The sequence below is a fragment of the Nyctibius grandis genome, chromosome 8 (assembly GCF_013368605.1).
Source record: "Nyctibius grandis isolate bNycGra1 chromosome 8, bNycGra1.pri, whole genome shotgun sequence".
Lineage (NCBI taxonomy): Eukaryota > Metazoa > Chordata > Aves > Nyctibiiformes > Nyctibiidae > Nyctibius > Nyctibius grandis.
The window spans coordinates 28263151-28335239 of record NC_090665.1 but is presented as its reverse complement, the minus strand read 5'-3'; the positions used below and the strand labels follow the sequence as shown (position 1 = coordinate 28335239).

Genomic DNA, 72089 nt, shown 5'->3' with positions numbered 1-72089 from the left:
AATGTGTCTGTTCCCTGAAATGGCATGTGAGTGACATGAATAGGCTAAGACCTCCTGGAAGAAAGTGCTGACAAATGGGTTGTGAGAATGGAAATGAACAGTTTGTTGGTGGTAGTCCAGAAATGGACTCTTCCACTTACCTTGATGGAAGAATCTATGTGGAGACTTAAGTCAAATGACTTTCGTGGTTGGAAAGATAGCTCCCTGCTGCTTATCAATGTGTGTCTACCAGTTCCTGTGCATTTCCCAGTATGCTGTTTGAGTTGCATCTAATTTCTGCCAGCAATGCAATTGTTGGATGAATGACATTCTTCATAAGGTTAAGAACTCCCTTTCATTTGTAATGGCAAAACAAATATCTCTCCCTTACTTACATGAAGTGAAATATGTTAGCTTTGCACTAGTAGTTCAGAAGTATCATATTATTCTACAATTTAAATCTTTCTGCAAGAATGTTTGGGGTGAAAGTGTTTTTCATGTTTGACCTCAATTTGTTTTAAAGCTATTGTCCTGGTTTGGCCCAAACCAGGCCAATTAGTCTTAGAGAAACCAAGGTCACTGCTAAATTCCTCACTGCTTATGAGTGAAGAGCTGAAGGGGGCTCGCACCTGCAGGGAGGAGCAGACAGGGCAGGTGACCCAAGATTGACCAACGAGGTATTCCATCCCATACACGTCATTCTCACTTTCCTATTTATCACTAACCCACTGCCTCCTGGAGGTGGGGCCCAGGAGGGAGGGGCCCTCCTGTCTCCCACTGATTGGTGCCAGCTTTGCCAATTTTCCAGTTAAAAGCCTGCAGGTGTGCTGGGTGGAGCTATTGCATTTTGCCCTCTGCCCGTGCTGGGTGGAGCTACTGCATTTTCCCTTCTGTCTGTGCTGGGGGGAGGTACTGCCTTTTCCCCTCTGCCTGTACTGGGGGGAGCAACTCTGCCTGAGGAGGATTTCCAAGCTCTTGATCTTGGTTTTGTACATATTTGTATATATTTGGTTATTTCTATTATTATTGTTATTATATTCTTTTTCATTATTATAGTTTATTAAAACTGTTTTAACTTTCCAACCCATAACTCTCTCTCCCTTTTCCCTTTCCCTTTCCCTTGGCGGGGGGGGGGAGAGGGTTAACAGAGAGCATCTGCCACCTGGTTAATAGCTGGCCCAGCTTTAAACCGTGACAGATTTAATTGGCGCCCAAAGTGGGGCTCGAGAGAAGCTCCAACAGGTTGCTCTGATAAGTTGAATCCTGGCTCTGGTGGGAGGAGACCCGGAGAGTTCAGCTGAGAGAATATCAGATTTCTTCCTTTGAGATTTACGAGGGGTTGGAAAGTTAAAACAGATAGTGAAGATGGTGATGTCATTTTTGAATGCTGTGTTATCTTGTCTTTTTATGGAGTTTCTTTCACAATTGAGTATTGCAATGATGCCTTACCTGCCGTGGGCACTGTGTTATTGCTTGCTTCTTATGAATGTTTACATGCAGTTTAGCAGTGGGCGCTGGTCGAAATGTATTGTTTTGGTTTGGGGTTTGATACTGATTTATGCTGTGATAAACTGGGCAGTTAATATTCCAGTCTCTTATCTCTATGACACAATGATGGGCAGCTTTAATCGCGAATCAGTAGCAGCAACTTCATCTGCACGTTCCAGGCGTCCTTTAGCAGATTCTGTTAATGATTACACTTCCAGTTTTACTTTGGGAAATAGTACCTTCTCCTTTTCTGCCAAGCTGATTCCACTAGATTTTGCGAAATTAGGATGGTGCTGTCTAGGTGGCATGTTTTTGTTTTTGGTTGTCCTGAATGTGTTTCTGATGTGGGATAAGATTAAATATCGGTGCAGGGACAGTTGTAGGTGTTATGCAGCCACCTCAGATCCTACAGTGTGTACTGCCGCTACAGCCACTAAACCCACGTGCAGGGACAGTTGTAGGTGTTATGCAGCCACCTCAGATCCTACAGTGTGTACTGCTGCTACAGCCACTAAACCCACTGAAGCCTCGGCAGCCTGTACCACAGCTGCTACACCTCCCAAGATGGCCACTGCAGCTACTCAGACTCTCAGCACTCCCAAGACAGCCACTGCATCTACTCAGACTCCAGCATCTATCGAATCTGTACCAATTGCTCCTGTAACCAGGAAGAAATACCAAAAGAAATCAGCTCGTGAAGTGAAGGATGATGACTCAGAGCCTTCTAAGGCAGAGCCATCATATGACCCAGGTGAGGGCCCTTCTCAGGCAGAGTTAGGGCCCAACACAGATGGGGGTTTCCTTGATCTTCCTTTTAAAGCAGACCCATCACAGAAGAAAGGTCCTTCTAAAGCAGAACTATCACAAGAGGAGGACTCGGACGTAGAGATAACCTACCACTCTTTATCCCTGAAGGACCTGAGAAATATAAGGAAAGACTTCAGCCGTTATGACAGTGAACCTATTATTACCTGGTTGCTCCGATGCTGGGACAATGGGGCAGACAGCATGCAATTGGATGGCAGAGAAGCCAGACAGCTGGGATCCCTGTCCAGAGATGGTGGTATTGATAAGGCGCTCGCAAGAAAGTCAAACACTATCAGTCTCTGGAGGCGACTCTTGTCAGCTGTAAAGAGCAGGTATCCCTATAAAGATGATGTTATGAGCCACCTGAGCAAATGGACCACTATAGAAAAAGGTATTAACTACCTTAGAGAACTAGCGGTGCAAGAGATCATTTATAGACACCCACGGGACATTGTAGATCCTGTAGATCCTGATGAAGTGGAATGCAACCGATCCATGTTCCGGAAGGTTGTGAAGAATGCTCCACCGACATATACCCATACATTGTCAATATTAGTCTGGGGAGAAGATGATATGGCACATTCTACTGTGGGTGAAATGGCTAACTGTATGCGACAGTATGAAGATAGTATTTCTTCCCCACTGCAGGCGCGCATCTCGGCTCTGGAAAAACTGACTAAGGAGAACAAGGACTCATTTAAACAACTGTCAGACAAACTGTCAATGATTGAGAATAAACTTGACTCTCTACCTACACAGGCGCACGTTGCAGCTGTTAAGAGAAAACGTTCTCCTACAGGACCAGCTCAAAGGAAACAGAACACGTCACGAGGTATCCTGTGGTTTGCCCTGCGTGGTTATGGGGAGGACATGAGCAGATGGCATGGACAACCTACCAGTACCCTACAGGCACGAGTACGTGAGTTACAAGCTAACAGAAATACCAGAGAGAATTTTTCTAGAAGGATGGCTGCTCCAGTTACCAATGAGCAGGACCCCAGTCAGGGGAGATGGGCCTCAAATCACTTTTTCCCAAGTGTGAATAGGAGAAATGAAGGTCCAGTCCCTGTGAGCAGCACGAATCCATTTCTTAATTAGGGGGGCCCTGCCTCCAGCCAGGTGGAGGAGAGGGACAACTGAGTTTATTGGACTGTGTGGATTCGATGGCCTGGCACATTAGAACCACAAAGGTATCGAGCCCTGGTAGACACTGGTGCACAGTGCACCCTCATGCCATCGGATCATAAAGGGGCAGAATCTATCAGTATTTCAGGAGTAACAGGAGGATCTCAAGAGTTATCTGTATTGGAGGCTGAAGTGAGCCTAACTAAAAATGAATGGAAAAAGCACCCCATTGTGACTGGCCCAGATGCTCCGTGCATCCTTGGCATAGACTACCTTAAGAAAGGGTATTTTAAGGACCCAAAAGGGTATAGATGGGCCTTTGGTATAGCAGCTGTAGAGACTGAGGACATTAAACAGCTGTCTACCTTGCCTGGCCTCTCAGAGGATCCTTCTGTTGTGGGGTTGCTGAAGGTTGAAGAACAACAGGTGCCAATTGCTACTACCACAGTGCACCGACGACAATATCGCACCAATCGAGACTCCCTGATCCCCATTCATAAACTGATTAGACAATTAGAAAATCAAGGAGTGATTAGCAAGACTCGCTCACCCTTTAATAGTCCTATATGGCCAGTGCGAAAGTCTGATGGAGAATGGAGATTAACTGTGGACTATCGTGGCCTAAATGAAGTTACGCCACCACTGAGTGCTGCTGTGCCAGACATGCTAGAACTTCAATACGAACTGGAGTCAAAGGCAGCCAAGTGGTATGCCACCATAGACATTGCTAATGCATTTTTCTCTATTCCCTTGGCACCAAAGTGCAGGCCACAGTTTGCTTTTACCTGGAGAGGTATCCAGTACACCTGGAATCGACTGCCCCAGGGGTGGAAACACAGTCCTACTATTTGCCATGGACTGATCCAGACTGCACTAGAAAAGGGTGGAGTTCCAGAACATTTGCAATACATTGATGACATCATTGTGTGGGGTGATACATCAGCAGAAGTTTTTGACAAAGGGGAGAAAATAATCCAAATTCTACTGAAAGCTGGTTTTGCCATAAAAAGAAGCAAGGTCAAGGGACCTGCCCGGGAGATCCAGTTTTTAGGGATTAAATGGCAAGATGGGCGTCGCCAGATCCCAATAGAGGTGATCAACAAAATAACAGCTATGTCCGTACCAACTAACAAAAAGGAAACACAAGCCTTCTTAGGTGTTGTGGGTTTCTGGAGAATGCATATTCCAGATTACAGCCAGATTGTACGCCCTCTTTATCAAGTAACCAGAAAGAATAATGATTTTCAGTGGGGTCCTGAACAACAACAGGCCTTTGAACAGATTAAACAAGAGATTGTGCATGCAGTAGCCCTTGGACCAGTCCGTACGGGACAAGATGTTAAAAATGTGCTCTACACCGCAGCTGGGGACAATGGTCCTACCTGGAGCCTCTGGCAGAAAGTACCAGGGGAGACTCGAGGTCGACCCCTAGGATTTTGGAGTCGAGGATACAAGGGCTCCGAGGCCAATTACACTCCAACTGAAAAAGAAATACTGGCAGCGTATGAAGGAGTTAGAGCTGCTTCAGAGGTAATTGGTACTGAAGCACAACTTCTCCTGGCACCTCGATTACCAGTACTAGGCTGGATGTTCAAGGGTAAGGTTCCCACTACCCATCATGCAACTGATGCGATGTGGAGTAAATGGATTGCATTAATTACGCAGAGGGCTCGAACAGGAAACCCTAATCGCCCAGGAATCTTAGAAGTGATCATGGACTGGCCAGAAGGCAAAGACTTCGGAATGCCACCAGAAAAGGAGGTGACACGTGCTGAAGAAGCCCCACCATATAATGAATTACCAGAGGATGAGAAGCAGTATGCCCTGTTCACCGATGGATCCTGCCGTCTTGTAGGAAAGCATCGGAAGTGGAAAGCTGCTGTATGGAGTCCCATACGACGAGTCACAGAAGCCACAGAAGGACAAGGTGAATCAAGTCAATTTGCAGAAGTAAAAGCCATCCAGCTGGCTTTAGACATTGCTGAACGAGAAAAGTGGCCAAGGCTGTATCTTTATACTGACTAATGGATGGTGGCAAATGCCTTGTGGGGGTGGTTAAAGCAGTGGAAGCGAAACAACTGGCAGCGTAAAGGTAAACTTATTTGGGCTGCTGAATTGTGGCAAGATATTGCTGCTCGGCTAGAGAAACTAGTCGTGAAGGTACGTCATGTAGATGCTCACTTACCTAAAAGTCGGGCAACTGAGGAACATCGAAACAACCAACAAGCGGATCAAGCTGCTAAAGTGTTCCAAATAGATTTGGACTGGGAACATAAAGGTGAACTATTTTTAGCTCGGTGGGCTCATGACACTTCAGGTCATCAAGGGAGAGATGCAACATACAGATGGGCTCGTGACCGAGGGGTGGACTTAACCATGGACTCTATTGCACAGGTTATCCATGATTGTGAAACATGCGCCGCAATTAAGCAAGCCAAACGGTTAAAACCTTTGTGGTATGGGGGGCGGTGGTTGAAATATAAATATGGGGAGGCCTGGCAAATTGACTACATCACACTCCCTCAAACCCGCCAGGGTAAACGTTATGTGCTTACCATGGTGGAGGCGACCACCGGATGGTTGGAAACATACTCTGTGCCCCATGCCACTGCCCAGAACACTATTCTGGGCCTTGAAAAGCAAATCTTGTGGCGACATGGCACACCAGAGAGAACTGAGTCGGACAATGGTACTCATTTCAAAAACAGTCTCATAGACAACTGGATCAAAGAGCATGGCATTGAATGGGTATATCACATCCCCTATCATGCACCAGCCTCTGGGAAAATTGAACGGTATAATGGGCTGTTAAAAACTACCCTGAAAGCAATGGGGGGTGGAACCTTTAAAAACTGGGATAACATCTGGCACAAGCTACCTGGTTAGTTAACACCAGGGGATCTATCAACCGAGCTGGCCCTGCTCAGTCAGACCTTCTACATACAGTAGAAGGAGATAAAGTCCCGGTGGTGCATGAAAGGAATCTATTGGGAAAAACTGTCTGGATTCTTCCTGTAACGGGCAAAGGTAAACCCATTCGTGGGATTGCTTTTGCTCAGGGACCTGGATGTACTTGCTGGGTGACGTTGCAAAATGGTGGAGTCCGATGTGTCCCTGAAGGTGATCTGATTCTGGGTGAGAATACTTAATTCTGAACTGTATGTTGTTACTGCATAAGTGTCTTTCAGGTTAAGACAGTGGTGATGAGACCGGAGCTAGCTTCATCAAGTGGCGTCCAGTAACCTCCTCGAGTCTGACATCTTTAACCTGCAACCCGTGGGCACGAACCATGATAAAAGAGAGACTGCTAGCCAGATGGAAACCCACAATCCTGAACCAAATGAACTTAATGAACTTTTTGTATAGAGATGAATCATAAACTAGTGATATGTGTATATATATTTGAAAATGAAAAGGTAGTGGTGATCTGAGTATGACGTGAATGGTATGGAATAAGGGGTGGAATGTCCTGGTTTGGCCCAAACCAGGCCAATTAGTCTTAGAGAAACCAAGGTCACTGCTAAATTCCTCACTGCTTATGAGTGAAGAGCTGAAGGGGGCTCGCACCTGCAGGGAGGAGCAGACAGGGCAGGTGACCCAAGATTGACCAACGAGGTATTCCATCCCATACACGTCATTCTCACTTTCCTATTTATCACTAACCCACTGCCTCCTGGAGGTGGGGCCCAGGAGGGAGGGGCCCTCCTGTCTCCCACTGATTGGTGCCAGCTTTGCCAATTTTCCAGTTAAAAGCCTGCAGGTGTGCTGGGTGGAGCTATTGCATTTTGCCCTCTGCCCGTGCTGGGTGGAGCTACTGCCTTTTCCCCTCTGCCTGTACTGGGGGGAGCAACTCTGCCTGAGGAGGATTTCCAAGCTCTTGATCTTGGTTTTGTACATATTTGTATATATTTGGTTATTTCTATTATTATTGTTATTATATTCTTTTTCATTATTATAGTTTATTAAAACTGTTTTAACTTTCCAACCCATAACTCTCTCTCCCTTTTCCCTTTCCCTTTCCCTTGGCGGGGGGGGGGAGAGGGTTAACAGAGAGCATCTGCCACCTGGTTAATAGCTGGCCCAGCTTTAAACCGTGACAGATTTAATTGGCGCCCAAAGTGGGGCTCGAGAGAAGCTCCAACAGGTTGCTCTGATAAGTTGAATCCTGGCTCTGGTGGGAGGAGACCCGGAGAGTTCAGCTGAGAGAATATCAGATTTCTTCCTTTGAGATTTACGAGGGGTTGGAAAGTTAAAACAGATAGTGAAGATGGTGATGTCATTTTTGAATGCTGTGTTATCTTGTCTTTTTATGGAGTTTCTTTCACAATTGAGTATTGCAATGATGCCTTACCTGCCGTGGGCACTGTGTTATTGCTTGCTTCTTATGAATGTTTACATGCAGTTTAGCAGTGGGCGCTGGTCGAAATGTATTGTTTTGGTTTGGGGTTTGATACTGATTTATGCTGTGATAAACTGGGCAGTTAATATTCCAGTCTCTTATCTCTATGACACAATGATGGGCAGCTTTAATCGCGAATCAGTAGCAGCAACTTCATCTGCACGTTCCAGGCGTCCTTTAGCAGATTCTGTTAATGATTACACTTCCAGTTTTACTTTGGGAAATAGTACCTTCTCCTTTTCTGCCAAGCTGATTCCACTAGATTTTGCGAAATTAGGATGGTGCTGTCTAGGTGGCATGTTTTTGTTTTTGGTTGTCCTGAATGTGTTTCTGATGTGGGATAAGATTAAATATCGGTGCAGGGACAGTTGTAGGTGTTATGCAGCCACCTCAGATCCTACAGTGTGTACTGCCGCTACAGCCACTAAACCCACGTGCAGGGACAGTTGTAGGTGTTATGCAGCCACCTCAGATCCTACAGTGTGTACTGCTGCTACAGCCACTAAACCCACTGAAGCCTCGGCAGCCTGTACCACAGCTGCTACACCTCCCAAGATGGCCACTGCAGCTACTCAGACTCTCAGCACTCCCAAGACAGCCACTGCATCTACTCAGACTCCAGCATCTATCGAATCTGTACCAATTGCTCCTGTAACCAGGAAGAAATACCAAAAGAAATCAGCTCGTGAAGTGAAGGATGATGACTCAGAGCCTTCTAAGGCAGAGCCATCATATGACCCAGGTGAGGGCCCTTCTCAGGCAGAGTTAGGGCCCAACACAGATGGGGGTTTCCTTGATCTTCCTTTTAAAGCAGACCCATCACAGAAGAAAGGTCCTTCTAAAGCAGAACTATCACAAGAGGAGGACTCGGACGTAGAGATAACCTACCACTCTTTATCCCTGAAGGACCTGAGAAATATAAGGAAAGACTTCAGCCGTTATGACAGTGAACCTATTATTACCTGGTTGCTCCGATGCTGGGACAATGGGGCAGACAGCATGCAATTGGATGGCAGAGAAGCCAGACAGCTGGGATCCCTGTCCAGAGATGGTGGTATTGATAAGGCGCTCGCAAGAAAGTCAAACACTATCAGTCTCTGGAGGCGACTCTTGTCAGCTGTAAAGAGCAGGTATCCCTATAAAGATGATGTTATGAGCCACCTGAGCAAATGGACCACTATAGAAAAAGGTATTAACTACCTTAGAGAACTAGCGGTGCAAGAGATCATTTATAGACACCCACGGGACATTGTAGATCCTGTAGATCCTGATGAAGTGGAATGCAACCGATCCATGTTCCGGAAGGTTGTGAAGAATGCTCCACCGACATATACCCATACATTGTCAATATTAGTCTGGGGAGAAGATGATATGGCACATTCTACTGTGGGTGAAATGGCTAACTGTATGCGACAGTATGAAGATAGTATTTCTTCCCCACTGCAGGCGCGCATCTCGGCTCTGGAAAAACTGACTAAGGAGAACAAGGACTCATTTAAACAACTGTCAGACAAACTGTCAATGATCGAGAATAAACTTGACTCTCTACCTACGCAGGCGCACGTTGCAGCTGTTAAGAGAAAACGTTCTCCTACAGGACCAGCTCAAAGGAAACAGAACACATCACGAGGTATCCTGTGGTTTGCCCTGCGTGGTTATGGGGAGGACATGAGCAGATGGCATGGACAACCTACCAGTACCCTACAGGCACGAGTACGTGAGTTACAAGCTAACAGAAATACCAGAGAGAATTTTTCTAGAAGGATGGCTGCTCCAGTTACCAATGAGCAGGACCCCAGTCAGGGGAGATGGGCCTCAAATCACTTTTTCCCAAGTGTGAATAGGAGAAATGAAGGTCCAGTCCCTGTGAGCAGCACGAATCCATTTCTTAATTAGGGGGGCCCTGCCTCCAGCCAGGTGGAGGAGAGGGACAACCGAGTTTATTGGACTGTGTGGATTCGATGGCCTGGCACATTAGAACCACAAAGGTATCGAGCCCTGGTAGACACTGGTGCACAGTGCACCCTCATGCCATCGGATCATAAAGGGGCAGAATCTATCAGTATTTCAGGAGTAACAGGAGGATCTCAAGAGTTATCTGTATTGGAGGCTGAAGTGAGCCTAACTAAAAATGAATGGAAAAAGCACCCCATTGTGACTGGCCCAGATGCTCCGTGCATCCTTGGCATAGACTACCTTAAGAAAGGGTATTTTAAGGACCCAAAAGGGTATAGATGGGCCTTTGGTATAGCAGCTGTAGAGACTGAGGACATTAAACAGCTGTCTACCTTGCCTGGCCTCTCAGAGGATCCTTCTGTTGTGGGGTTGCTGAAGGTTGAAGAACAACAGGTGCCAATTGCTACTACCACAGTGCACCGACGACAATATCGCACCAATCGAGACTCCCTGATCCCCATTCATAAACTGATTAGACAATTAGAAAATCAAGGAGTGATTAGCAAGACTCGCTCACCCTTTAATAGTCCTATATGGCCAGTGCGAAAGTCTGATGGAGAATGGAGATTAACTGTGGACTATCGTGGCCTAAATGAAGTTACGCCACCACTGAGTGCTGCTGTGCCAGACATGCTAGAACTTCAATACGAACTGGAGTCAAAGGCAGCCAAGTGGTATGCCACCATAGACATTGCTAATGCATTTTTCTCTATTCCCTTGGCACCAAAGTGCAGGCCACAGTTTGCTTTTACCTGGAGAGGTATCCAGTACACCTGGAATCGACTGCCCCAGGGGTGGAAACACAGTCCTACTATTTGCCATGGACTGATCCAGACTGCACTAGAAAAGGGTGGAGTTCCAGAACATTTGCAATACATTGATGACATCATTGTGTGGGGTGATACATCAGCAGAAGTTTTTGACAAAGGGGAGAAAATAATCCAAATTCTTCTGAAAGCTGGTTTTGCCATAAAAAGAAGCAAGGTCAAGGGACCTGCCCGGGAGATCCAGTTTTTAGGGATTAAATGGCAAGATGGGCGTCGCCAGATCCCAATAGAGGTGATCAACAAAATAACAGCTATGTCCGTACCAACTAACAAAAAGGAAACACAAGCCTTCTTAGGTGTTGTGGGTTTCTGGAGAATGCATATTCCAGATTACAGCCAGATTGTACGCCCTCTTTATCAAGTAACCAGAAAGAATAATGATTTTCAGTGGGGTCCTGAACAACAACAGGCCTTTGAACAGATTAAACAAGAGATTGTGCATGCAGTAGCCCTTGGACCAGTCCGTACGGGACAAGATGTTAAAAATGTGCTCTACACCGCAGCTGGGGACAATGGTCCTACCTGGAGCCTCTGGCAGAAAGTACCAGGGGAGACTCGAGGTCGACCCCTAGGATTTTGGAGTCGAGGATACAAGGGCTCCGAGGCCAATTACACTCCAACTGAAAAAGAAATACTGGCAGCGTATGAAGGAGTTAGAGCTGCTTCAGAGGTAATTGGTACTGAAGCACAACTTCTCCTGGCACCTCGATTACCAGTACTAGGCTGGATGTTCAAGGGTAAGGTTCCCACTACCCATCATGCAACTGATGCGATGTGGAGTAAATGGATTGCATTAATTACGCAGAGGGCTCGAACAGGAAACCCTAATCGCCCAGGAATCTTAGAAGTGATCATGGACTGGCCAGAAGGCAAAGACTTCGGAATGCCACCAGAAAAGGAGGTGACACGTGCTGAAGAAGCCCCACCATATAATGAATTACCAGAGGATGAGAAGCAGTATGCCCTGTTCACCGATGGATCCTGCCGTCTTGTAGGAAAGCATCGGAAGTGGAAAGCTGCTGTATGGAGTCCCATACGACGAGTCACAGAAGCCACAGAAGGACAAGGTGAATCAAGTCAATTTGCAGAAGTAAAAGCCATCCAGCTGGCTTTAGACATTGCTGAACGAGAAAAGTGGCCAAGGCTGTATCTTTATACTGACTCATGGATGGTGGCAAATGCCTTGTGGGGGTGGTTAAAGCAGTGGAAGCGAAACAACTGGCAGCGTAAAGGTAAACTTATTTGGGCTGCTGAATTGTGGCAAGATATTGCTGCTCGGCTAGAGAAACTAGTCGTGAAGGTACGTCATGTAGATGCTCACTTACCTAAAAGTCGGGCAACTGAGGAACATCGAAACAACCAACAAGCGGATCAAGCTGCTAAAGTGTTCCAAATAGATTTGGACTGGGAACATAAAGGTGAACTATTTTTAGCTCGGTGGGCTCATGACACTTCAGGTCATCAAGGGAGAGATGCAACATACAGATGGGCTCGTGACCGAGGGGTGGACTTAACCATGGACTCTATTGCACAGGTTATCCATGATTGTGAAACATGCGCCGCAATTAAGCAAGCCAAACGGTTAAAACCTTTGTGGTATGGGGGGCGGTGGTTGAAATATAAATATGGGGAGGCCTGGCAAATTGACTACATCACACTCCCTCAAACCCGCCAGGGTAAACGTTATGTGCTTACCATGGTGGAGGCGACCACCGGATGGTTGGAAACATACTCTGTGCCCCATGCCACTGCCCAGAACACTATTCTGGGCCTTGAAAAGCAAATCTTGTGGCGACATGGCACACCAGAGAGAACTGAGTCGGACAATGGTACTCATTTCAAAAACAGTCTCATAGACAACTGGATCAAAGAGCATGGCATTGAATGGGTATATCACATCCCCTATCATGCACCAGCCTCTGGGAAAATTGAACGGTATAATGGGCTGTTAAAAACTACCCTGAAAGCAATGGGGGGTGGAACCTTTAAAAACTGGGATAACATCTGGCACAAGCTACCTGGTTAGTTAACACCAGGGGATCTATCAACCGAGCTGGCCCTGCTCAGTCAGACCTTCTACATACAGTAGAAGGAGATAAAGTCCCGGTGGTGCATGAAAGGAATCTATTGGGAAAAACTGTCTGGATTCTTCCTGTAACGGGCAAAGGTAAACCCATTCGTGGGATTGCTTTTGCTCAGGGACCTGGATGTACTTGCTGGGTGACGTTGCAAAATGGTGGAGTCCGATGTGTCCCTGAAGGTGATCTGATTCTGGGTGAGAATACTTAATTCTGAACTGTATGTTGTTACTGCATAAGTGTCTTTCAGGTTAAGACAGTGGTGATGAGACCGGAGCTAGCTTCATCAAGTGGCGTCCAGTAACCTCCTCGAGTCTGACATCTTTAACCTGCAACCCGTGGGCACGAACCATGATAAAAGAGAGACTGCTAGCCAGATGGAAACCCACAATCCTGAACCAAATGAACTTAATGAACTTTTTGTATAGAGATGAATCATAAACTAGTGATATGTGTATATATATTTGAAAATGAAAAGGTAGTGGTGATCTGAGTATGACGTGAATGGTATGGAATAAGGGGTGGAATGTCCTGGTTTGGCCCAAACCAGGCCAATTAGTCTTAGAGAAACCAAGGTCACTGCTAAATTCCTCACTGCTTATGAGTGAAGAGCTGAAGGGGGCTCGCACCTGCAGGGAGGAGCAGACAGGGCAGGTGACCCAAGATTGACCAACGAGGTATTCCATCCCATACACGTCATTCTCACTTTCCTATTTATCACTAACCCACTGCCTCCTGGAGGTGGGGCCCAGGAGGGAGGGGCCCTCCTGTCTCCCACTGATTGGTGCCAGCTTTGCCAATTTTCCAGTTAAAAGCCTGCAGGTGTGCTGGGTGGAGCTATTGCATTTTGCCCTCTGCCCGTGCTGGGTGGAGCTACTGCCTTTTCCCCTCTGCCTGTACTGGGGGGAGCAACTCTGCCTGAGGAGGATTTCCAAGCTCTTGATCTTGGTTTTGTACATATTTGTATATATTTGGTTATTTCTATTATTATTGTTATTATATTCTTTTTCATTATTATAGTTTATTAAAACTGTTTTAACTTTCCAACCCATAACTCTCTCTCCCTTTTCCCTTTCCCTTTCCCTTGGCGGGGGGGGGGGAGAGGGTTAACAGAGAGCATCTGCCACCTGGTTAATAGCTGGCCCAGCTTTAAACCGTGACAGATTTAATTGGCGCCCAAAGTGGGGCTCGAGAGAAGCTCCAACAGGTTGCTCTGATAAGTTGAATCCTGGCTCTGGTGGGAGGAGACCCGGAGAGTTCAGCTGAGAGAATATCAGATTTCTTCCTTTGAGATTTACGAGGGGTTGGAAAGTTAAAACAGATAGTGAAGATGGTGATGTCATTTTTGAATGCTGTGTTATCTTGTCTTTTTATGGAGTTTCTTTCACAATTGAGTATTGCAATGATGCCTTACCTGCCGTGGGCACTGTGTTATTGCTTGCTTCTTATGAATGTTTACATGCAGTTTAGCAGTGGGCGCTGGTCGAAATGTATTGTTTTGGTTTGGGGTTTGATACTGATTTATGCTGTGATAAACTGGGCAGTTAATATTCCAGTCTCTTATCTCTATGACACAATGATGGGCAGCTTTAATCGCGAATCAGTAGCAGCAACTTCATCTGCACGTTCCAGGCGTCCTTTAGCAGATTCTGTTAATGATTACACTTCCAGTTTTACTTTGGGAAATAGTACCTTCTCCTTTTCTGCCAAGCTGATTCCACTAGATTTTGCGAAATTAGGATGGTGCTGTCTAGGTGGCATGTTTTTGTTTTTGGTTGTCCTGAATGTGTTTCTGATGTGGGATAAGATTAAATATCGGTGCAGGGACAGTTGTAGGTGTTATGCAGCCACCTCAGATCCTACAGTGTGTACTGCCGCTACAGCCACTAAACCCACGTGCAGGGACAGTTGTAGGTGTTATGCAGCCACCTCAGATCCTACAGTGTGTACTGCTGCTACAGCCACTAAACCCACTGAAGCCTCGGCAGCCTGTACCACAGCTGCTACACCTCCCAAGATGGCCACTGCAGCTACTCAGACTCTCAGCACTCCCAAGACAGCCACTGCATCTACTCAGACTCCAGCATCTATCGAATCTGTACCAATTGCTCCTGTAACCAGGAAGAAATACCAAAAGAAATCAGCTCGTGAAGTGAAGGATGATGACTCAGAGCCTTCTAAGGCAGAGCCATCATATGACCCAGGTGAGGGCCCTTCTCAGGCAGAGTTAGGGCCCAACACAGATGGGGGTTTCCTTGATCTTCCTTTTAAAGCAGACCCATCACAGAAGAAAGGTCCTTCTAAAGCAGAACTATCACAAGAGGAGGACTCGGACGTAGAGATAACCTACCACTCTTTATCCCTGAAGGACCTGAGAAATATAAGGAAAGACTTCAGCCGTTATGACAGTGAACCTATTATTACCTGGTTGCTCCGATGCTGGGACAATGGGGCAGACAGCATGCAATTGGATGGCAGAGAAGCCAGACAGCTGGGATCCCTGTCCAGAGATGGTGGTATTGATAAGGCGCTCGCAAGAAAGTCAAACACTATCAGTCTCTGGAGGCGACTCTTGTCAGCTGTAAAGAGCAGGTATCCCTATAAAGATGATGTTATGAGCCACCTGAGCAAATGGACCACTATAGAAAAAGGTATTAACTACCTTAGAGAACTAGCGGTGCAAGAGATCATTTATAGACACCCACGGGACATTGTAGATCCTGTAGATCCTGATGAAGTGGAATGCAACCGATCCATGTTCCGGAAGGTTGTGAAGAATGCTCCACCGACATATACCCATACATTGTCAATATTAGTCTGGGGAGAAGATGATATGGCACATTCTACTGTGGGTGAAATGGCTAACTGTATGCGACAGTATGAAGATAGTATTTCTTCCCCACTGCAGGCGCGCATCTCGGCTCTGGAAAAACTGACTAAGGAGAACAAGGACTCATTTAAACAACTGTCAGACAAACTGTCAATGATCGAGAATAAACTTGACTCTCTACCTACGCAGGCGCACGTTGCAGCTGTTAAGAGAAAACGTTCTCCTACAGGACCAGCTCAAAGGAAACAGAACACATCACGAGGTATCCTGTGGTTTGCCCTGCGTGGTTATGGGGAGGACATGAGCAGATGGCATGGACAACCTACCAGTACCCTACAGGCACGAGTACGTGAGTTACAAGCTAACAGAAATACCAGAGAGAATTTTTCTAGAAGGATGGCTGCTCCAGTTACCAATGAGCAGGACCCCAGTCAGGGGAGATGGGCCTCAAATCACTTTTTCCCAAGTGTGAATAGGAGAAATGAAGGTCCAGTCCCTGTGAGCAGCACGAATCCATTTCTTAATTAGGGGGGCCCTGCCTCCAGCCAGGTGGAGGAGAGGGACAACCGAGTTTATTGGACTGTGTGGATTCGATGGCCTGGCACATTAGAACCACAAAGGTATCGAGCCCTGGTAGACACTGGTGCACAGTGCACCCTCATGCCATCGAATCATAAAGGGACAGAATCTGTCAGTATCTCGGGAATAACAGGGGGATCTCAAGAGTTATCTGTATTGGAGGCCGAAGTGAGCCTAACTGAAAATGAATGGAAAAAGCACCCCATTGTGACTGGCCCAGATGCTCCGTGCATCCTTGGCATAGACTACCTTAAGAAAGGGTATTTTAAGGACCCAAAAGGGTATAGATGGGCCTTTGGTATAGCAGCTGTAGAGACTGAGGACATTAAACAGCTGTCTACCTTGCCTGGCCTCTCAGAGGATCCTTCTGTTGTGGGGTTGCTGAAGGTTGAAGAACAACAGGTGCCAATTGCTACTACCACAGTGCACCGACGACAATATCGCACCAATCGAGACTCCCTGATCCCCATTCATAAACTGATTAGACAATTAGAAAATCAAGGAGTGATTAGCAAGACTCGCTCACCCTTTAATAGTCCTATATGGCCAGTGCGAAAGTCTGATGGAGAATGGAGATTAACTGTGGACTATCGTGGCCTAAATGAAGTTACGCCACCACTGAGTGCTGCTGTGCCAGACATGCTAGAACTTCAATACGAACTGGAGTCAAAGGCAGCCAAGTGGTATGCCACCATAGACATTGCTAATGCATTTTTCTCTATTCCCTTGGCACCAAAGTGCAGGCCACAGTTTGCTTTTACCTGGAGAGGTATCCAGTACACCTGGAATCGACTGCCCCAGGGGTGGAAACACAGTCCTACTATTTGCCATGGACTGATCCAGACTGCACTAGAAAAGGGTGGAGTTCCAGAACATTTGCAATACATTGATGACATCATTGTGTGGGGTGATACATCAGCAGAAGTTTTTGACAAAGGGGAGAAAATAATCCAAATTCTTCTGAAAGCTGGTTTTGCCATAAAAAGAAGCAAGGTCAAGGGACCTGCCCGGGAGATCCAGTTTTTAGGGATTAAATGGCAAGATGGGCGTCGCCAGATCCCAATAGAGGTGATCAACAAAATAACAGCTATGTCCGTACCAACTAACAAAAAGGAAACACAAGCCTTCTTAGGTGTTGTGGGTTTCTGGAGAATGCATATTCCAGATTACAGCCAGATTGTACGCCCTCTTTATCAAGTAACCAGAAAGAATAATGATTTTCAGTGGGGTCCTGAACAACAACAGGCCTTTGAACAGATTAAACAAGAGATTGTGCATGCAGTAGCCCTTGGACCAGTCCGTACGGGACAAGATGTTAAAAATGTGCTCTACACCGCAGCTGGGGACAATGGTCCTACCTGGAGCCTCTGGCAGAAAGTACCAGGGGAGACTCGAGGTCGACCCCTAGGATTTTGGAGTCGAGGATACAAGGGCTCCGAGGCCAATTACACTCCAACTGAAAAAGAAATACTGGCAGCGTATGAAGGAGTTAGAGCTGCTTCAGAGGTAATTGGTACTGAAGCACAACTTCTCCTGGCACCTCGATTACCAGTACTAGGCTGGATGTTCAAGGGTAAGGTTCCCACTACCCATCATGCAACTGATGCGATGTGGAGTAAATGGATTGCATTAATTACGCAGAGGGCTCGAACAGGAAACCCTAATCGCCCAGGAATCTTAGAAGTGATCATGGACTGGCCAGAAGGCAAAGACTTCGGAATGCCACCAGAAAAGGAGGTGACACGTGCTGAAGAAGCCCCACCATATAATGAATTACCAGAGGATGAGAAGCAGTATGCCCTGTTCACCGATGGATCCTGCCGTCTTGTAGGAAAGCATCGGAAGTGGAAAGCTGCTGTATGGAGTCCCATACGACGAGTCACAGAAGCCACAGAAGGACAAGGTGAATCAAGTCAATTTGCAGAAGTAAAAGCCATCCAGCTGGCTTTAGACATTGCTGAACGAGAAAAGTGGCCAAGGCTGTATCTTTATACTGACTCATGGATGGTGGCAAATGCCTTGTGGGGGTGGTTAAAGCAGTGGAAGCGAAACAACTGGCAGCGTAAAGGTAAACTTATTTGGGCTGCTGAATTGTGGCAAGATATTGCTGCTCGGCTAGAGAAACTAGTCGTGAAGGTACGTCATGTAGATGCTCACTTACCTAAAAGTCGGGCAACTGAGGAACATCGAAACAACCAACAAGCGGATCAAGCTGCTAAAGTGTTCCAAATAGATTTGGACTGGGAACATAAAGGTGAACTATTTTTAGCTCGGTGGGCTCATGACACTTCAGGTCATCAAGGGAGAGATGCAACATACAGATGGGCTCGTGACCGAGGGGTGGACTTAACCATGGACTCTATTGCACAGGTTATCCATGATTGTGAAACATGCGCCGCAATTAAGCAAGCCAAACGGTTAAAACCTTTGTGGTATGGGGGGCGGTGGTTGAAATATAAATATGGGGAGGCCTGGCAAATTGACTACATCACACTCCCTCAAACCCGCCAGGGTAAACGTTATGTGCTTACCATGGTGGAGGCGACCACCGGATGGTTGGAAACATACTCTGTGCCCCATGCCACTGCCCAGAACACTATTCTGGGCCTTGAAAAGCAAATCTTGTGGCGACACGGCACACCAGAGAGAATTGAGTCGGACAATGGTACTCATTTCAAAAACAGTCTCATAGACAACTGGATCAAAGAGCATGGCATTGAATGGGTATATCACATCCCCTATCATGCACCAGCCTCTGGGAAAATTGAACGGTATAATGGGCTGTTAAAAACTACCCTGAAAGCAATGGGGGGTGGAACCTTTAAAAACTGGGATAACATCTGGCACAAGCTACCTGGTTAGTTAACACCAGGGGATCTATCAACCGAGCTGGCCCTGCTCAGTCAGACCTTCTACATACAGTAGAAGGAGATAAAGTCCCGGTGGTGCATGAAAGGAATCTATTGGGAAAAACTGTCTGGATTCTTCCTGTAACGGGCAAAGGTAAACCCATTCGTGGGATTGCTTTTGCTCAGGGACCTGGATGTACTTGCTGGGTGACGTTGCAAAATGGTGGAGTCCGATGTGTCCCTGAAGGTGATCTGATTCTGGGTGAGAATACTTAATTCTGAACTGTATGTTGTTACTGCATAAGTGTCTTTCAGGTTAAGACAGTGGTGATGAGACCGGAGCTAGCTTCATCAAGTGGCGTCCAGTAACCTCCTCGAGTCTGACATCTTTAACCTGCAACCCGTGGGCACGAACCATGATAAAAGAGAGACTGCTAGCCAGATGGAAACCCACAATCCTGAACCAAATGAACTTAATGAACTTTTTGTATAGAGATGAATCATAAACTAGTGATATGTGTATATATATTTGAAAATGAAAAGGTAGTGGTGATCTGAGTATGACGTGAATGGTATGGAATAAGGGGTGGAATGTCCTGGTTTGGCCCAAACCAGGCCAATTAGTCTTAGAGAAACCAAGGTCACTGCTAAATTCCTCACTGCTTATGAGTGAAGAGCTGAAGGGGGCTCGCACCTGCAGGGAGGAGCAGACAGGGCAGGTGACCCAAGATTGACCAACGAGGTATTCCATCCCATACACGTCATTCTCACTTTCCTATTTATCACTAACCCACTGCCTCCTGGAGGTGGGGCCCAGGAGGGAGGGGCCCTCCTGTCTCCCACTGATTGGTACCAGCTTTGCCAATTTTCCAGTTAAAAGCCTGCAGGTGTGCTGGGTGGAGCTATTGCATTTTGCCCTCTGCCTGTGCTGGGTGGAGCTACTGCATTTTCCCTTCTGTCTGTGCTGGGGGGAGGTACTGCCTTTTCCCCTCTGCCTGTACTGGGGGGAGCAACTCTGCCTGAGGAGGATTTCCAAGCTCTTGATCTTGGTTTTGTACATATTTGTATATATTTGGTTATTTCTATTATTATTGTTATTATATTCTTTTTCATTATTATAGTTTATTAAAACTGTTTTAACTTTCCAACCCATAAGTCTCTCTCCCTTTTCCCTTTCCCTTTCCCTTGGGGGGGGGGGGAGAGGGTTAACAGAGAGCATCTGCCACCTGGTTAATAGCTGGCCCAGCTTTAAACCGTGACAGCTATTGAAATATTTTGTGTCTTGCATCTGCTTTCTTCTTTCAAAAAAGTGTTTCAGAAGAAATCTCTCCTTGTTGGATAAGTGCATACAGTCTAACAAACAAAATATACAAGTTCTTCTCATACATCTTTCTATATGTTTATTGATGTCTTTCATTTTCCATCAATGTTCAGAGTATTTTGGGGCAAATTTGATATAATATCCCATTTTGTATTCCTGACCATTATGCTACTAATGTAGCAAGTTACTGTAAGAAAAGTGCTCATCTTCAGGAGCTTTTCTTATGGTTTGATCTTGCTAAAGTTCTTGAAGGTATTTATGTGACTTGAAATAGTATTGTCAGTATCCTCTTGATTTAGGGAGATTAAAACTAATTTTTAAAGAAACAGCATTATTTGTTGCTAAAGAATGAGCCAAGAATGATAGCTGATAGTTCTTTCACAAACATAATGCCTTATAGCATTCTTTCTATCTATTTATGCACAGAGCTGCTGATGGCTGAATGGAAGTACGATTTAGTGGGATTTAATAATATTCTCAGTAGAAAGGCTTAACTTAATATGCAAGTTCTAGTGGGAATTTTCTTTCCCAAAGATATTTTTATTAACATTTAGATACTTTAAAGTGAACAAAATAGAGATCCAGCTCTCAAGCAGAGAAAGCAAGTCCCATCAAAGTATTGTTGTATTTAAACTTAGACCTTTATAGAAGCTGCGTACTAAACTCATGAAGATAAAATGCGGGCTTATTTCTTTTAAGGCTTTGAAGTGTCTGTCCTCTCTCTTGTTATTAACTGCATTTAATATAGTCTTTGAATTCATGCTTGATATAGTCCCAGTAAAGTAGAATGAAATTATCCACAACCGGTTAATAATAAAGAACGATGAAATAACCATCAGCTACTGGGCACTCATCCTCGTGCAGTCTGAGCCTCCTCCACGTGATGTGTATTTGTTATCAGCAGTGATCCTGAGTGTCTTCCACTTTCCATGAGTGACAGATTTGATAGAGCTGCTGTACCCTGGTGTGACAATGCAGATAGAAACTTTGCTGTAAAACTGACTAGTTATATAGGTTTATACTATATACCATCTTTTCCCCCAAAAAAGCCTCGGTGGTTGTGAACAACACAACTGGTATGGTCTAGCAACTTCAGCTTCTGTAATGAATTATTAGCCTGAGCAAACCTATTTAGTACCTCTGGAAATTATAGCTGAATGCTAGGATAGCATCTTGGACAGTATTGTTGTAAGTGATACTGATGGATGGATTCTGTAAAACTGAAAGAATAGAAGAATTTTTAGAATATTAATGCAGTAAAAGCAATATCTGTCATCTGAGTCAGTGAAACAGCAACAATCGTTTACTTAGTACAGGTTTGGAGATTTTTGAGGATGGCTTACTGAGCCAGAAAATTGTCTAATAAAGTGACTTTTTGTATAGATGTTTTGTGTAACTCCATGGTCATCTGCTAAATTACATTCCAAGTAATTTTGTAAAAGAGTTTTAAAGGTATTTATTTTGTCCTTTTCTGCTGAAGTTAAATAGATGGGCCTGGATCAATTAATCAAGAAAATGCTTCCTGAGGGAATGATAGCTATTTTAGAAAGAAGATAATCAGGTACCTGAGAAATACTCAGAAAGGTGAGGCTGGTGTCTTCATATATTCTCCTAGAAAGATTTCTGTCCGTGGCATTATAAAACACCGACTTGGAAGCTGAGTAGATGAAGAAAACATTCTCATAGGACTACTATTGCATCTTCAAGGATGAAATCATTGGACTTTTCTCTCTGATAATAAAATTCAGTGGAAATATGGAGGCCTCTAACTCACTTTTGTATACTTGTAAAATAAAATGTGGCGGTTAGAAAAGATGGCTGTTATTTACAAGCATCATCTGTACATACACCACAGTATTCCCTGAAGTGAATAAACAGCTAGTTCTTGACTCATAAATAAGTAGGAATAAAGGTCAGGTTATCTGATGGCTAATATCTGTCAAGATTATCTGGCTTGTATTTTTCCAAGCTGTTTAGGTTTCTTTAAGCCAGACTGAGACAGGCAAATCCCCTGAGTATGCCTGAGGTTTGTTTTTGCTGTCAGAGAGGCATCTTGGCAGGGCAGAGCCAGCCAGGAGAATCACCAGTGTGGGGGAGTGGTGGAATTGAGACAATCTCTCTAATGCTGCTCTGCTTACCCAAAGAGGTTTACTTAGCTAATCAAGGTAGAGGTCTGGAAGGGTCTGTATTTTGTTGCAATTCAATAAAGTCATAGTGGACACTAAAAATTTTTTTTTCTGTTTAACTTAATTTCTAATTCAAATCAATGAGTATTGTGTGTTTCTATCTCACAAGATGCTTTTGGCTATTTTTCTCAGTCTATGTGGCAATATCTATCTAGTTTTGTATATTTTTTTTTTTTCTTTTGACTACTTAATCCTAGGTTATTCCATCAATTTTACAACATACCCCACAAACAGTTGTATCAGCTCAAACAGGCTGGGACTTGCAGCAGAGAGGTGAAAACAGATAGGGAGAGAAACATGGGAAGCTCTTTGACTGGATTTACTACTACTGAAAATGAAATGTAAAACTATACTTTTTGTAAAAATCTGTGACTGCAGTCTTGATTCATGCCAAGTCTGGAACAGTCATTGATGAAACAGAAATCACTCTACAATTTTTCCAAGTAAATTACTTATCCAATAAATCCCCAAAGTTAATGATTTTTTTGTTAAGGACAAAAAATTGATTAAATGCTGGTATCTTATATATATTGCCCAAAGTAACCGTTGTTTAATATTACCTGCTTTTGAAAAGCATAAAGTTGTGAAGGGTTATTCATAACAACTTTCATAAATGTATGTGCCTTTCTAGATCAGTAATTCAATAAGCGCAGGGAAGTGCGAATCAATGGGACGGTGTTTTAATGTTGACCTTTTTATGTTTCTTGAAGTATTGCTATATGTTTATTCAGTCTTTATAAATCTGAATGGAAGAATGCACCCAAAAGAGCTGATAAATGCTTTAGATCTAAATATGTCAGAGATTCATGCAATCAGAGTTTAAGGCTATGATGAATAATGCATCACCTAATCTGACCCTTCCTATTTCACAGACCATTATGCTTCTCCAAAATTGACTCCAGTATGGGCTCCTTGTTGAGTCCGACAGCTTGGGATTGACTGAAGCAAAACTGAGGTGCAATTTATGATGGTTCACGCATAGCTGACATCGCTGGGTACAGACATCTCCTCAGTCAGTTCTTTTACAGCTCTTACTGATTTTAAAATGCTTTCTCTTTAGAAGTTCTTCCTTAATGCTACTTTTAAAATTAATGGGCACTATTGCTTATGTAAGAATGGAAATGGAAAATAGAGCATTTACTAAACTGATACCTAATTAAGTGAAAGGCTAAAGCCCCTTGTCTGTAAGTTAGTGAAACACCTTGTCAAAGGACTCAGAAACTTCACAGGAGTGGGCTCAGTAGTGTCAGTGAACAGTAATTCAGCTGATAATATCGATAGATGAATTCAGACAAGACCATATTCAACCATGACAGTGGGGCCAATTTGTATATCAATGCATGTAAATGTATGCTAATTTAAATGGGTTATTTGACAGGCCAGAGGAATCCTTATTTAGTAGCAGATGAGTAGGGTAATCCCAAAAGAATATAAATCAGAAAAAAGTTGTAAAAAAGCCTGATTAACTTTTCTAGGCCTGCTGTAGCTGTTTGCTCATTTATCAGAATTTCTGTAATAAATCTTTCCCATCTTCCTCACCTAATTCCAGGGAGGCCAGGTGGCAAACATGGAAAAAAATGGCCTGTTTGTGAGTCTGTGCCACCAAATGGACTAGCTAGGCAGTGGCATGAAACTTGGGCAAACAGGACTTATTCTGTCAGCAGCTCTTTATGCAAAGATTCTTTTCCTACAAAGTTTGTTACACTGTAGAGCTTGCTTGACTTTATTAAAAAGGTTCCTCTGATTATTCAGGTGAGCAAAGGAGGAGCATTATGCTTTCTCAGGAACATCTGCTGAGAGCTTTGCAGTTTCTATAGGATGAATATATTGCTGTTTGTAGTGCACAGTGGTAGCTGCCTGGGCACTGGGGTCCATGGCTGTCCCACTATCTCTGGCAGGCTGCAGCCCCTGCATGGCATGACACACTTTGTTTCAGGTAGAAGAAATACTTCAATTTTGGGGAGTTTGACTAACAAGGGGGTAGTTGTCTTATGTTGTGTGGTGTTGGATTTTTTTTCTGGATGTTACTGCTTCTGTCAGTGTGTAAGTGATTGTCCAGAGATACTATATTGTCTCCAGGCATGGTCATAAATACCATGTAGAATTGGGGTACAGTCATGCATCTGTATTTACATCTGCATCTGTGTCTATATTATCTGTAAAATCAGGTCTGGCTTTTTCTAAGTGCAACTTGGAAAGGGAGACATAAAACAGAATTTTATGTAGCTCTCTCATCTAGATGTATTTGATGCACTGTGTATACTGATTTCTATATTATATCTTTAATATAAGTATCGTCTTACACTGTGGTGTAAAATATTTCTATTTCCATATGTTTTCTTGCTCTGTTTTAATATGGCAAGTAAGCAGTGTTCCATGCTCATAATTATAGGATTTTCTGGATTTTTTTTGAGCCAGTTTGATGACATAAATATCCATTTTCATATGGTACATAAATATCCAATTCTATTGTTATTTAGGCCTACGTCATGCATATTGACATTCAGTAAATACTAATAAAATCAACTGAGTCGGTATTTATTTACTATATTCTATTGAATATTTAACTGAGTGCTATTAATCTAGAGGATGTATTGTGAAACCGTCCATTGGGATCACTTTATTTTAATATGTTAAATTTTACAGTGTTTATTGTCTTTAAGATTAGGGACTCTACTGCTGTATATGGTGTCATTTTTGTGTTCTGTATCATGATATTGCCATACTATTAGAATAGCAGCACATTAATGTTTGCCATAAGAGTGCAATTTAGTCTTTCAGAGTGAAATTCATTCCTGGGCATAGGGCCGGGATTAGGCCAGTGCATCTCCCAAGTCCTACTTCAGCTCTCAAATCAGTGTACAAGCATATAAAAATTGTCATGTTTTCCTCCCTCATTTAGCCTGGTGAACAGAACAGCTTTTGTGTATACTTTGGTGAGGTTTGTACTCTGAAGTGAAGAGAGCTAGTCCAGAGATGGAAGAACATAAAATATACTTAGGTAGGTACCCACTGGTCTTTCTGAACGCATATGTGAAGCACTGTGGGTCGGTGCAGGGCTCTGCTAAGGGCTGTGTGCAAGGTTATACTCCGACCCTTATGCTGCCCTGCTGTGGGAGCATCTTGGGTTGGATAAAATGCTCTGCGCTGCGGCTTATCCTTTTCATGACCAAGGGAAGCTAGTAAAGTCTAGCAGTATTGAAGTTACTGTAAGTCAGTCTGTAGGAAAGACAGAGCTTCGCAGGTAAGCAAAATATGGGCAGCATGAAAGTAGTCCCGTACAGCACCCTTTGGATTCCTTCTCCATGAAGGGAAACAAAGCAACTCCTTGTCGAAGAGAGTTTTTTTTCCTCAGAAGTCATTGGAGGCAGTTATCCATGACAGGCATGCCACGATTATGAATTAACCATCACTTCTGCAATACATGCCACTGAGACTGAAACTCTTGAGTTAACAATAACACCTTACCAAGGAGCGAAGGCCTCCTTACTAGGCTGAAAACATAATAGGAAAAGCCATTAAAAAAAATTGATGTAAGAGTGCGGGAACTGAACTTTTGGGCACAGATATTTGCTTCTGTGGGAGAGCTAATGAATGATACACCGACTTGAGATACTGGAAATCTAACATCAACTTCTGGTGAGCCAAAGAAACCCCGTTAGACTTAAGCTGAGCTGTTCTCTGTCCAAACTGTTCAGTCTGAAGAATGAGATTTGTAAAAATTTTATTTCTTTCCTGACAGAGTGGGAAACGGTGATAATTAGTGTCTGCAAATTGCCTTGCAGCCCTGAGGAGGTGGCTGCTACAGAAATGTCAGGTGGTGTGTGCTCTTTCTCCAGGAATGAGCTACTGTTATAGCTGTAGTAATGAGTTAAAGCAGTTCTGCTGTGTACTTTACTCCAAAAGGCACTTGTATCTCAAAGTGCTACACTGATAGTGACGTTCCTGAGTAACCATTAATCCATAATGTCCTTCAAGGTGACAGTAAGCCCAGTTTACCCAGATGAGGGAAGCCTAAATAAATGGCCTGTCTACATGGTGTGACACTGACTTGGACCTTAACTTAAGAGGCATAAGCACCTTTGACAGGATGCACATTCAATTACTGTGATGCCTGTTTTCCTGGAGATGGAAGTGTTGCTGACCGCCTTGAGGGTGTCATCCAGACGGGTTAAATGGATGTCTAAACCTGCTCTGGTGAAAGATGATGCTAATTTAATTTCTCACCATTCAGATATTGAAACAAAATGTTTCCTTAAAAATAAATAAATGGTAAGAAAGTTATCTTGAATCTGTTTTAAATTATTTCTATAGAACAACCCATGATATACAATCAGTACTGTTTGTAGGCAGTTTTATGGGCATGCTAGAGCTAAATTTTATATAACTGGGAAAATAAATTTAGGCCTGCTCCAGATGAAGCTTGCTGTGCTATAAATCTGTGCAGTTTGAGTTCTATCTGAACAGCCCTTCATTAAAATTCACACTGCAAAATGAGAGAGGTTGGGGAGGGTTTAGCTGAAGATCAAGAAGATTAGAACAAACAAAAGAAGAGAAAATGCAAAGAAAAATAACCTGGAGTGGTTTGTACATGTGGCTGATAGTGTGTGAGGGAAATTAAGGGAATGACTTCAGGAAGCTTAAAAAAATCGAGAGTAATACAATATGGTGCATTTCTTTAGATTATTTTTTAAACAGCACCTTTGCTGTTATAAGTATTTTCCTCTCCAAATATTTTTCACGTGGTCACCTTTCAAACTTAACGTAATGTATGACTATACATAAAGCTTGTATAGCAGTTGACACCTATTTACACAAAAATCCCATTTTTCTTATTATCACAAAAACTCAAAGCAGTGAGACTTAAAGCCAACAGGTCTTTGTAGTAGAAGAGTTCTCATCTGTGTACATCAGATCGTGTTGCCTTACATTGAGAATGAATGGCTGCAGATTGACTGCACTTACTTAAGCAGCCCAGTTTGAACTCAGGCCTATGCAACTTTAGAAGGGAAGCAGCATCTATTGGTTACCATCGTGCAAGTACTCCACTCCTCCTGGTTGCAGATAGTTGCCCCGTACCCTGTTCTGGATCCTTCTCTCTCTCTTTCACCTCCTGATGCACTGACTGGGATAGCAGCACTCACTAGAAACCTAAAATAAGCTATTCTCTCCACAGAGACCAGACAGGAGTAGAGAATACTGGGCAAGTACTCTTTGCAGAAATCTGAAATTAGTGGCATCTGTGATGCTTCAGTATCTCATATTAACAGTAAATGTTTTCATCTTAAAGGGCTCCAAACCATTTATGTTTAAAAAAAAAAAAAAAGGACATGGTATCAAACCTAGTATGGAGTAAAATGTATAGCAATCACTTTAATAAATTTATAAATGCCACTGTAAGTGCAGTTTTAGTATTGTGAGTTCTTTTGAACGAAGAACAAACTAAGCATGTAAAGCTAAGATAACTGTACCTGTCAGTAGGACCTTTGAGTGTGACAATGCTTGAAGATACTTGACCTGTCTATAAATAAGCAATGTGGAGGCCCTCATGAGCTCATTCGGACCGTTTCAATGGAGAGATGTAAGTGCATGTACCCCAGCATTACAAGAGCCAGAAGAGTCTTTGGCTTACCGTTAGGGGCACCATGTTACAAACATAATTTCTGCTGTGAGATGGATAGAGCTTAAAATACTGAGCTGGTGTAAAGCTCAGAAAAACTGTTGGTGAGAAAGATTTCGTTAGCTTCAGAAAGATGCAACTGGCTGTGGAGAGTTGCTGCTGACTTCGATGTAGGTCAAGGAGGTACTGACTGCGTTTTCTGCCAGGAGCAGATGTTGGGAATATCTGCTTAGGGTGCAGAGCCCATAGCATGAAGCAATAAGAGCACTGCAATACGTCAGTGCAGGCTGAAGTGATAAAATGAGTATTTCTGACCCAGTGGATTCTTACTGTTCATCTTCACCATAAGAACTGTGTAAATATGAATTCAAGCTGCTGTATAAAAAGCACAGTAAAATGGATTGCGTTTTGAGATGTGAAATCTGACCTGTTAGCTGTCATTTTGATATGTCTTCATATGCTCTTCTGTGCTGCTGTGGTGTATCAGTTGCACAGTTTTCAGGGAAAATGGGACTTCTGTACAGTGGACTCAAAGGTGGGAGCTGAATGCAGCTGATCTAAATATTATCTGCATTTATAGTGAGGTGTCTTTAAAACTCTGCCATTTTTGAAACAAAATCCTGAAGAAGCTTTGTTTCACTTGGACTGCTGAAATGTTTCTGCAATGTAATTATTTTAATTGAGTGTTCTGAAGCAGTAGATACAAACTCCACAGGCTCTGATGCTCAGCTGGCAAGCTGTGTATGAGTCCACCAGAAATTTCTGATTCTAAAGAAAATGTGACTTTTCTTCCCTCCCTCCATTTCAGAGAGAGAGACAATTATCCTTACTCTTTAAGAGGCTGAACACTTTTATGAGAAGCTTGTGCAACTCCTCACGATATAAAATCAGTAAAGATGACTTGTATTTTAAGAATGAGGATTTCCTCCGTGTGGTGGTTTCAGAGGAAATACAGAGTTTTTATATCTGGGGCCAATATCTACATTTATGAATAATCCCTGCTGACTTTAACGAGAGCTGCAGAAAGGATGTCCCCCTTGTGTTCATCGCTCTTGGAGCTTGTCTGACACAACGTGTGCTAGTTATGTGAGGGGCCTCTGAGGAAAGAGAGATGTCGAAGGCTAAAAGTTGTGTTGAAATGGTTACTAGGCACAATGACTGACAGCAACTGAAAGTCTATAGGAGTTCACAGATTATAGGAGTGGTAATTAATCATAATACTAGACTAATCAGATGGATGGTTTGGGAGAAAACCCCTGCACATCTCAGTTTTGTGAATCTGTGGTCATATCTATCGCATCGATGTAGTATGTCTGTTTTCTAGAGCCAAGCAAAAGCCATACTGCACAAAACATTCATTTTTGTGTAGTGTCCACAACTTGATGCTGGATAACTCTGTGTCTCCTCAGTTTCATGGTAACGGAATGTAGAAACCCCAGTAACAATGATCTTTGTATAACCTAGATAGTCTGTTTTCTATGGGAGAAATAACCTTATTGTTCTATAATTCTAGGATTAATTTACAGTTAATTTATTTGCTTGCATATTGTTGTGCATGTATATGGTAATATGTGGGAGAATTACTGAGGAAAGCTCAGCTTAGAAAGCAAAGGGCTTTGCTTTTTGTTTTTGCAATAAGATGGTTTCTATTCTTGGTGGGCAGGTGAGTTTCAGGACTTGGCTCTATGATCTGTGGAAGTTGGTCTTTGCATGCTTGAGTCCGTCTGAGTGTGAGCTTCTGGTGGGATATGGTTATTACAGGATGTCGTGGAGCAGGAGTCCATTTCCTCAGAATTAATGCAGTGAGGAGCTTGTTGGCATAATGGGCTGAGATGCAGCTCCAGCTCTCATCAGCATCTTGTGGAAAAGATGCCCAAATGCTCAGCATTGCTTCCTGAATGCCAGGGATGTAGAGTAAGATTCACAGCAGGAAATGCTTGGATGATTTATAGGAAGATACATGCCCATCCAAATGACTTCCAAAAACATTTTAACTAGCATAAAAATCAGTATGAATCAAGACTCTGCTCTCTGGCAATTCTTGAACTGGAAAAGGATAAAATTTACCAGATGAATAATTTGCTGTGAATGGTGTGTTTATCTCTACTCTAGTGTTTTCTAAGCAATTGTTTATTATGACAAATTACCAGGTAACAGATTTATTCAGGCTGTGGTTTGAAACAAAGATCCTGTCTTCCTCTGCTGTGGATCCAGCCTGCTGAGCTGAGTGACGGCTAGTGCTCCTGAGCTTGTCTAGAAATGAATATTCTTAGTTATAAGCAATCTGTGATTAAAACACACTCTCACTCTCTCATTCAACTATTCTCTTTTAATTCTTCAAATTGAATACCATCTTTTGTTAGCAGTGGCTACAGTGCCGAGTAGGCTCCACGGAGTCACTCTGCCAGCAGTCTGCTTAGCGCACTGTGACAGATAGGGCAGGCTGAGCTGAGCAGTGGATGTGCATAACAATAGACTTGGTAGTTACTCACTGGAAAAAAAATGCCAGAAGGGATTATAAAAGATTCTTACTGTTGAGGAAGGGTTCTCTGGGGAGGTTTGCTTTACCTGTTTTGTCGTGGGGAATGGTTAGCCCATTCCAGGGAGAAAGCTGCGGGCTTTGCAGTGTGCATCATTCACGTTCCTTAGACTCCTGGTGCATCGGCAGGCTTGTGTTCCTGTGCTAGGTTTGTGGTCGTGTGCGTCCCTCTCTGCTGACAGCACAGCTCTGTGAAATTTAACAGTTCTGTTTTGGGTACAGGAAAGACGTGGTCCTTTTACATGTTTATCCCTTGAAGCAGGAGGTCACTAAGATATTAAAATAGGCTCTACAATTAATTTTCTTATGCTTAAGGAGAGATGTTTTTTTTCCCTTATAGTATCAGTACCTCCTCATAGCAAACAGCCTGTACTTCAATTATAAGAATAAATCTTTACTTGCTGATATGTAGGTTGCTGCTATATTACAAAGATTTTCTGCTTGTGCTGCTATGAAGGTAAAGCTTCTAACACAAATTTGCTTATATTGAGGCATGGTGTTTTCAGTCTTTACCAGGTTTTTGATGTATTGATGCTGTGCAAGCTGTTATTTCATATTGGAATCCAACCCATTGTTACTAATCCAGAAGGGCAGGGTTTTTTTATGTATGACTTCTATGCTTTAGCACAGTAGCTTCATCAGTAAGACAAATCACCCTTCAAAGGTGCCTTTCCTACCCCTCTTATCCACCCATCTCTACCACCCTGTAGTAGTGTTTCTTTCTTTCTTTCCCTTGACTAATAGGAGTTTGTTACCCTTTAAATGGCTAACTAAATGGCATAGAAATCAGGTGAGATTAATCTTACTGTAAGAACTTATAAACTTGTACCAATGTATGCATGCTAATTACACAGTATGAAATTCTTAGAAACATGATAGTAACCATTTTTTCCAGATGAAGTGATCCTCATGTCGTGACTATTAATCTGGTTTATGATGATATAGTAGAAAGAAGTTTAATTTCTCAATCTAATGACTATTTTTTTTTAAGAATGCTGTATTTACAAAGATGTTTTATTTTGTTGAAGTTACTCTGTGAGGGGGAAAGGTTAGGGTTTGTTTCAGGGCTTTTGATAAAAATCTGAGCATACTTTGTTTTCATAAAACATTCTTATATGATGTAAAATACCTTTTTTAATCAGTAGTTGTATACACTTTCACGTGTCACAGAGGAGCTTTCATTGTCAATACAGGAAAGCTGGTTACAGGAGTGGTGTGGTTTAATTCATCTGTTTAGCTGAACTTGGTGTCTCCAAATCCTGTGTAACTGACTGTAAGGGATAACAGCTATCATTTCAGCTGGGCAAGAGGGGGGAAATGGAGGCAGGAGAGTAACTTTTCTCTGGTTATGTTGTAATGTAACTTGTTGATTTTTTTTTTTTTCCCCTTTATCACTTCTTGAAACCTAATTAGTAGTTTTCTGTTTTGCAACCAGTATGAAAAATAAGGCAATTTGTTGTTCAGCTCCATGTGGGCTTATATTGTAAAGCAGACTTGTAAATGTATATAGACATATATATTTATAATAATGAAAACATTCATGAGACATGAGGTGGTCTCAGCTGGTATGTTGGAAGAATCCGCAAATCAAATGTCTTCAAAAAATCTGGCAAAATGTTAGTGTGTTTAATTTTTTTCTTGTTCTTAAACAGGAACATTTTCATAAATGTTCTTGCTTTTCTATGAGCCCAATTTCAAAGGGTATAAGAGGAGAATCTCAGGTTTTGTGAGGAACACTGCTTTCATGCAATTTTTCAGATACCTGCCTTTTTGCATTTTGTGAATAGCTCAGCTTAATAGAGTCTTATACTAGTCCTTCCTTTTTCTCATTAAAATATGCGCCCCCCAATTTCTAATGAGATAGTGTAGCAAGCCATATAGCTTTTGGAAATACTTGTTTCTTAAAGGCATCAGTTTTGACCATAAGTAACAACAGTACTGCTAGCAAAACCCAAACATCTTTGCAAGAGGCTGGCCTCGGTGTTGTGGCTGTTTTCTAGCAAGGGCAAGCAATATGGGGGCTACCAGGTGCCACACTGATCATTTAGGCTTTGAACCTTTTCCTTTGTATGTTCTCTCTGATTACTGTCATCCCAGGGAAGAGCTTTGTCAACAGACAAACGTTCTTTTATTATGAGCAAGAAGACAAGAAGATTAAGGAAAGCAACTTGACTTCTAATGTTGTTCCTCCCTGCCCCAGAACAGCACAAATCTGGGATGCACTCACACCCTCGGGCTGGAAGCATGGGCAGCAGCCTGCTTTCAGATTCTCTGTTCTAAAGCCCAGATCAGGGGGTGGGCATAAACAAGGGAAATAAAATGGTGGAAGGAAAGAGAGGAGGAGAAAAAGAGATTGAGAGAGAAAAGCCAGCAGCATGAGATAAAAATAGGGCAGGACAAACAATTGTAAAGCTGGGACTGGTCTGAGGCTTCAAAGTTGCAAATTTGTCAGTAAGCACCAGTAGTGAATAAGAAGGTCTACCAAGCAAAGCTGAAAATAGGGATCATGCACCTGAGAAACTATTGGTCTTAGAAATAACGACCTTTTTTTCTCAGTTTTACCACTTTCAATTGACCCATAGCCAGAACTGCAATTAAGCTTCAATATATTTTATAAAAAATAGTACTTAGTTTACTTTCACAGAAGTGAAGAGATACAATTGCACAATGGTGGTTACAATGGTAGAAATACATACTGCCGATAAAATGTTTGCAAGAGATTTAAAAACATACTGTACAGCACCACATCTGAAATTGGGTGATGGCAAAATGAATCATACTCCATGTCCAAGTAAATTAAATTCCTAAATATTTCTTTTGGTATAAATAAAAAAATACAATGTGCAATATGTGTCTGACGCTACCAAAATATTTCCTGAAGTTGAGCAATAGATTAAAAACAAAAATGAGGTAAGAAAAGACATTCATGCATTTAAGCCACCATTAGTCTCTGACTCTAAAATAAGGCAGATCATAATCTTTTTAAAACTGTTTTTATCCACTTAAATACTCTTTAGTGCTTTTCAAGACAAGGTCTTGACAGACCTTGTAGAATCATGAGTTAAGATGCTTTTATTTCCAACAGGTCATTTTTGACAGGCTCAGCCGTATTTGAAATGCATTATATGGTAGAAAATGTTGCTTTTCCTTAATGAAAAAAGAAATGTGAATTAAAAGGAACTGAGAGAGATGGATGCTTTTAGAGTTTATCACAAATGACACTGTTTTGAGGGAGGGAGGTGAGGAAAAGGGAAGGGAAAGAAAATTATGTGTCATCCTCAGTTTTAATGACGTGGAAAAGGGTGACGTTAAACAGGACTTGATGTCCGTTATTCCAGGCATAGAGAGCTCTGTCTCTTGCATTGTAGTCAAGCATGGATATATGAAAATACTGATTATGGAAAGGAATGTCTGTATACTCATAAGTGGAGGATTTTGTGGAATAAGAATAGTAGACCTTGGCTCCTGTTAAGTGAGAGTTAGTAACATACAAGGTGCCACAGATCATGAAGGATTCTCCAGCACTTCTCTTTGGGTAGCCTGTGCTCCAGCTCTTCAGCACCTCCAGTGTATCCTGGTTTAGCTGGCTGATGACAATGTTGCCTGCATTCTGGTTGGTGGCATACACAGCCCACAGCCCGATTTCATCTGCCATCAGGTCAATATCAGAAAAGCCACCCCAGGTGTAAGGGTAGACATTGTGAAAGCCAGCATACTCAAGGCTACGCTGTGCAAGCACCCGCCCAGTGTCAAAGCTGTATTTGATGATGATGTTGCTCTGATACTTGTTGAAATAGAGGGAGCCATTGTAGACAACATGGTTGGTTCCTGCCCATTTGAATGGAAGGTTGTATGTCCTTGATTCAGCCCCACTGACAAAGTCTGCAATTGATTTATATTCACGGACAATTTTATTGTTAGTGTAACTATCCATGTACCAGACCTGGAAAGAAAACAAAGATTGAGAGTAAACACCTGAAAAACAATCTGTGGTACTTGATCATGATATGGCATGATGGAAACATTGCAGAAAAAGAAGAAAAAAGGTTTTAGGTGTGCAGCAGGCTATCAAAGTACAATATTGTCCACAGTCCTGATACAAAAGCATGAGGAACTCTTGAATTTCTGAATCAGAACTTACTTATACAGGTGAACTCTCAAGAAGACTGTTACTATAGTGTCTACATTTTCAGAGAAATTGATTTTTGGATTATTCAGTGTTTGTGTCTCTGTTATATGGGGCTTGCTTAAAGATATTCCCAGAGACAAATAATCAAAGAGAGATGGGAAATGGCATGTGAGCTAAGCTTGGATTTATGCTTAGGAATAAATTTGGTTGAATTTTCTTCAGCTGAACCTCTAATTGGTGAAAAGTAGTATATTCTTAGAAAAGAAACCAAATACAATAGCAATGAAACCAGTAAAGTTTAGGAACCACTTTTTTCCCCTTAAAACAAAATCAATACTTTTTTTTTTAAAATGTTCTGCATGCCAACTTCCATTCCCCCATTTTTTCCTTTATGCGTTTTGCCTTTTCTCCTTTTAGTTTGTTAGAGGACAAATCAAATCCTGACTAACAAAAGAACAGAATAACTTCTGGAGATATTTCTTGTGCTAATTTCAAAACTGGCATTAGCAAAATATTTGTATACATGCCAGTTCAGCTCCCTATCTTCCTACTAGTTGAGATGGTGTAAGGGATGTGGTATGTTCTATTTTGCATGCACACGGGTAGTCTTTGTGTTGCTTTAAGAGGGTGGCAGTGGGGGGGAATGTGGAGGCTGTCTGGGGAGGGGGTTGCAGGGTGCACAGGGACGGGGGCTACAGCAGGGAGCCAGTGCTGGAAGAGACGAGGGTCTATGGGGATGGGGCTGGAGCAGCCACTGGTGCTCTGAGGTGGCAGAAGAAACTTCCTTAGGACAAGATGGGGCTGAGTAGAGTTTGCTGCTCTCCTAAAGGTAATTGAGATTCCTGGGGTCAACAGTAAACCTGCATGGGCACAGCGGGCAGGGGAGAGCTGCATGCAAATCTTTAGCTATTACCATTTGTATGTGGCCTTTTCTATTGCCTTTATTTTTTTCTGTATTCAAAATATTAACCTTCTGGGTCTCATACAAATGAATCCTAGTATTCTGACTCCAAAAGCCCTTTGATGGAGGGAGCACCTCCTGAAAGGTGTGGCCAATTTGAGATCCTATTGTAGATCTGAACAATAACATAACTTGGATCTGGGGCGGCAAATGGTCTGAGTACAGCTTATATGGGGCCTAATCCTGCAAATTTTGACTGTGCTGCATTATGGGTTATGCTCTTGGATAAAAGTGTCAATGTTTGTGTTATCACTTGGGTTCTTAAGGGCCCAAGCTCAATTAAATATCGTAGAAAGAAAAAAATTGTGTAGCTGGTTCAGATAGGTCTATGTCATCCCTGAAACAGTTGAAGGAAATGGCACAAAGGTGATTAGGTAACTTTTGTCTTGGACTATTTTTGCACAAACACTGTTGCTCTTTCTATGGAGATGTTTAACAATGAAAATGATGAAAGCAGAAGAAGGATGCTTGTGAGTGTAGCCTCCTAGGGGGAAAATATCTTTTAAAAGATTAAAATAAACCAAGTAAAACTCCAGAGGGACACAAAGATATTCAGTGTCTTAACATACTCGGTTATTTTTCTCTGATGCTAATGGATCTGTCATCCAGGCTCCAAATCGGGTTCCAGATATCTTGACTGTAATGGGGCCTGTAATTTTCATCAATTTGCCACATGCTGAAATTAGAAAAACAAATGCATTAATGCAAATAATTACACAACTCTCCTTGACATCAGTCAGAGCACAAGACCAATTGCTCTAAACTAAATAGTGGCTCCAGGGGATTCAGGCTTATGTTGAAGATGGATCTTCACTCTATGAACTTTTCTGTATTGAGCAATAATACAAATATGTAAAAATATACAAATCCAAATTTATTTGTGTATATTTTTGGTTTTATATATTTTAAAGCACAGTTACATTTTCTGGGCATAAAGAAAAATATAACCTAGCAAAATATCTTCTGAGCTGAAGTGAATAACATTTAATAATAAATGAAAAGAAAACATAAACTCCCCTCACTTTTGCCTTCAGAAAGTTCAGTGCAAGGCTAGGACTGATGGATGGTTCAGTTTTCCATTGACCAGGGTAACAAGGAGGTTAAGGGCAGACAGGAAAAAATGAGCTTGTACACAAAAAGCATAGCTGTACACCAATGCCTGTGTCTGCCTGCCCTGCAGTTACATACGTGTGTCTGTCCCAGTACTAGGAACCTGTCTGGAGTTAAGAAAGCAAATATGAGAATTATTCAGCAACCTTGGCTGTATCGGTTGGCTTCTAATCCATCAGGCTGGCTCATATGAGACTGTCTGGGAGGAAATAATGAGTGTCGATATAATCTTAGAAGCTGACCTTCCTAACAATCCAAAAATCTATATTTTAAGGGGACATTAATAACATACATATTAGCAATAAGCCCCTGGTGGAATTAGTATGTTTACCAAGAGGCTTAATATCACACAGTAGCGTGTAGGTGATTGGATGAAAGAACATGTTTTTGAAGAAAAGATGTTCCATAAGAATGTAAAAAGAAGTAACACATTTCATTTATTTCTTTAAGTTAAAAATAAGTGCTTCTCCTTGACACATGGTTGTGCTGTATTGTCTAACCCCATCTGTCTAGGAAATGTGGAAAACAAACTGTATCTGGTGTTGCAAGTGAATTTATTCAGTTCAAAAGAGAAGGTCATATCAAGCCTGGATTTTCTACTTTATGTAACTGGCAAGGAATGTATTGTGCAAGCCTGTTTCAGTCAATTAGAAGGGGGTTAATGCTGTGGTGACAACTCGGGGCAGCTCACGGGGATTTTGTTCAAGGCCAGGGGAGTGTAATGGAAATGAAGACAACTGAGTACATGCTGAGATCTCACTGAGCAGGGTAGGCTATGTCTATTTTCTGGGTCAACTCAAAGGCATTATTATTTACATATCTCAATCTATGTATGTTACAATCTTTTGAAGATATTTTGGAATTTCCCATTTTAAAGGATCTTCCAGGTTTTCTACAGTTGGTTATCATAGTACCTAATCTTTTGTTCTGGAATTTTTTGCAGATAGGCTGCTAGTGTTGTGTGCTGAGTGCTGTTTTTCTACAGCAATGAACTGCTATTAGCTTGGGAAGTAGAGGACTATATCCTTTCAAGGGTGTGAAGCCTTTTATTTTTAGGTGGTATGTTAGTAAATAGTATCAGAAATGGGCATCAGTGAAGTCAAGCCTTCAGATGGGTTGAATTTGGAATAAAATTATCAGAAAACGAATAATGAGTAGAAGGAAATCAGAAAAAAATAATTACTCCTGAATTTGGAGTTTTAAAGATAATTAAAATGCAACAACTGTATGAGTTAAAGGGTATAATAATTGGCGCATTTAAAACACAGTATTGAAATTAGTAGGAAAACATAAGCAAAGAATTTGGAATTCTGAAACATTGACTTTTCTATTTAAGAAAATATCCAGGAAGCTAAATGTGGAACAAAAAATGAGCTGTGAAATTTCGCTTCTGAACTGACAAAGCTAAAAGAAGAGCCCATGGCAGAGGCGTGGGGCTGCTCACAGAGTCCACCTTCTGCTCTTGGCCTGGGTAACACCACGCGTTGGGGCAGGCACGGGAACGTGCACAGCGTGAGTTGGATTTGCAAAGCTGCCTGCTGGCACGATGACTTCTGCGGGGGCCAGGCAGAGCAGCCACCCCCGGGCACCGGGAGCAGTCGGCGCTCAGCGAGCGGAGTCGGAGTATGGGGGCAGCGAGCCGGGTCCTGCAGCCGGGGCATGTGTGTGTGAACTCAGGCTTTCTCACCAGCATGTGTGTTAGTGGATTGTGGGGAGCAGCACGGGCACACATCAGGCTCGAGGCCACACAACTCCAGCAGGGAGATATATAGCGTTCCCTCTGAAATTCAGTTCACGCTTTATTCTGTTAAACCTTCAGATAGTTCTCTAATGCAGTGTTGCTTCCAATGTTTGATCGGAAGTTAAGGGAATCAAGGGAATGCAATTAAGAAAACAGTAAAACTAATTTCTCATTCAAGAGAAAAAGGCATCATTGTTTTTTCCAGTTCTGTCTCTTGGAGCCCTACCTTCAGAGGTAGTTACGCATTCACTACAGCAGACTTACAAAAATTGGCAGAATCGGGATCACTTATGTTTTGTTCATTATAAGGTAGCAAGTGTGCTGTCTGTGCTTCAGTATTATTGACTTACTAATACAATTAAATAACTTATTCCAGATGAATATCACAGCATTTTGATGACTTTACCACAATATGCAGTTTATCAATCTGTTTAACACTGAAATAATTAGTGATACTGATTTTATAAATCAGTTTGCCCAAGCCTGATCTTGCATTCGATACAGAAGTTAAACGAATGACAACTCTTTCAAGAGTAAAGCTCAATATAATGTTTAACAGTTCACTGACAAAGCAAGGAGAGTTTTCTGTGTGGTTTCAAGCACTTCCAACTTCACATTCAGTGGAAGAAATTTTTCTTACTCCTCCACCAGGATTGGAAACAGATGCTTCTTGTCTACTTAAGTGTAAAATGTATTGATCTAATCCCAGCCTATAGTCTTTGCTGCAAAATGAACCTTATAATTGTTTGTGTGGCTATATTAAAATTGATCTTGCATGCTGAGGTTTCTTGCTAGGGAATGGTGGTACTAATATACTGAAAAGCATGATTGTTTACTTAACACTTCTGTGGCATGGCAAGCCTGGGAGTCTGAAATTTAAAAAATTCCAATTAGTTTCCAATTGAGACTTTTCTTTAGCTTATTTTGTATGTTGGGAAATGGATCATAGACAAAAGACATGTGAAATAGGAAACACTTCTGGGCTATAAATTTTCCATAGCAGTAAGGTGGTTGAGAATTAAAACTGGCCTATGCATTTTTTTTTTTCCCAAACATGGTCAAAAACTCCTTTTTTTTTTTTTTTTTTTTTTTTTTTTTTTTTTTTTGACTGGCAGAAAGGAATATATGAGGATGCGGAAATAACTGTTGTGATGATGGGGAAGCTTTTTTTTACCAGTTGAAAAGTTTTGGTTTGTAGCAAACCTCTACTATTTAATTCCCTGACAGAAGGACCCATATGCTAGTGAGAAGGTAGGTCAAATATATATCCATATTAGCAAATATCAGGAAGTTCAGGAACACTAAGAAAAAAAAAAAATGTTTCTTGGCATTTTTTCCCCTACTAAGAGGTGTTCAGATGGGGTTATACAGAAAAAGAGTGGGATTTTTAGAAGCACTCAGTCTCTTTCCCTGGACTTTGAAAGAAGCAGCTGCCTACATTAGAAAATCCAAACCATAACTGGTTGTAGTAGTTGGAAGCCCAAACCTCTGAGTGTTTATTCATCCTAAATTGAATTGTAGAAGGAACATCATATCATGCACGTTCTGGGTGTTTATGGCTTGACACATCTCTTGTAACAGCTTTGTACCGTGGACTCCAGTTAAGTCTGTTTGTGATTTCCTGGGTTTATTTATATTAAGCAAGAAGTTCAGCACGAAGTGACCGTGAAAAAAAAAAAGTAGATGTACTACCCCTGTAGACTGGGAAAAGTCTATGGGGCAGAATGGATTTGGAAAGCTGCTCCAAAGTGAGTGAATACCAGGAGAAGGTTGGACAGGAGCTGTTTTGAAGAGAGCTAGGGATAGGTGGTTGATAGTCCCAGTCTCTGTGATGCAAATGAATACTGGTAGCTGCTATCTGTACCAAGTGAGTGTATGATTTATAGAAGGACTTGCAAGGGAAATAAAATAAAAACATTCTCTTGAAGAGTTCGTAAGCATTATTATTCTATTTATTGTAGGTAACACATAGGGGAAAATGAAGTGAGTGGTTTTTTTCAGTGGTTGCACAAATGACTTCCAAGTGTTTTATTACTTGCGCTTTCCTGCTTGTGATCAAATTTGTCATAAAGTTACTTTGTAGTGTGAGGGAATGAAGAATTAGTTCTTACTTAATGGGTGTATGTCTGTTTTCCTACATAATACAAATCCAGGAAGCACTATAGTCTAGTTATTAGAGCTCACTGAGAGGAAGCCTCTGGCTGCTTCTGCATGTGTGCAATGACTTGCCGCATAATCTTTGGGAAAGTCATTTATCCTCCTGGGCTGCTTGTTCCTTCATCTACAAAATGGGGATAACAATATATAACTCTATTGCACAGTTTTGCACAAAATGATATTTGTAAAGTTTTTCAAATCCCAAAGGGAAGGGTGCTTTGAAAGTACAAGTACCACTGCAATCAATAAAGGAATCTCATGCCTGCAATAATAACTCTTCTTCCACTGATTTAACAGCATTCCTCTGGATACATAGAATATTCTACTTTTGAATTTCTAACCAAAAACGTTACAGTAAAATATTGTTTAGATTCTACATTATAATCATGTAGCTACAAATGAACTCAATCCGGGTGCTGAGGGAGCTGGCGGAAGTCATTGCTAGGTCACTCTCCATCATCTTTGCTAAGTCGTGGGCAACGGGAGAGGTGCCTGAGGACTGGAGGAAAGCGAATGTCACTCCAGTCTTCAAAAAGGGCAGGAAGGAGGACCTGGGTAACTATAGACCGGTCAGCCTCACCTCCATCCCCGGAAAGGTGATGGAACAACTTGTTCTTGGTGCTGTCTCTAGGCACATCAAGGATAGGGGGATCATTAGGGGCACTCAGCATGGCTTCACCAACGGGAAGTCTTGCTCAACCAACTTGATAGCCTTTTATGAGGATGTAACCCGGTGGATAGATGATGGTAAAGCTGTGGATGTGGTCTATCTCGATTTCAGTAAAGCGTTTGACACGGTCTCCCACAGCATCCTTGCAGCTAAACTGGGGAAGTGTGGTCTGGATGATCGGGTAGTGAGGTGGATTGTGAACTGGCTGAAGGAAAGAAGCCAGAGAGTGGTGGTCAATGGGACAGAGTCCAGTTGGAGGTCTGTGTCTAGCGGAGTTCCGCAAGGGTTGGTACTGGGACCAGTTCTATTCAATATATTCATTAATGACTTGGATGAGGGATTAGAGTGCGCTGTCAGCAAGTTCGCTGATGACACAAAACTGGGAGGAGTGGCTGACACACCGGAAGGCTGCGCAGCCATTCAGAGAGACCTGGACAGGCTGGAGAGTTGGGCGGGGAGAAATTTAATGAAATATAACAAGGGCAAGTGTAGAGTCCTGCATCTGGGCAAGAACAATCCCATGTACCAGTACAAGTTGGGGGCAGACCTGTTGGAGACCAGCGTAGGGGAAAGGGACCTGGGCGTCCTAGTGGACAACAGGATGACCATGAGCCAGCAGTGTGCCCATGTGGCCAAGAAGGCCAGTGGCATCCTGGGGGTGTATTAGAAGGGGTGTGGTCAGCAGGTCGAGAGAGGTTCTCCTCCCCCTCTACTCTGCCCTGCTGAGGCCGCTTCTGGAGTATTGTGTCCAGTTCTGGGCCCCTCAGTTCAAGAAGGACAGGGAACTGCTGGAGAGAGTCCAGCGCAGAGCCACGAAGATGATTAAGGGAGTGGAACATCTCCCTTATGAGGAGAGGCTGAGGGAGCTGGGTCTCTTTAGCTTGGAGAAGAGGAGACTGAGGGGTGACCTCATTAATGTTTATAAATATGTAAAGGGCAAGTGTCATGAGGATGGAGCCAGGCTCTTCTCAGTGACATCCCTTGACAGGACAAGGGGCAATGGGTGCAAGCTGGAACACAGGAGGTTCCACTTAAATATGAGGAAAAACTTCTTTACGGTGAGGGTGACTGAACACTGGAACAGGCTGCCCAGAGAGGTTGTGGAGTCTCCTTCTCTGGAGACATTCAAAACCCGCCTGGACGCGTTCCTGTGTGATATGGTCTAGGTAATCCTGCTCCGGCAGGGGGATTGGACTAGATGATCTTTCGAGGTCCCTTCCAATCCCTAACATTCTGTGATTCTGTGTATCTACCCTATTTCTTCATATTTCATAAGTAACATTTGGCAGAGTATTGGCTTCTATGAATGCTACATGTATAACTTTTTCCAATTTCATAAATGTGTTATGACAAGAATAGGAGGGTCCCAAGTGTACTGTGCAACCTGCATTCTCATATAAATGTACATACCTTACGATGGACTGCCAGCAAAGGACCTGTATGTGAATTTCTGGTGTGTGCAATCATATGCACCCTATTCCTACGTGTTTAATTGCATGTACCCTTTTAAAGTTTTGTGGACAAATTTCTCAGCAGCTTCAGCCTGAATTTTCTCTAATTCCGAAGAGAAGGAGCAAGTTTCAGTCATCATAACTGCTGCAGTAATCACTAAACCTCAGTGAAAGTAAGATAACTGCTTACTGTATGTTTATAGGGTGCTGAAAGTGTTGCCAGTGCAGATGGAAGATCCCTTTTAAAGTGGCCAGGACAATATAAATAATGCATTATACTTGCTGAAAAACACCTGCTAGGGAGAAGAATGGAAAAATAGCTATTACCAGGCTGGTTAGGATGATTATACTGTGAAATGCAACAAAAATCTGTGAAGATGTAAGCCAGATCCTGTGGCACATCGGGGCCAGTGTTGCCTTCTGCTGCCGTAGGCTTCTGGCCAGCAGATTGGGCATGGACAGTCACAGCTGGATCATCTCCAGCTGGGGAGAGAAGGTGTAGACATGAAAGCTGCTTCTCCTTTATGCTTGCTGATCTGAACGCACAGTACCAGCTTTGAGGAGTTACTCACAGCAAGGCTAACCGAAGCTGTTTTTACTTTTTAAAAAGGCACTCAGGGGTAGGCCAGAAATATAGCCAGTCCTTTAGTAGGTGAGCATAAAAGTCATTTAAGCATCTGAGACCAGAAAAAAAATGCCAATAAGGATGAGTAAGACTGTATTAGAGCTTGAGAAGGCCAAACCCCTTTTAATAATGGATGTGCTTAATAATCTATTTCATACAAAAATTTTCTCTCTATTGTTAATATACATAATTTTAATAGGTTATTTTTTTTACATTAGCACGTCAAGAGAAATAGAATGTGTTGCAGGAATTCAGGCTAGATAGGAGGGGAAATGTGGATGAAAAATAGGGAAATAGTAAATAACTTCTGAGGAGAGCCCCCTGTGAATACACCTAGTCATTCCGACAGAGAAAATGTATCTTATCCTGTAGTCACTTCACTGATCAATGTTACAAGAATATGCCATAAAAGCAAAGAAAACCAAGATACTCATTAAAGATAGGTTGATGATCTTTTGGTGTCTAATAAACTTATTGGAACACTCACTATCAGAAAATATTCTCTATTTGTATGAATTTTCTCGCTTGCTGCAGTATTGCAACGCAGCCATTTTCTCCTGACTGCCTCCTGTCAATGCAGTAATGTGCTATTATGTGTGTGTACTGAGGGGAAAATAGGATCATATGAAATTTCTGTTTGAAGAAGTCTTTCGTGTATTTTAGCCCATCATAACTTTGTTATTTCTAGTGTAAAATAAAGAAATTGAAAATAAATAATTTAAGAGGCTAACCTAACCTAGATTTTTTGCATTCCATTGCCTCACAAAAGTGAAGAGGCACTGCTTATCAAGTTAATAACATATTTCATGTCATATGTAGGATTTAAAAGTAAAACATCCCACACTTGATAACTGAGATTCCGATCACAGGACTGAACCTTGGAATTTCTAGTTTATTAATGTTCAGTGTTAACTTACAAAGTGTTTATTTCTCGTAGAGGGGGGCTGGATTGTTGGCTGTGGCAGTCCAGATTGCAGTAGTGATCTGTTCAGGAGTCTCAGAATGCAGGGGATACGTTGGGGGTCAGGGGGAGACTTTGCATTGTGATTGTAAAGCAGGTAGGCACTAATTGTCCCTCTTTGGGTAACAGAAGTTAAGGGTGACACTTGATAATGATAATTCAGGCTTTTAGTTTAGGTAGCTAATACTGAGCTGGCACTGATTTTCAGAGATGCTGAACACGTGACTTTTTCTAACTAAAGCCAGCATGTGAGCAAACGAGGTGGAGGCTGCCTGGTGTACACCTAGTGCAGCGCTCACAATGGATTGTTGCTGTGCTTCCTGCAAAAATCATGCTTTGTTCCCTTAAATTAGGTGTAATGCTTAATTATATTGTATTGTGAATCGGAAGAATGGTACAGCTCTCCTAGTGCTAATTTTGCAGGCCTAAAGACAGTACAGTCAGAGTGGCCTCTCGGGTGTCACAGCAAGGTGACAGAGTTATGATGTGGACATCTCAAAGCTGATTCCTGAATTTCCTACTACGTTTTTCTCACACTGACATCCCACAGATGACCTAAGTAGCAATGCCTGTCTGAGCTTTTTTTTAAAAGAATATTCGTAGCTCGCCAACTGTTGTAAATCTCTTAGATTTTAAAGTTGCTGTCTCTTATAATTTTTTGTCTTAATTTCTTCTGTATACAGTAGGGCAGATCATTGTATAAGATACACTGGTGCAAACTTAGAATGATATGACTGACCTTAGGTTGAGTTACTCTTGACTTTTTTTAGGGTTGCACAGATCAGAATATAATGCAGTCTTTTGTCAAACAAGAAAAAAGAAAGCTTCATCTTTATAGAAAGTGTACTAAAAATATACAGCTGAGGGACCAAACTTGCCATGAAATTGTTAACTTACTGAGCTTTTTCATGCAGTCTCGAAGCCTGGTTTCTAAACTGAGTACGCGCTGGTGTAGTTCCTCATAGTCATAAGCACCAATTTCTTCCTGAATCCCCGTGAGGACAGTAGAAAGGTTCTTAATTTCCTCCTTGAACTGGGTGATTAATTTGGCATCAGTTTTGTATTGTTCCAGAACTGGGATCAGTGGCAGGAGCTCATCCATCTTTTCTTTCAACTCCTGTTAAAGGGCAATCGAATGTGCATTAGAGCAGTTTAAAGGAGTTCAATCCTCTAATTCCTTTTAATGTAATATTTATGCCTGATTATTAAAATGACTTGAAAATGATTATTGATTTTAGTTACAGATCTATTATTGGAGTATTGTGAAAGTCTTAGAAACCTCAGACTTAATGGTAGTAAGCAGTAGATAAAATGCATGAGAGCATAGTTTTTCTACTGAGAGTACACAATTACCTTCAAGTGATCTGAACCAAACCTGTTGAAGGTCTGACTTTCCATCCAGAGGATATAAATCCTTGCTAAGTGTATCTTTCTAGAGAGAAGGTGATTAGGCCAGAACACACAGTGATGTTCAAAGGAGGTCGTACCTGTTTTACAGTGCTGTCATAGTTGGTGAGCTGTTAATTTCTATTTCACTTCTTAGAAACACTGAATTCATTTTTTTCCTTAATGGCTGTTGAACACTGTTTAGTTCTGTTCCAGCCACAGTGGCATACATCTCTTTCTTCTGAAGTAAAAAATCCATGGTTCTTAACTGTGCTTTGCATTTATCATCCTGCTACATCACTAGGTGCCTTTGAACTTCCTAGTGTTCTGGTCTATCACAATTGTTTTTTTGCCATGTGCAGTTGTGTTGCCAATCCTGTTCTTAAACATTGATTAAATAAAATAAGGCTCCACTTGGGATCTTTGGTTGCCCCTTTCTAAGGCTTTTGCTGAGTCATACACTTTGAGAATTTGTTTCAATTTGTAACCTATATTAGCTGCTCATTTTTAATTTCTTAATTATTCTTCTAAATGCACTAATCATAGGGGCTTTATTAAATTTAAATTAATTGTTTGAGGTTGTTTTTTGCTTGTTTTTTTTTTTTATTCTATAGAAAACCCTCAAAGAATCCTTGCAGTCAAAAGGTTTTGCTTTACTGTAAAGCAGACAGGTTTGTTCCTGATGTATCATCTGTATATAGAGATTTGCGTATCTTTTTATAATTTGAGGAAACAGCAGGACTTCCATGAGCAAATGCCAGAGAGATGAGGAGATGCAAGCCTGGACAAAACAAGGCAAAGGATGGAAATAAAGATTTGATAGGTACTAGCATTAAGTGGTAATAGAGACTGTGAACAGAAGAGGGCACACAGTGAGAGGCTATTGAAGGGGTTAAAAAATCAAGTCCTGAAGAATAGCTGGAGTAGTCAGCAGGTTAAAAGGGGAAAGCAGAAGAGAACTAGATGGAAGCCTAAGCAGAAGAGGTGCAGAAGCAAATGTGGCTAGAGGTGTGTGGAGACACGCATGTACAGTTTGTTACATCACTTGTATTAAAGGATGCCATAAACAGGGTAGGACATTTCCAAAGTAAATAACATGATGATGCCAAATGCATTTTTGCTAAGGAGATGTGAAAGCAGCTGATAGGCAGGGTCAGTATTTGAGCTGCATGAAGATCTACCTCTGAATTTTTGCCTCTGGAACATGTTCTAAGACAGCTTGAGAGTTCTGCAGTATCTCTTAATCACCTAGCTAATATATCCATATTAACACTTGCTTTCATATTGCATTTATTATTTACTCAAAATAAAGACTTATATGTGTTGTTAGGAAGTATGTTTTGCATACAGGTCATCTTAATAGTTAAAAATTGCATTTTAAATTATAAATAGATATGTTGTTATAAATGGGTTTGAGAGTATTAGGAGTTCTATTGGTTCTATTCTCAAGGGTGTATTCTACACTATAGTAGCAGAATTACTGAAACGGACAGAAAGACGTGGAGAGTCTTTTTGTCTACAGTTAAAACAATTTTTATTTGAATGTTTTTATTAAAACCTTAACTTGAGCCTACTTTGTGCCTGTTAAAATGAACAGTTATTTTTTCCTTGATGACAAGGAGGGTAGGCTTTGTGACACAGAAAGCAGAGCTCCAGAAGCCAAAGTTTTTGTAACTACTTTTGAAATGATGAACTCGGGCTTTGGTTCTGTGGGGCAGCAAACTGCCAAAAATCATGGGTAAACCATGATGTAAAAAAAAATGCAAAGCTTGTAAAAACTCAGGAAGATAAAACATGTTTAAGAGAATTAGTGAAGGTAACTTATTCTTGATAGGATTTACGTCAGATGAGGTATCATTTCAGTAAACTGCTGTAACTTTTTGTGGCGACTGGGTATCTCCTGCCTGGCATAAATGCTGATTTGACTGAAGTATGACCATGTGGTCAAGTGTGATCTGGATCAAATGTGTACTCTCTTGTTCTCATCGACATGGAACCACAGGGTTAGAATATCTTACTTCAGTAAATGATATAAAGATGGCTTTGGTATTTTCATGATAAAGACAATAATTTTATTAGTTTCTGCTGACACTCTTAGCTTCTTGCTGCAATGAGTGATACAAGAACTAATTTGTATTGCAACACGGGTAGGTCGTAGACATATTCTGGCACTTCATGCCTGCTGATAGGAGGGGTTATGCTATACCCAAAATGAGTTTCTTTGTCTCAGGAAGGATAAAGCACTGTAATTTTAGTAGACCAAATTTCAGAAAGCCAGAAGCGTATTGTATTATATTGACCTTTTAAATCAGTCTATAATTTGATTGGCTAGAAATCTGTTTTATACTCCTGGCAAACTGTCAAACTGAAGTTAAATGACCGGCCAATACAAATATCGAATATTTAAAAGGTTAGAGTACTGCAGAAATCTGCTGCCTTTGACATCATGTATCAGACATTCAAACTTTGATATTTTGTTCCCAAGGAAAACTATAATAAGAATACAGAGTACCTAATTGCATTATACAAATGTGGTGTTATTGTAGCAATGAGTGATGAAGGGGGAAAAGGTGGAGATGTTTCTTACTACCTGAAAATAACTGGAAGTATGTGCTCAAATTCTAATCTGAACTAAGAACAATGACATAAAGAATAAAGTTTGGTAGTCAGATCATTAGTGTACTTAATTCCTGATATTATTAAGACCCACTGGATATTCAGTATCTCTGAAAAAAGAATAGGGCTGCTTAGCTACATAATTATTTAGGTATATAACTTTAGCACCAATTAGAAAATTAAGTCCATTTTATGTGAGCTTTCATAAACACTTTAAAAATATATATTTGGTTAACATAATGTAATCCTCAGAATGTATCTTCTACATCCTATCTTGAAATATCAATTTATCACGCTTGATATTTAAAGAACTTAAATATGGTTTTGTAATGTTTTTCATTAAGAGTACTTCAGATAGCTTTTTCAGAATACAGAATGCTGTTTTGTAATCTCTGTAACCCTCCTTCCTCACAAAAACATTGGATTGTGGTTTTTGTTGTCATTAAAATTCCTTGGAAGTCTTTTTTTAATCACACAAATGTGACTGGGAATGATTGCCCTCCTCCCCTATCCCAAATTCAAAATAGCAAACCTTCAGACATGAGATTAAGATCTTAATTGTACTGGATAAAAATTACAATAACCTGATTTATTATAGGCTTTCTTCTCTTCAACTGCAGTAAATGTCAGGCAACAGTAAAAGTGCAGAACTCTCTAGTTGTTTGCTATTAATTCCGTTGGATCTCCCCATTTATCACTGGAGCTTGAAGGAATATAAATTTCTCAGTATGACATGCACATTGATACAGAAAAAACAATCATCTGTTTATACTGACATTTCTCTAATGACTTAATAATTAATGGTTACTCCCTATTACAATTAAATTGAAGAGCAAAAAATTATCATCATAAAGGAAGATTTATTATGCTCTTCTTTTTAATGTTGCTATTTTATGAGCATTTCAAGCTGAGATCTTAGCAGTCCATGCATTGCTGCTTAGTACATTGCTTCCAGCAGGCTTTTAAAGTTAGTGTTAAAATATAACCTACTTGAAAATGCTTTGTCATTAATGTCTTCCGATCATCTTCAATTTGCCGAAACTTGGCCTTCAGCCCTTTCATTTGTGTTTCCATTTTTAAAACATACTGGAAATCCCTCTGAGTCCGTAGATTTAAAACTTCAATAGATTGGGACATATTCTGAACCTGTTAAAGAAGAACACTCTCTAAATGCACTTTTTGTTGCTTTACTTTTTCCTGGTTAGGTAGTTAAGTGTCAGGCAATAAAATGTGCTTATGTCAATGCTTTAGTTGTGAGTTAGTTATACCACAGTATAGTTCTAAATGCTGTAACTGCTGACAGTACAAAAATTGGGGAACAGTGCTAACAGAGGACTACCAGGAGCAAGACCCTGAAGCCATGAATGATTTGGACTAGCTGCTTTGAGGGGGAGAGAGAGTGAGATCCTTTCAGCATCGTCAATGGGCTCAAAAAAGGCTGTTAGGCAGTGGAGTCTACTTTGTCACTTGTAGTAGATGCTGACTGTTCTTCAGGATGTGCTATATAGCATGTGTTTCCTACCCAGCACTTTGGGAGGGACAAGACTGAGGTTTGGAGATTTTGGTTAGTATGAAGAGTGTGATTTTTAGTGCTAGTAGGCATTTATATAATAATTCAGTATAAGGAATTCATGAGGCTATCTGGAGATAAGCTGGGGTGTGCCCATCATTGAATAGGTGTTTGCTCATGATTTTGTAAGTAGACATAAAATTAGAAATTTTACCTAATTGTCTCATTGGTAGAAAACCACATTTTTTTACAGATGAGAAGTAGTGAATGTTCAGGTAACTTTTGTAGAGCAAGTGACTTTGTAGCTATAGCGAGCACTTTTACCACAATGAGGCAAGAATAACTGTCATCTAGAGTAAATTATATATATTTTTGACAGTATCTCTTATAAAAGCAATGCTTTTGCCAGTCATAAAAATGACACATTTTGCAAGTGCAGTTATTCTATTTTGATAAGTGTTTTGTTTTCCTGAAGCATGAAAAAAGTACACTGCTATGTGTATGAAATGTATTAGGCACCATACTGAAGTTTTAGCCCAAGCAAAAAAACCAACCAACCAACCAAAAAAACAAAACAAACAAACAAAAAACAAACCAAAAAACCACACACCAAACCTTCCTAATAGAAGACAAACCCAGCAGTATTCCTCTTGTTTGCAAGAGTATGCAATGTTTGAACTGATATTCACGTTTCAAACTAATATATTGTGACCAGAGAATGTGTGGATTCAGGAAATACTCTTAAAATGCTCTTCAAAATAGAATACATTATTTATTGTACAAGTGCTATTAGCAGTTCTTAGAAAGCATTTTTCATTCAAAAAAAAGTAATGTTTCTTTTTTCTTTCTAATAGTTGAAAGCAGGCAAATAAAGTCCTTCAGGTCTTGGAAGAACTTTTGAGTGTTTCCACTTGGCAGAAGATGCATTCACATGGAGGCTCTAATTAAATGACTGTGCATGGACTTAGCAAAGTAATAACATGACTTTACATACCCATAATTACCACAGTTCTAATAATAAGAAAATAACTTTTAGAGACTGATGATTTAGATTCTCTCCTGTGGCAGCTCAAAAACTATCTTGAGAACTTAACACCCCCTCCAGCTCCCACCAGAAAAGAAAGATTTTTTTTTATTATTATTATTATTATTTTTTTACATAATATTTTAGTGTTTGGGAAATAAGCTAGAACAAAGACTCTGGCAACTGAAGTCTTCCTCTGTTAAGTAAACAGACAGCATGAGGGCAGGTAGCTCCTCCTCTGTGATGCTGGTTCATCAATGTCTCTCCCTCCATCTCATGCTATGGGCTCTGTCACAACCTGAAACTGAGTCCCTGCTGAAGTTCATGGAGGGTTAGGGAGGGAAAATCTGCAGGGATCTGGCACTATATTAGCACTGGAGTGATTTTTCCATAGCTAGAAAAAACCTGAAAATTGTATGCTAGAAAAAATGTATTTTTAAGTCTACTCGTTTTATGTGCTTTCTGCTGCTGTTCAAACACTCTCTCAGGCCTCAGGTTCTGTACCACTAGCTGTGACAGCAATAACCATAACCTTGGTTACTTATACAGGGAATGCAGAACAATAGTTTTTGTTTTCATGGTTGCAGCATTTTTTTCAGTTTTTAATGCAAAATAACACTTCACTAGTTTTATGATATATGCAAAAGTGGCTAATACTGAAAATAATAATTGGGTTGTTTGGGCAAAATTTGCACCACCTGAGAATGAATCAATAGTATTGTTTGAGGAAAGAACAAAGGAAAGGAAATTAGAACTGTTTCTCTTCTTTACAGCCTGCTTTGCAGGTGCTGTCATGTCTGTATCTTGTTATTTGTTGATAAGAGACAAGGAATGACCTTTAAGAGTCTCATATGATTGAAGCAGAAGGTCTAGTTTAAATCCCACAGCAACTAGCTGGTTTGAAGTGGGATTTGTAACTACTTTTACACAGAAAAATCAGTCCTGTCTGTCTGTAAGGAAGAATTTTGGGAGTAGTGAACAAAAGAGAAGATGCAACTTCAGTTTGCTAGATAAGTGGCTTGGGTTGGAAAAGGTGTGATATATGGCAAATAGACAATAATGATCAGTGGTGAGAACACAGGTAGGGTATATACCCCAAAGAAATATTTTTATTAGATAACTATTCAGTACTCCATTATGTATTAAACTTAGACGGAAAGGAGTGGATTTCCATGGGAAGTTTAGTGATCAAAAGGAGGAATTTGTTGGGAAGACTTACCTTCTCTAGCAGTTGTCTGAGTTGCCTGCTTTTGGCATCTCTTGAACATAGGTTTTGCTCAGGTGCAACAACAGTGCAAATGCAGCGGCCATCAGGATCCTGGGCTGAACTATAAACTTGCCACCCTTCCTTGGGGCTAATCTGAGTCTGTAACAAGAAAATAAAAATAAAGGGAACTGAAGTGATTTTTTTGTTGTTTGAAAAACCTCAGAATATTTTTGTTTATTTTTGCAGTGTATGTTTGCAATGAGGTTCCTCCTAGTCAACACTTATTACTCTCTTAACTAATTAGATTGGTGGTTTTGCCATATCTCACACCTTTGTAATAGTTCTCTAGAAGCGTCCAGCACATGTTGTTTCCAGGGTGGATGGGAACAGTTTTCTGCTTGTGATTCAGCACAAGCTAGTTGATTTAATTCTTTGCAAAGGAATGTCAGAGTTTTTCATCAGCAGAGAACAAACGTGTCCTTTCAGCCAGAATGACTTTTACTTTAGACTAATGGAAACAACAAAGACTGAAAAGAACAAATATAAAACCCCAAAGAGAAAGCACAGTGTATATGACTCACGCGTTGGGAATTGGCTCAGAATTGGATTGGGATGTTGGTCAGCAGGTTTGCTCTTAAAGATGGAGCGCACAGAAAACTGTTCTCCGTTGACTTTTACTGCATCTACACCAAAGGGAAGAGAGGCTTGCTGCAGGGTCATACTGAAAAGTGTCTGGTTATTTAGGTGAAGGGGGTCATGGCAAGCGTGGCACATTGCAATTAATACATTGCACATTCTTCACTGGGACAGAATAATTCTGGAAATTCCTAGCCTGTTCTTTTTTTACAGCAACCACCACTGAGAAAGAAAAGGAAAATAAATCATGTTTGCTTGCAGAGCAGGCTAACGCTGCAGTGCATTTAAGGTTTGTGTGATACCTTGTGAGACTAGGTATCTATCTGTCCATTTAATGGGATGTTTAGAAATACACAGCATAAGAATGAGAGAAAAAAGTAATATAATTAGATGGTTGAAAATATTCAGGTGGTGGAATTAAAACTAATGGACACAAAAAGTAATTGTCTTCTTTCTTTTTAATCTGTACTTTAAAGTTAATATTATGCATTATTCTTTCCTTATAATACACTATTGCCTACTGAATTTCATAGTACAGATGCTAATGGATGCCATTGAAGTAATTTTGGTCTGGACACAGTTGGAATAAATCACTATTATATTATGAAATTGTACTCAGTGTCAGCACAGAGAGTGATTATTTAAACTGGCAAGCTTTGATATGAATGCTTTACTGGTGGCTTAGTGCACAGCAAGTTGCAGAGTTCCTCACCTCTGAAGAGGTGCAATGTCTCTGTAGACTGAGGTTAGAGAAGAGCACATACTTTTCACAACAATGACTCTTCTGAAGAAGTCATTGAAGATAGCAGTGACCTCTTCTGCAGAGTTAATTGAAAAATCAAAATTGTATTGTTCCCCTGCTTTGCAAGGAAAACCAAAGTGTCATAATGTAGCTGACTGTAAAAAGAGGACAGCTGAACTTGCCTTAGAGTTTGCTAGAAAGGCATCTCTAGACTTCAGCACTAAATTATACTACCTCTATGGTGTTCTCTTTGCCTTAATTTTTAGGGCAAAGGGAACCTAGTTGTAAGATGTGGAGAACAATAAAAACTAAGCAAAATTACACCTGTAGAGACAATATAAATTAGTTTTGAGCAGCTACTAAAATTGCAAGCTTAAACAACTGAAAGCCTATCAAGGCTTGGTAACCCTTGCAAAGTGTAAGCTCTGTTCACGCCAGTAGTTTCCATGATTCTCTATATAACTTATGCCCAGGCAGTGTTGTCATGCAAGAGCAAGGAAACCAAATAGCAGCGACCTCTTCTACTGTGGAGTTAATTGAAAAATCAAAATTGTATTGTTTCCCTGTTTTGCAAGGGAAAACAAAGTGTAATGTGGATGACTGTAAAAAGGAAACTGTAAGGAAACTTATGCCCAGACAGTCTTGTCATGCAAGAGCAAGGAAACGGAATTTTTGTTGAAGTTCAGGAACCTACAGCTTATGAATATAATTCATTTAGGACAGATATAATTAATAGGAGTTTATGAGAAATTGTGATATTTGAGCCTTATATCTGCTACATCTAGATTGATAGCAACTGGTTTTACTGCATTCTAGTAAGTTGTTTTTTTTAAAGTGGAGAATGGCTGAGATACCAGGATCATGCAGAGTCTATTGTAAAGCCATTATAATCCAGGCTGTGTTATCAAAGGTACTTCTATATTCTAATGATGTCATGAGTGTATCTCTCAGCTTTATCTAAGGGAAAAAAACCTATTGATTAACTTGGCAGATATTTTCTTATGGTGTCTAACATATGGCTTGATTTTAAAAAGTAATTTGTTATTTAAACTGTTATTTGGGAAAATATTTCTCACAGTGAGAGCCTGTCAGGCCCAATATGAGTGCATGGTTATTGGCTGCCCCCGCATAAATAAGCGCTCACACAGTACTCCTACAATTTAGTCTACAGTTCTCTGTGGTATTCTGTGGTTCCCTGTATTTGGGCCATTAGGGTTCCTTCATGAATTAGGATGGGTAATGTGAGTGATCACAGAGAAAAACAAGCATGTGTGTGTAGGTGCACTTTGCTTTTTTTTTCGCTCTTATTTTTTTAGTTTGATATTTAATCCCTACCTCAAACAGAAACTGCTGTGCTGTACAGGGAAGGAGCTAGAAGGCATCAAAACTTAAGAGAAGCTACTGAATCTACTCTTCAAATGCAGGTTTACTGCTGACAGGCCTTAGTAAACAAACAAGAAAAGAAATAACAAGTGGAGAACAGCAACAATAATAAATTATGCTAGTTCTTGAAAATCTGGGGAAAACAGAGGAGTCCCCACAAAGAGCAGTATTAAACACTGCCTTGGCAGGCTGCTGTGCTACAGACTCACTTCACTGATCTGCAAAAGGTTTATTTTTTTTCACGTGCAAAGAACATTATTGAAATAATACGAGGCATTTGTATCAGCAGTGCTCTGTTGTAGCTAAGGGAAGCGTGACAGTTTACTTGGGATCTGAACATGTTAATATATATAAATGCATATATATGTGTATGTGTATAAATAGATATATATGTGTAGCATAATAACTAGTGTCTCAGTTACTCAGCTGCAAATTTAAACGTGGATTTAAATGTGATAGGGAACTTTATTACTTGTAGTATCATATTGCCCTGAGAACTAGCAGTATATACTATAGTTCAGTAAGTACAACTTACATATAAGGAAAATAAAATATAGCTTTTCCTTCTCACCTTCTTGCTGCTCTAAAACACAACAGAATTCTTTCTTACAACATCACTTAATTAATTTTAAAGTAGTAATATTTAAAGTCTAAATACAATGATTTTCTGCAGTAATGTTTTTCCTGCATGCATATATTCAATTAATTAAATGTTGATTAGTAAATGCATCATTTTTAGTTACAACTAAAGAACTAAGTTTCTGAGCATAGTAAACTACTGTACAAATAGTTAAATTTACATTTTACATAACATACTATTATGTAAACACCTGATTGCAGTTACACAAAAAGATAAACAGAGAAGAGTGTTTTACTAAACATTTAAGAAAATGGTGTTCTGGTTTGATTTATGAATACTAGTATAGTGTTCCCTCTTGTCTAATTAAAGTATTACTTTAATATTTAGGCTTCTCATGAGTAGTTAATCACAGCTTTTCTGTAGGTCTTCATTAACAGAGGCTTCTGTATATGAGCATCAACCAAACAAAGTGATATTTGTGTCATTTGTATTATTCCCACATCAGCCTTTCTAAAATTCTGGCACCCAGTCTCCTAGTATCAATTTTATTTTGTTTCTAACAGATATTTATTTGTTTAACTGTCCTCTGATAAAGAAAAATAGGAAAGAATCAGACCCCTTGTAAATTGTAGTGCATAGCTAATATATAACATTATTCAGACAAAAAGAAACCTACTGCCAGATATTTTTTTTCCTTAATAATGTAATACATTTTTCTGGAGCAGTAAACATGAGAAAAAAAGTCTAGACAAATGAAATTACAGTGCTGTACTATTTTTAGCATTTCGTGCTCAAGATGAAGGCATTTGCTCTTACATATTTAAGGATGCTATTTTAAAAATCTTTCCTTTCATAGTAAGACCACAACATGCTCACCAATGTGCAGTTCTATGATGCCCAAAGAGAAGCATGCATTAAGTGATGATAATAGGAAGATTAGTAGCTTAAACAGAGATTTACAAAGAGGCAACAAACTAGAGCTCTTGCTGGCACTTAAATACTACTTCAGCATTAAGACGGCTTGCAACACATCACAGCTACTTACTAGAGTATCTGAAGTGGTTATTCTGGTGGTATTTAGTCCTACCAGAGATGGGAGAGTTTGGGACATCCAGTTAGAGATCATTGCCATGGTACTAAGAACAGCACCAATCTTCAGCAGTGGAGGACTCATTGCTGTGCAGCTAATGAGTTTTCATAGTGACTGATTATCATCCCAGTGCAGGCTGGCAGCAAGAGGCGTGACTGCAGCACACAACAACCACAGCAGGAAAGGAGATCAAGCTACCCTGATTTAATCATCCATTAAAAACACTCATATCCTTATTTGTCCTCTGTCTGTCTGCTCTTACTACCAAATACTTATACTGACCACTAAATAAGCAGTCCTTTCTATGCTAATAATCATTGCAGTTTCCAGTGGGAGATGGCATGAGTGAATTACCCCTTTATAGGTGCTAAAGAGTCAATTAGCACTAAGTTCTGTCTGTGCAGAGTGGTATGTGTTCCTGTCTGAAATGCGAAAGACCAATCACAAACCCAAACACAAATAACCCCGCACTCTCCATCTCTGCTTTGGTAGAAATATGCTCAGGTCTCTTTCTAAGTATGATACTATACTTGTCCAAGTGGATGGTGTAGGGGGAGAGCTGTCAGCTGGCTCATGAAAACACCAGAAACCTCTCTGAACCTTCCTTGATTTGTTGATCTCGCATAAATTACAAACATGAGTGACTTTATAATTTGCACAGCTTGTTATTAAGATATTTGTTGTTCATAAAAGAACATTGAAGCAGTAAAGATTCACACTTCTCAGTGTTCTTGTTAGTTTCCAAGTTTTTATACTGATAGTTATTGCATTGCATCCAGGGCTGGCAGACTCAGTATATCTCCATTACCGTTTGGATGGGAACAGAAGACAAATTGTAGCATTTTGAGGTTTCTTTTGGCTCCAGTCTGCTGTTAAATCTACTGTTCTCTAGTGCTGTAGGATGATCTCCAGGTTCAGTAGCAATTTCTCTTTTTCATAAATTTAGCAAGGTTGGGGGGCGGGGGGACGGGGACCAAAACACCCAAAAAAACCACCCCCAGAAAAAAGAGAGTGTAGAAATCATTGTGCTGTTGGGGTAGTTTTACTTTTTTAGAATTATTTTTAAAAGAAGAAATGCTGAGCAAGGATTCCTAACACCAATTATTTCAGTGAGAACTTGCTTTTAAAAGTTTGCAGAGCAATAGACTACTGTATTTTTCCCAGAGGCAGTTATGGACTTTGTTTCTGAATTTGTTTCCAGAAGACCTATATTTTTCTTAAGGAATTTTGGCAGCTTGTATGAAGGAAACCTGTAGTGAAACTGAAGGGATATGTTTTTATAGGAGCGTGTGATCATGAATGTGTTTATTAAAGTTAGTAAAACTCTGCAAACAGTTTTTCACATTATCAGAGCTCATACACCAAATTCAGGCCAGACTTTTCTCTTCCAATGTTAATTCAGAATTATTTCAATAAATCTCTGCAGTTTAATGAAGAAGTGGAAAATTAATTTTTTTGAAAAGAAATTGAAAAACATATTGAGAACTATTATATAATCTTAAAAGGCGTCTGCCAGGAATAGAATACAGAGGGAAATTCTGTGCATTCAAGTATTAAATGTTTTCTGGGAGTTTACACAGTGAGCTGTGAAATGTTTCAAATACTCAAAAAACCTACTTCACTGAAGAGAAACAGTGAAAGGATGAGAGTTTGTTTATATACAGCTTCTGCACAGAAAAATAAGCTTTTTGCTAGTTTCTCTGTATATATAGACATTGCAGTAAAAGACCTAAATATGAAAATGACAAACAATTAAATACTAAACATGTTGTAGTTTTATTTACTTGTAGTATGTTGAGTGCGCACACTTGTTTGCATGCTTTTTGACTTATTTCACATACTTTGTCTAACTGATACCAAAACTCCTGGGACAAAATAACACAAGGGCTGTTTTCTCCAGAGAACTCAGATTGCTTTCAAAATATGAACTGATAATTGATGACCCTGATGTCTGAATAAGAAAACACTTTTTTTTTTTTTTTTTTTGCTCAGTTCCAAAAAAAAGTATCCCAGTAAAAAAATGCTGCACTGGATCAGTCTCCTTGATCCATCTATCTCCTTTCTCTAGCAATGGCCAGTAGTGGATGCTTAGAAGAGGAGTGTAAGAAGAGAACAAACACAGTAATACTTTTCTTGGTGTAACCTTCTAGCAAACTGTGGTACTTACTGGCCAGTTGTTGTAACTTTGTGTTCAACAGTCTTTCATGATGCTTTCTTCCATGAATTTCTCAAGTAACTTTTTAACTCATCTGTACTTTTAGGAGGGGCAACATGCACTGGCATGGAGTTCCATAGTTTAATTATGCCTTGTGTGAAAAAACATACTAGAAGTCATGATTAGATTGCAAATTTGAGAAATGCTGTGTTCAGTCCACATCTGTAATTTTCCATTGAAAAAAAATCTTTTTTTGAAAATTATAGCCCTTATCTGCTTTCAACAATCAGAATTGCTTTCAGCTACTTAATAGAAAAAACCCTTCATCGATGCATTTGTGTACTGCAAATATGGTAATCGAGCCCATGAAACAAGTCAGTTTTGTTAAATCTCATAAGACCGTTGATATCTTTTGAGACCCAGTGGTGACTCTACTTTCTGTTGTGCTATTGACTCCAAAGGACTCATTAGCAGCATTAGGTTTCATAAATCAACTTTTGTAGTGGTGTCTGTCCTTGCCCTCTGAGGTGTGTTCTGGGGCCTTGGCCTCCTGCTTGTCTGGAGTAAGCAACTGCTGCAATACACTGGCTCCAGCTAGGCATCTGGGTTTCCTTACTGTGAAAACCAGAGTGCAAAGATGGCTGGTATGTGCCACATTTCAGTCTGGTATGGCTGCTGGATCCAGAGCTTTAGAAGCACTCCTGCCTTTCACAGTTTTGTAATGGCAGCTGTTTTACTCAGCATATTTTCTCTATGTCAGAAGATTAAATTTCGTAATAGCTTGGATTGTGTGATGGTGTGGCCATTGCATATATTTATTTGAAGACAGAGACGCTGTGACAAGACACCCTTTATATGGTGTCTTGAGACAGGTCAGTCAGGCATTACCTCAGCATGATGAAGGGCATAGCGGGTGGAGGTGTTTGAATCTGTGAAACAACATTTGTGTTTTGGTGGAGATCAGCTCAAAGTTGTCCACTGAACAGATGTGCATATTGAACCATCCAGAGTGACAACAGGCATAAGGCTTTTTGCTGAACTCTGTTGCACTCCATTGGCAATTTATCAATTTCCTCAGTAACTCCATTGATTGCTTTCAATATGGAATAGGTAACATTTGGCAATGTTGCATAATTTTCCGGTTTTATTGGGTTCTTCTGAAGTACCTCAGCATCCTCTCTAGACCTAACACAAAAAAGATTGTCATTTACTAGTTTTATCACCTTTTTTTTCCTGTCTTCTTTCAGAAGTTTAATAAGAATGTTAATTCCCCCAGTTCCAACACATTTCTTTAAAGTCATGATATTTTTTTAACCACATTGAACTGCAGCTGTTAATATTTTTTTGTTTTTTCTCTCAAACATTTTCTGTTCCAGAAAAGAACATAATCTGTCTTCTCCTGACTGTTTTAACCTTGGAAAAGTACATTCAAAAGACAATAAAAGGCTTTTCTGAGGGCTAGATGAATAAGTACTACTGATTATCCTTAATCCAGTGTATTGTCAACTCCTGTGAAGAACACTGGTTATTATGATTATTCCTAACAGATGACATGCTGCTTGGTTCTTGTGCTAGAGTATTCATTAACATAGTTTAGAACTTCATTTTTTCCCAACTGCTTTAGTTTAACTGCTTAAGAGAAAACCTGCTGATGTGTGATTCATGGTATTGCTGCTATATACATCTTTAAAGAGCGTAGCAGGAGATAATCCTCTAGTACTCTTGGTTGGTTATGTAATTTTGAATTACCATATAGTTGGTATCTGGATTCCCCATGGTGCTGAAGTTAGATCCCCTATAACTGCACAAGGGCTTTAAAGCATATTCGCACTGCAATGCAGGGGTGACGGTAGGTTGTAGAGGTATATGTGAGTCTGCTAATGCCCTAGCCCAGGGACTGACAGAGGTGTAGCTTACATTGGAAAGCTACAAAACCATTTTTCTAGGACTATAAGTATGTATGTGGCAGCTGTGTCCTATACTGCTGCAAATTTAATGCTTAACTTGGATTTGTTTACACAGGCTACACCTTTCCCCTATACAAGGACATTACTTGTTCAGTGTAATGATCAATGTTCTGCGTATCTAATATTCCTCATTTCCTGCACCCATTTGTCAAATAGTTGCTTCAGAGTAGTATAGCGAGAGAAGACATCGGTGGAAACGGTATGTCTCTGACAAGGTTTCTTTCCTGAACAGTGGAAATACTCACTGGAACTGTATTTTGTTTGTGTTCTTATCACAACTGTAGAAATGTCCAAAAAACCTTTCTGTTAAGAAGTTGGAGGCTCTACTACTCTCTGATATTTACTTTCACTTTGAGATCCTGTTACATTTTGATACGGGTTAAATAAAGTCTAATGTAAATGAGACTAAAGCCCAATGTTACATTATCACAACTGAGGTATGATAATCTCTGTACTATAAAAAGTAATTAATGTCAGTATTAGGAATATCAACGAAGTAAATGTCCTGAGAGTCAGCAAGATATGAACACACACGCATAAATGCATGAAAAATGTCTAATTACCTCCTGACTGAAAGAAAAGAAACAGTGATTGTAAGAAAGAGGAAATGGTGAAGTTCAGCAGCAAGTCACTTAACCTGATGTCAGCTTATTTAATGTATGTAAAAAACCTGTTACCTCATTCCCAAATATTTCTTAAAATTCAAAATTGTGTTCATGGGTAAATGCTATAGATGTTTTGCATAAAACCTTGCATTTTATGCAGCTAGACATCGAAATGATTGCATACTCATGGCTCAGATGTCTTAAAAAGCTTCCTTTGAAGCAGAGCAAAGTCAGGAATCTTAAATCTCAGTAAGCTTGTAGTTTGACAGGTTAGGTTTAGAAAGTAAGCTCATACATGAAAGTCAAAGCTTCCCTTGTTACAGTGTTGTTCTTCTATAGTGTATAAAGTTCTTTTTCTTCATGTGATATAGTCTAGTGGTGACTCAGAAGTACATTGATTTAAAAAATGTACATCAGTACGTTAATCGTATTTGTGAGGATTATTATTTATTCACATAAGGTTAATGCATGTTTAAAGCAGAGTTCTCAGCATCTGAATAGCAATTAAAATTTGTGGAGCTCAGGTGGACTGAGCAAGTACATCTTTGCCCTTTCAGTTCAATTCCAGTTCTCTGAATTTAGAAACACAGAGAAAACATTAGCTTCTTCATCTAAGTCTGCTTTTGTTCAACATAACCCTTTACTTGTGAGTAGCAATATCCAGGCTCTTTGTAAGAGCAGATTGACGAGTATGTGCCCTTTCGAGAGAATATCCTTTCACCAGCTCATCTGTGCATACATAGTGACGTTCTTCAGTCAGGCATCTCCACTGATAGTAAAAGTATTGAGCAAGGGATTTTTAAAGTCTGTTGTCCATTACATGCTTCTATACCAATGCTGTTGAGGAGACATTCCTTCTGAAGTGGTCTTAGCTATCTGCTTGTTTGTTTTTCAGGCTTCAGGGATCTTCCTTTGAATGAAGGAAGATATTGTTCTTAGAGAGCATTTTCATGGTTTTCTTTTCCCCACCTATTCTCTTGTGTTCTGCTGTTAGCAATTCCCAAGTGTACAGAGTAACAAAGTAGTGTATCTACAGTGGGCTTAGTTCATTATGAGAATTGCCTGAAATTAGAAGCAGGATGGATGTGCTTTAGGAAAGTTTGCAGTTAATTGAAACAGCTGGAAAAAAAAAGGGCAGGGAAGGACTAACTGAAATGAATACAAAAACTTCTTCAGTTGATTTCTTGACATTTTAATTTTTAATAACATTTATATCAGATATTCAGTAAAACCTCATAAGCTTTTCCCTCAAATGTGTGATATGATGATGGATCTAATGGGAGAAAAAGAATTTAGTGAATGAACCCTTTTCTGTTCTGTCCTTTTTATTTCCCTGGGTGATCAAGGTTATTCATGCTTACTTAAAAAGCTTCTTTTCTAAAATACAGAGAGATATCTATTTAGTAGAGAATGATTAAAGATTGTGCAGAGTCCTTTTTCCTCCAACAGAGACTGGGAATCTGTGTGCTTTTGGAGCATCCTGGGGTCCCTCCTCTTGCTATGACCATCCACAGGGTGGCAGGGTGCAGTGTTGGATGGTCCTGTGTCTGGAATTGGTTGGGCATCTCACAGTACTGCAGTTTCAATGTTCTTTTGAAAACTGTAGGGATTGGATATAAGGATTTATGCATAATTCCTCCTGGAGTAACCCTTGCGCTTAAGGTTTTTAACCACGTGTAATTTTGTCTTTTTTTTTTTTTTTTCCATCCTCAAAATACATATTATTCTGTTGAGGGTGGGTGAAGCAGGTGAGCTGGCTTTCATTGAGGATAAATTTAAAAAGAAACTTGGTTCTTCTAAGATGTCTAGAAGCTGAAATTCACTATGAAGTTAGATCATATATAATCCTGGAGTAGAGCTTGAGCCATGAAAATCAGTGAATTCTATTGTAGTCTAATAAAATAAATGGTTTCAGCTGGCTCTGACTGCACCTACATGTCAGAAAACAGAGACATAAGATACTTAGAACAGAAGTCCATTTAGACTCTGTGAAAATGACCAGTACAACTGAACCTTCCTCTGGTTAATGTATGCTTACACCTTTTGGCAGTCAGTGGTTACAGACCACTAAATTGGAGGCTGCCTATGGACTGTCACATTTAATAGCCACAGGTAAATTTGTTCTGTCCCTTTTTAAAATCTCCTTGAATCTTTGTGAGTGTGAAAAAGACCAAAATGAAGAAAGTAGAAAAGGTCTGTAAAAGAAAATTCTCTGTAAAAGGGGAATTTTGGCTTTGGGAGAAGACAAAGGGGCTGCGTCTGTACTTATAAATACAACAGAGCTGGGGCACAGGGTTGGACACTGACCCATAGCAAACAACACTCTTTGTTGTTAACACACTCCCTGATTACCTTTTTCTTCTTTTATGCCTGGGCATGATTCAGAGTTAGATGGTTTGGACATAGATGCAGCATTTCAGGAGGGGAAGAGAGTAGTTTTGGTGTGTGGAAAGGAGCTGTGCCTGGGGATCAAGAGACCAGCTCATGTCCTTTTTATTTCATAGTATGGTTGTATTCACATTTGGCTAAGTGCTGTCTTTGGAACCGAGAGCAAAGGAACCATCCACTGTTTGGTTTCTGCTGTATTCTGACAAACAGGCCTTTGTATGTTCTTTGTAGATTAGCAGCTTTGCATTACAGAAACACTTGGCTTTATCCTCCTTTTATTTCCTGATGCAGATAGTTGTCAAGACTCTATAAACTGACTAATGAAAAAGTGAAATGGGGAGGGTTATCCTACTGACTTGCCCTTCATCCCACCATGTGTCACACATTCTTTTGGTGAGTCTCTTCTCAAACTGTCATGTCACACTGATTCCCACTGCTAACATATACCTGTCATATCCTCTATAAGGATGAAACAGGAAAAAATCCTCAGAAGTCTAAACTAGTGCTTACTTTCAGTAATATGGTACCCCAAAGGCTGAAGTACATTTAGATACTAGCCAAAAACGTATAGGTTTAACCAGCATGGCACTGATAATGGCACTTAAAGGCTGTAGCATCTTCCTGTTTGGATTTTCTAACAGTGGCATTACCAACATTTCCCTTCTGAGATATGAAGCTCTCTTTCAGTAGGCAGAAAGATCAAGAAAGAAAATTATATGGCTGTTCAGAAAGCACTGCATGTATTTCCTACAAAGTCCTCAAAAAATAAGATTTTGTGAACATGTCTCATTGCAAGCGAATCCACTTTTAATGTATACTATTTCACAGTGCCATCTGGAAGGACTAGTTTACTTTTAAGCAGGGATGAAAGCATACAGGGAGTGTAAGTGAATATTGAGAAAATTCCATGGGTGATCTTTCCTGCAAGACAGAACGCTATGGCCAAATTCCAGCAGAGCTAGCTATGTTCTGTCTAGCAAAATGCTTCCTGCAGTTTCAGTTGGATACTGTAACCTGTTCTAAATGCTGTATAGGGCTTTGAATACAATGAAACAGGTGCTGTATTTCACCTCAGAGATGGCTGCATTTCAGTAGTGGGTAAAATAGTCCATGTATACACCACAAAAATGCTTCAAGATCAAAGATGCTATGAAATAATTTTATGTTTAAATAAGGGTATAGAAAGCAAACACTTGTTATTTTGTAAGGCTGTAAAAATCCTGAAAGTTTCTGATTTGAATAATGCTGAGAAGGAACTAAAGATATTTATTTGGAAATGTATCAAAATTGTATTACTTGCAGAAGAATAATACCAGATATCTCATAGACCTCACTAAAATGATGACATATTTTTCTAGCTGCCTGTTTTATTTTCTGTTTATATTTTACAAAACAGACTTAAAGTTATAAAACATTTCACTTCAAAGGATTCAATTGCTTGTTTTTATGAAGCTTGACCTTTACCCTGTTGTGTGGTGTGTTCTTCTTTTTTTTTTTTTTTCCCTCTCCTTACTGAGATTATCAAAATGGGCATGTAAGGCTCTGGGTGGCCGAGCTAGGTCCATCCTCCTGAGGGATGGGTGCAGCCCTCTAAGGGCTGCTGAGGGCCAGAATGCTAATAGGAACTGAAGCTTTTTATGGATGAGGAATGTGGGTGTCACATTTGAAGGTCCAAGGTTCTGTTCCTGGTCCCTAGTGAGTGAAAAGAGTAATTTATTAAACTGGTGCTGTTGTCTGAAGATAGTACTGTGCAAAATGCACTTCTGTAATGCACAGCAGCAAACAAAACCAAATGTAAATATGAAAACACACAGATGTGTCCCAGATGATGTGAAGATCAGTGCTTTTACCTCTCATGTGGTAATGCTGGCTTGTACAAATAAATAAATCACTAAATAAAATGTCATTTAGTCTTGGCTACCATTTTCCTGAAAAGACAAAATGGCAATTTTATAAGTTTTGATATGGATGATTGAGATTTCTGCATATATGTGAGAAGCAAGATTGTAAAAGCTAGTTTGAACATGAAAAGTTTACAATAACTTTGTAAAACTAGTAGGAGAAAGGAAACCTGCAGGGAGTAAGAGAGGGGGAAAAATGGAGCTCTTGGGACGTACTTAGTGGTGAGGTATTAGGGATGGTTGCCTCTTTGCTCCTAACTTATCATTTGAATATAACTAAAGACAATCCAAAGCACCTTTTTTATAAATTTAGTATTTATGCATGGGACAGTGGTAGTCATGGTAGGGTGCCCATCCCCAGCACAGTCATTCTGGCACTGTGGGAATACTGCTTGCTGTGTGAGGGTTGATATCCTTGAGAATTAACAAAACCCTGAACAGATCACTGTTCTTAGTATTGGAAGTTGCCTCTCTTTTGGGACAAATAAGGCTACTGTAGTTCATACAGCTTATGGTTTTCCAGGATCTCAGGCTCAGCAAGTGTGTTGGACAACCACAGATATCCACACTGTTTTGAAAGAAATCATTTATATTCTGAATTTCCTTCCTCCATTTCTACCAGCAGTTTGACTTAGGGGGTGTTTGATGTACCGCTTTGCAGAGTTTTAGTATTAGCACAATGCTCAGAAAAATCCATATATGCAATAGTTAGCAGCTCGGGCGAGGCCATGTTCTTTTGATTAGAAAAGAGTGGTGTACGTTGAAAGGTCTCGTAAAATTAGGCACAGAAAATCGTGAGCCAATGTAAACACTGAGATAAATGTAGAATATTTCTTGAAACTTGTGAAAAATAAAAACTGGAGAGATAGTCTAAACAACTGTGTTCATAATCTGTGTGGCTTGCATGGTGATACTTAAAGGTTAATAATTTCAACGGTTGTGATTCTTCACCCCGTAGTCTTGTTATCCTTTACCCCATTTTTCATATGTCTCTAAAACATTGAATCCTATTCTCTGAGAAAGCTGTGGACTAATAATGAGTGATTTTTCAGTTATTACAGAACATGATCGTAGCAGTTGAGGAGATGGTGGAAAAAGGTTGGGCTTTGTGTTGCTTTGCAGTCGTGTAGTGGAATGTCTGATACTACAGGCTATGGCAGTGAGAGAGAACAAAGCTTTTACAGCACAGTAAGTGGTTCTGACATCAAACTGATCAATGACTTATCCCACACAAAAGGCTCACATTTCAGCTTCCAAATGCAAAATATTCTAAACAAAAAAAAATAACAGTACACATCATGTCACATTACGCTCAATCTTTTATAGTGGCATTTTATGACCAAAGGAAACAAGGTCATTCCCAATTTACAAGATGACTGGAATTCTGCAGTTTTGTGGGGTTTAGTGAGCTGACAACAGAGGGTATAAATGAAGACAACTCAGGCAATACCACATCAAAAGCCTTCTGTTTACTGACACTCTCCATACAGTCTGTAACCTTTATTTTTAAAATGTCTTTTCAGCAGTTTAAGGCTATTTTTTTTATCATCTCAAGCACATAATCCTTGTTGTGCAGTCATACTCCTCTGTTTACAATATCAAAATTAAAACCTGTAGAGATTACTATTATCTCACAGGAAAAAAATATGAACTGTGTGAGGAGCGGGCATCAATGAATAGCTTAGAAGCAAAGATTTCATTTCCAGAGAAAAAGGTTTCTGTTCCCAAGAAGTTCAACGCAGGCATTTTTCTTTCTAGCTTGAATTAGGTGGAATTCACCAATTAAGAATCACAAAGTACAGTGAGTCTTTAAAGGACTGCTTAGCAATGTGATTGTGAAGAACGAAATTCACAGGCAAAGCTGGTGAAGTTTTCTATAAGCTTTTAGATCTAATTAATAAAAAAGGGCCAAGATTTTGGTTAATGAAGGCATTTACATAACTTTTGACATTTTATAGTAATTATCCAGGGAGATTTAACTCATTAGCAAATGACAGAAATTTAATAAAAGATTTCTACTAAATCTCGTAATTCGTTTCTACATCTTGGCTAACAGTGATGCAGAAAGTGAAGGAACTATTTGCACAAGGGCAAATAGTAACTTTGGACACACAACTGGTGCTGGAGCTCCCGAAAAGTGTTTTCAATCTAAAAAGATCATTTAAAACACATGCACAAACTCATCTCAAGGATCAAAAAACAAGAAAAGGAAATTTCAATCTAAACTCCCGTAAAAGTCATGAGGGTAAGACCCTCACCTAGTAGCAAATAGTACACACCATTTTGAAAGAAAAGTCACTGTATTCTTCAGGTCTGTTGAAAGCTGAATGTCTGCAGAGGAAAAGTTTTAATTCATTTTGATGATATCATATCTTAAAACTGAAATGACTAAACTACAGCCAATTACACAGTTCACCTGAGATGCTTATTTGGATTTCATGAAAGCTTAAGTTCCAGACTATCTGGTATGCACTTTTCTGTAATTTAAAAGGGAAAAAAAAAAAATCAGTCATATAACATAGTATAGAATGTAGTATTCAAGATCCAGGTACATAAATATAGTCGTCTTGCACTCAAACCATTCATATATCAGTCCTTCATACACTGAAAGTAACTGAGAATATTGATACTTTGGTTGTCAACAGAGAAAAACTGCTGAAATTTGTCATTATCGCTGGAGCTAAAGGTGAACTTCTTTAATCATAGGAATGTATTTTGCTGTATGATTTCTGTGAACCATCATTTAGTATCATGAGCCATAATAATGTCTTTCATTAACAAACAAAGCATCGTAATTTTGGTCTTCACAGTGAGCAGAAACACTTTAATTTTCACCTGGAAACCCAGTATGCCCTTGTTAATAAAAACATCAGAGACGTGATGTGTGCTCTATGTGACATATTGCTTAAAGGGGTGAAACTGTCTTTTTCAGCATCTTAACAGCAAGAGAGAGGTAGGAAATGCTGCAAATAAGTAGAGCTTACATTTTCAAATGTAGCTTCAGAGGACAAAATTATGAAGTATTTAATATTTCCAAGAAAATACATGTGAAAAAAGTCTGTCTGCTTTTCTCTCCCCTCAAAATCTTAATCCTGCTTGAGAACACTGGAGATAGTGCCTCAAAGTGAACTCTCTTTTTCAAAGATCTGACCTATACCTTATATGGAATTTTATTTCCTACCTTTAATCCTGAGATGAGTAAAGCATATTAGGATTATATTTTTTGAATCATATTTGAATCACTCAGTACTTCCAAAATATCCCATAGAGAAATGATTCAAGAACACAATGAAATACATATTCTTTTCAGGTATACTCTTTCTAAACATAAGGAGGTTGATGATTGCTGGTGGGCTTAAAATATTTACTATTTGAATCTAATAAAATTATCATAGCTTTCCTTTCATTATTTGAAGCCTGATAAAATTACCTGCAATTTGCAGGCAAGGTGCTCTTCCTGTTAAGGGGTGTGACTTGCCATTCTGCTGCTTAAGAGGTTGTAATGCAGAAATAATTATGACTATATAGTTCTTCTCTGTATTTTATAGCTGTTTGTCCCAACCAAGCAAAAATTCTGTTCTGAGTTTTTGTCTTGCATTAGTGTGTTCCTAGCCAAGGTTCAGATCTCCTGGCGTTGAATATATTAGTAACTATGCATCGACTTTTTAAAAGCACCAAGAGGTTAAATCATAAAAGTAAAAACTATTAACATGAAACTGGAAAAAAATGAATACATCTTAGCCAATTTGTCAAAGTGCTGGTGGTGTTAAGGCAATTAAATAGTAATAAGAAAGCACTAAGGTCGATCATTGCTAGCCTTGGAAATCAGTTTTAAATTTATAACTAGAATCAAATGATTTAAAATCTATGTAAAAAGAGGATGGTTTGACAGAAGTAGGAAGATGCTGAAGGAAATATCACAGAGATCAAAAGTGGGAAGCTGAAGAAACTGCACTTCACATATACTACTTTTTATTGACTTTTTGCTTTTGATGGACTAGCAAATTATTGTTTATTTGTTTTCTTATGAATATAACACATAGTCAATCTGTCACAAATAAGGAGAAGTGATACCAGATGGGACCCACCTCAGGCAGCGCTCAGGGAAAATATTTGTCTTTTTTTGGGCTGGATGCAATGCCATAGGGCTATTTGCAAGAATTAGGTGGTTTTTTTTTTTTTTCTTTAATGTAACACATAATGTGGGGGGAAAAAAAAGGTGAAAATACATTCTCTGGCTTGAAAATGTGGTTGCTGTAGGGACATGTCTGCTGCCTGTGTTCTTATTTCTCATAAGCTTTCTTGCAGTCAAAGGGGAAGGAAAAGGGTCAAAGGAGCAAGGAAAGTAGGAATATTAATGCATGACTTCAGCAGTGCACAGCCAGTAATAACAAGAAAACATGCCTAATGGATAGACAGTAACAGATACTTTTAAAGACATTGGCTTTGTCAATAGAAACAAAACCCAATAAACCAGTAATTAGCTCATTGCACCTTCTCTCCTATTTTAGACTGTTTAGGAAACCGAGTTCTGCAGATTTTAAATCTGATGCAAGGGATGACCACTTGAGGCTGAAGACTGTTAACAATACTTCTCTAAATTATCTCCATTAGGAGCTCTTTTTCTTTTACTACTATATCACAGAATGTCAGGGATTGGAAGGGACCTCGAAAGATCATCTAGTCCAATCCCCCTGCCGGAGCAGGATTGCCTAGACCATATCACACAGGAACGCGTCCAGGTGGGTTTTGAATGTCTCCAGAGAAGGAGACTCCACAACCTCTCTGGGCAGCCTGTTCCAGTGTTCGGTCACCCTCACCGTAAAGAAGTTTTTCCTCATATTTATGTGGAACCTCCTGTGTTCCAGCTTGCACCCATTGCCCCTTGTCCTGTCAAGGGATGTCACTGAGAAGAGCCTGGCTCCATCCTCATGACACTTGCCCTTTACATATTTATAAACATTAATGAGGTCACCCCTCAGTCTCCTCATATGCACGTTTTACAGATAATACAAACCATTTCCTGAAGGGCACTTCAACAAAACCCAGCTTGAATTTATAACACGTTTTCCTGGAAGAAGTTAAGTGAAGTTTTAAAATAAAGTGCTAAATTTTAGCTCTGGAGTAACTTAATTAAATGACAGTCACTTTGCAAATGGTTTTTGCTCAAATAATCTAAATCAGTTTAAAGGCAAAGCGTGACTTGCGTGATTTGCACAAGAGGTATATCACAATTCTTTTGGTTTGGATAGATTACCTTTCCTCATGTTGTTAAGCTCTGCTCTGGACTGTGAGATTTTTGTTTCATTGTTCAGTGTACTAAGGATGCAGATGAGTTAAAGGGAAACAGCAGATAAAGTTAGTGGTGCACTTTTTTTCCATATTGTAGTATGATGATTAAAATATTCTGATGAATTTAAAATATTACATTTATCACTGGAGATTTTGTTAGATGACTTTGATACAAAAAGAAACATTTTGGAAGGCTTCCTTTTAATCAATTGTTAATATGCTAGAGAGACTAGTCCCTAGGTTGCAAATGACTTTTTGATCCACAGAAAGCTTGTCAATCAAGTCACTTTACATAAATTCAGTGGTTTATTAGTAACATGAACGGATATTTTGGGCTGAACAAACAAATTCTCATTTCAGAGGGTTTAGAATAATTACCAGCTTAGACACTTTAATTATTTTGTGATAGGGACTTGAAAAATACTTTGTTGTTTAACAGGGTACTGGACGTACCCATACTCTAAAAGCAAAACAGCCTATGGGGAATGATCTAGAGCCTGGGAAAGCAGACTTAACACGCTTAACTGGGGACATTCAAGCAATCTTGTTTTATCCTGAAATCTGACCAAATGTTTTGCTGCTGGCAGTCTTTCATGTTTGTTTATTGTTAAGATACATGTCTGAGCTGTACAGAAGATGCTGTTTGCAGTTTTTGTGTGTTTTTGATTCTTCAGAACTCATAGTTATTGTTTCTTAAGTGATATAAATTGCCAAATTTTTCCCTTAGCAAACCATTTTCTCTAACTCTATCAGTTGATTTAATAGATGATATGACCTCTTCCGAAAAATTGTACGTGGCTTATGTACGTACATGAATGTAGAACACTCCCTTAACATGTAATAGTTTTCTGTGCTACAGTTTGCTTTCTGGGTTTAGAACAATTAATTTCAGAATCAGATTCCCAGATCTGGACCTCTTTTCCGAAGAACTCTGTAATCTGGCTCCAGATTTTCCATCTTTCCTTGCAGAGTCAAATACTTTCCTAGGAGTTGTAGCTTGAGGGTACCTGTATTAAGAAATTGAGGTGTCAGACTGTAGACTTAGATTTGCAAAAGTCCAGGCCTTCCTAGTGTGGACTTTCCTAGTAGCTCATTGAGGGTATGATTAATTGCCTATAAATAAATTTTGGACTGTGCAGTATGTTTAGAACGAATAGCAAAACACAAAGCAGTATCCCAAGCAGTGTTCCTTGATTCCTGCTATGAAGTCCCAGATGTA

General features: G+C 40.2%; 1 protein-coding gene across 5 annotated transcripts; it reads right to left on the bottom strand.

Annotated features, from left to right (window-relative positions):
* Nucleotides 1-33848: 33848 nt before the first annotated feature.
* Nucleotides 33849-56646, bottom strand: OLFM3 (olfactomedin 3). Of its 5 annotated transcripts, XM_068406708.1 has the most exons (7): nt 56518-56646; nt 54428-54466; nt 52144-52290; nt 49381-49536; nt 45286-45505; nt 36243-36349; nt 33849-34526 (listed from the first exon to the last, which is right to left on the bottom strand). In XM_068406708.1, the coding sequence occupies exons 1-7, from the start codon at nt 56644-56646 to the stop codon at nt 33849-33851; spliced, it is 1476 nt and encodes a 491-aa protein (XP_068262809.1). The 5 variants fall into 5 exon arrangements, with proteins under 5 accessions (XP_068262809.1, XP_068262807.1, XP_068262808.1 ...); XM_068406706.1 differs by lacking the exon at nt 54428-54466 and having other exon boundaries at nt 52144-52279; nt 56474-56646; XM_068406707.1 differs by lacking the exon at nt 54428-54466 and having other exon boundaries at nt 52144-52279; nt 56477-56646.
* Nucleotides 56647-72089: the final 15443 nt, after the last annotated feature.

Coding starts and splice junctions, on each gene's coding strand:
- OLFM3 (XM_068406708.1), bottom strand. CDS start 56,646: ATGAGTCCTCCACTGCTGAAGATTGGTGCTGTTCTTAGTACCATGGCA. Junction 49,537..52,143: donor TCAGACAACTGCTAGAGAAG/GTAAGTCTTCCC, acceptor CTTCTTTAACAG/GTTCAGAATATGTCCCAATC. Junction 34,527..36,242: donor CATCAGAGAAAAATAACCGA/GTATGTTAAGAC, acceptor TTTTCTTTCCAG/GTCTGGTACATGGATAGTTA.